Source organism: Chlorocebus sabaeus, chromosome 7, assembly GCF_047675955.1.
Source record: "Chlorocebus sabaeus isolate Y175 chromosome 7, mChlSab1.0.hap1, whole genome shotgun sequence".
Taxonomy (NCBI): Eukaryota; Metazoa; Chordata; class Mammalia; order Primates; family Cercopithecidae; genus Chlorocebus; species Chlorocebus sabaeus.
The window spans coordinates 138,718,660-138,779,802 of NC_132910.1; the positions used below are offsets into that span (position 1 = coordinate 138,718,660).

Consider the following 61,143-nt stretch of genomic DNA (forward strand, 5'->3'; position numbering starts at 1 on the left):
AGAAACCACCACATCCAGCTAATTTATTTTTTAAAATTTATGGGTCTGGGGTCTCCCTAGGTTGCCTAGGCTGGTCTGAAACTCTTGAGCTCAAGCCGTCCTCCTGTCTTGGCCTCTCGAAGTTCTGGGATTACAGGCATGAGCCACAGTACCCTGCTTTACTATTTTCTACTCTTTTGGTCATAATTTCACTTGTCGTTTCCCCACTTTTCCCCTCATGTTTCTCCACTTTTTCACCTCAGTGGCTTTGCATTTGTAATTCTCTGCTTTGGAATTGCCTTTCTCCAGCCTCTCCCTACATCTTAAATTGGAATCTTAATTCCATATGCACAGAATAGCTCCAGGTGGTAGTGGAGGGGAGAACCTAGTAACAAGGGATCCTGGGTGGAAGAACTGGGTACATGGAGTCAGAGATGTCAGGGAAACTTAATTTTCACTGCAATACCTTTTGTACTTTTGCATTTTGTAGGAAGCTCACGTGTAACCTCTATACAAGCAAACACATGCAGAAATACACACACATTGTCAGTTCACATCCTTGTTTGTCAAGGTATAGCTTGAATGTAATTTTTAGCTAAAACGTTGTTTATTTTTACCCTTAACATTCATGGAAAGTAACTACATACGTATAACATACCAATAAGTAGTATCACATATACATTTTTATAGAAAAATAAAAATATTTCTTTTATAACTTGCTATCTTCTTGATTGAGAATCTCTGTTTGATTATTCTTTGAGTCCTGCCAAGATGTCTAGCATATTTCTTAATCAATGTAGGAATTCAAAAACTGTTTAATTCATTTAGCAAATATTTATTGAGCTGCTGTTCTGGGAAAGTATCTTAGTAATCACCGGCAATAGAATTTACAGTCACAATCCTTGCCCTTAGACATCCCAGTTAATGATGAAGATAAACACGGAGATAAATAATTCTAATAGGTACAATTTAGAGACATGCGAAGAAGGGGAACGATAAACATCAAGTGATTATTTATCTCAGCATTTCCCAAGGACTGAGTCAAGTAGCATCTTCTCATGATAATTTCAGGTGATCACTAGGAACTCTTTTTATTAGATAACGATTTATTGCAGAAAATACATTAAAAAATCTAATACTTTTGCAGAGATTAATTTTATGTGAGGTTAAAGTAGACATTTAATTTGAAGAAGTTAGTCACTGAAAGTAAAATATTAAGTAAATAAGAGTCTAGACAGAACATAGCCACTGCAACAGTAGTGGAACAGAGGTAAGAACAACTGAGGCTGAGGCAGGAGAATGGCTTGAACCTGGGAGGCGGAGCTTGCAGTGAGCCAAGATGGCGCCACTGCACTCCGGTCTGGGCAACAGAGTGAGACTCTGGAGGTCTCAAAAAACAAACAAACAAATAAACCCACAACTGCAGCTTGGCACATGTTAATCTGTCCCAACCAGGTACACATTGCCTTGGTAATGATAATTGCAATTAAATGTTAGAGTAGCTTCCCTGTCTTGGGGGTTTACTCTGTGTCAAGCATTATGTTATGGACTTTATGATATCTCATTTAACATTCACAATCTCCCAAGGCCATTTGTATTTTCTTGAGGAAACAGAGGCTGAGAGAAATTAATGAAATGGCACAGATAACTAAAAGTTTATTGTTTAATTGCCATGCAGCTATACCTGCTAGGAGCCAAATATTGGAGGAAATGATCGCTAAAGATTTTGACCTCGTAAATTTTGACTTTGAGTGAGAAAAACAAGTGCTAGATGAATAAATAACCCTTTCTGTGAGGTGCTATGAATAAGTATTATGAGCACGGAGGGCAGGAGAAGGATTAGGGATGGAAGCTGGGTCAGGGAAGACTTCCTTGAGGAGATGATGCTGAACTGGGCTCTGACGAATGCATCAGCCTTAACTAGGCGTTCCACAAAGGAAACTCTCAGTGGAAGTGTCTGGAAGAACACACAGAGGCCCCTGTGGTGGAGTTAAAGAGCTTCACGGTCCCACAGACTGTGGTCCTAGCGGGCCTCTGTTTCCATAGCCTTGCCCAGAGTAGGTTGTCAACATTTTGCATTACTGACAAATTCACGGGTAAGAAATGTTATCTCCGCTAGATTAAGTTTGCATTTCCCTTCTTAAGAACATCTTTTATAAGCTTAAGAACAATTTACATTCTTTCTTCTGTAAACTACTTCTTACATTCCTTGCATATTTTCCTGTTTGTTTCCTCATTCATTTGAAAAAGCATCTCATGATTAAGTTAGCTTTTTGTCTATGATATGAGACATATATTTTTCTAATTTAACATTTATTTCATTTTTATTATTTTAAATTTTTAGTTATGTGAAAATTTTAAATTATTATTACTATTATAATTATTTTTTTTTGAGTCAGAGTTTCGCTCTTGTTGCCCAGGCTGGAGTGCAATGGAACGATCTCAGCTCACTGCAACCTCCGCCTCCCGGGTTCAAGCAATTCTCCTGCCTCAGCCTCCCCAGTAACTAGGATTACAGGCATGTGCAACCACGCCTGGCTAATTTTGTATTTTTAATAGAGACAGGGTTTCTCCGTGTTGGTCAGGCTGGTCTCGAACTCCTGACCTCAGGTGATCTGCCCATCTTGGCCTCCCAACTGGGATTACAGGCATGAGCCACTGTGCCAGGCCTTAATTATTTTAAAAGTCAAATCAATCTGTACTTTTTGTTGTTTTTGAGTTTAATATACTGAGGAAGCTAATACATTCCAATTTTATAAAAATATTCAACTGTGTTTTCTTTTAGCACTTTTATGGTATCAGTTTTGAAGTGTAAATATGTGAACATTGAGATTTATTTTGGTTTAAAGTGTGAGGTAGAGTTACAGTTAGTTTTTTCTTCAGATAGCTCCTCCTGTTGCAACACTATTTGTTGAATAATCCGTCTTTCTCAATTGATTTGAAGTATCACCTTTATCAGTACTAGATTTTTTCATATGTATTTGAGTCTTTTACTGGCTTCATTCTGTTTCATTGATGAGTCTATATCTTCATATTCTAGTAACACTGTGTTTTCAATGTTGTTATTATTTATTTATTTATTTTGAGACAGAGTCTTGCTCTGTCTCCCAGGCTGGAGTGCAGTGGCGCGACCTCAGCTCACTGCAACCTCCGCCTCCCGGGTTTAAGCGATTCTCCTGTCTCATCCTCCCAAGTAACTAGGATTACAGGTGCCCGCCACCACGCCCAGCTAATTTTTGTATTTTTAGTAGAGACAGGTTTTACCATATTAGCCAAGCTGCTCTCAAACTCCTGACCCTGTGATTCATCCACCTTGACGTTTCAAAGTGCTGGGTTTACAGGTGTAAGCCACTGCACTCAACCTAATTATTATTGTTTTATTATCTTGCAGGGCTAATTACTTGCATAAAGCATTTCTCAGATTTATACTTTCGCCTGTTATTCTTATTCACTTATTTTTCCATACCTTCTTCAGAATCAGCTTTCTAGTTTAAAAAATTCCTGTTAAAATTGTTATAGAGCATTAGATGGAAGCAGCATGGGTAGGAGCCATGGGGCTGTTCCCAGGAGGGTATTCCAGGCCTAAGGGCCAGGGCGTGTCAGGGCCTCCACTGGCAGTGCATGTCATGTGTTTGAGGAACAGGAGCGTCTGGAGTTACTTCAGCTGAGAGTTCAGTCTGAGGAGGGGAGATGGGAGGTAATGCCCTAGTGGGGGTGGAGGTGGGACATGAGGGTCCAGATCACCCGTGGGCCCTTGTAGGCCATTATAAGACTCTGACTTTTAATCTGAATGAGATGAAAAGTCCCTGGCAGATTTAGAGCATAGAAATATCATATACAAAAATTTGGGGCCAGGTGCAGTGGCTCATGCCAATAATCCCAGCACTTTGGGAGGCTGAGGCAGGCAGATCCTTTGAGCCCAGGAGTCCCAAACCAGCTTGGGCAACATGGCAAAAGCCTGTCTCTGCAAAAAAAAACCCACAAAAATTAGTTGAGTGTGGTGGTGCTCACCTGTAATCCCAGCTACTCAGGAGGCTGAGGTGGGAGTCACTCTAACCCAGGAGGCGGAGGTTGCAGAGAGTTGAGATCGCGCCACTGCACTCCAGCTTGGGCAAGAGAGCAAGACCCTTATCAAAAAATAAAAATAAAAAGTAAATTTTATTTTATTTTTCTATCTGTTAAATATCCAACCAATTCATTTCTAGGCATCTATCTGAAATATTCAACATTTACCACCCCACTCCCACCCCCACCCCCACAAGAGAAAGAAAAAGCATTGTACAAAGACTATTACAGCACAGCTTGTTACAGTGAAAAATTGACAGTTAAAATGCATATTAATAGAGAAATTATTTTAAAAATCTGTGCTATGTCCATACTATACAATACTAAGAAGCAGTTAAATGCACAGAATAAGTTTGAAAGCACAGAAAAAGAAATAGAGCTGTTATGAGACAGGGCGTGGTGGCTCAAGCCTGTAATCCCAGCACTTTGGGAGGCCAAGGTGGGCGGATCACCTGAGGTCGGGAGTTCGAGACTAGCCTGGCCAAAATGGAGAAACCCCACCTCTACTAAAAATAAAAAATTAGCCAGGCATGGTGGCGCATGCGTGTAGTCCCACCTACTCAGGAGGCTGAGGTAGGAGAATCGCTTGAGCACGGGAGGCGGAGGTTGCGTGAGCCAAGATCACACCACTGCGCTCCAGTCGGGGCAACAGGAGCGAAACTCAACAAACAAACAAACAGAGAAATAGAGCTGTTATGTTGAGAACTAAGTGGTACGTAAGGGAGGCTGTGGTGGCTTTGGCGCTGGCACCGGAACGTCCGTGGTGCAGTGATGGCGTCCGTGACTTGGGTCACAGCTCTCCAGGACAGGTGGGGCAGAGCTGGAACCAGACAGGCAGGTGCTGGCGCTCACTGAGGCTACGCTGTCAACACAGGAGGACTCGTTTTATTTTTCTCCCCACTTTTAATATGTTTGAAAATTCCATAAAAGTAAAGTAAAACAAAAATAATAAAAAGTCATTAAAAACTGAACCATAAAAGTCAGGAAATTTTTCCACAACAGCCTTGGCCATTGCTGTATTGTGCATTTAAGGCGGCTCTTAGTGAAGAGACATACTTGTAATAAATGTTTTGATATACTAGACAATCAGGGCTCTGAGGATTAAATGAGATGATCCGTGTAAACTACTTAGCCTGGAATTCTCAGGACATATAAATCTAAAAGTTTTTATGGAAGTTGATTTTATTACTCAAAATATATTACAGTAATTGTGTAAATCTATTTTATTTCTCTATCTCTATATAATTTGTCTTCTGTTTAACAGCTACAGAATGTTTCTTAACGTATTTAGCCATTCCCCTATTGACCTTTTCTCCTTTTATAACAATTTTATAATAAATATCTCATAATATGTATTTGTGCACCTGCCCAATTCTTTCCATGAGGTAAATCCCAGAACTGGATATGGTAAACACCGATGCATTTTCATATACTTTTTTTCCAATTTGCCCTGCAAAGAGATTGTACTCACATACACACCCTCCAGGTAACTGTGGCAGTGTCTGATTCTTTATACCCTTGCCAACAAGAACTAGACGCATGCATTATTAGTGAAGGCAAGTGCATATGTACTGTGTAGTTTTATGTCTGCCAAGGTGAAATACATGTTTATGTTCTCAACTTGTTTTATATTGGACTCTCTGCCTTTTCTTTATTGATGTGTTAGAACTCTTTATAGTAAGACTAGTAATACTTTGTCACGTATGTTACAGAACATTTTCTCTATTTTGCCATTTGTCTTTAACTTCATGTAGCTTTAAATATTTCAGCCTTCATTTTAGACTCTCTGGGATTTATTGCACGCTTAGAAAAGCCTTTTTTATTTCAAAATTAAAAAGCTTTTTTTAGTAAACTCTTTCACACTGTTGGATTTTGTTTGAACTTCTGTTTTTAATCCATCTGGGATTTATTTTTATTTTATTTTATTTTACTTTATTTTATCTAGAGACAGGGGTCTTGCTCTGTTGCCAAGGCTGGAGTGCAGTAGCACAATCATAGCTCACTTCAGCCTTGACCTCCTGGTCAAGCGATCCTCCTGCCTCAGCCTCCCAAGTAGCTGAGACTATAGGCACATGCCACCATTCCTGGCTAATTTTTTAATTTTTTTGTAGAGACAGGGTCTTGTCCAGGCTGGTCTCAAACTCCTGGCCTCAAGCAATCCTCCTGCCTCAGCCTCCCGAAGTGCTGGAATTATAGGCATGAGCCACTGGGCCCAGCCTGGAATTTGTTATTGCAGTTAGGATATATGTTTTATTCCTAAATGTATAGCCTACTGTCCCAACCTGTTAATTGAAGAGTTTATTATCTATAACTGGTTGGGAGTCCTCATATCATTATTTTTCTTTAGGCACTTTTATTGGCTATTTTCACACTTACTATTTTGTGTACACTTTAGAAACAGTTTTCGCATTCCAAGACAATTCTGAAAGACTATTTTTGGACTCACATTGGAAATTAGGTGAGAATTGGCATTTGTCTTTACACAAGTGTTCCACTTAGGAAAATCGTGTGTCTTCCCACTTTTAAAGTATTTTAAGTTAGTGTGTGTGTGTGTGTGTGTGTGTGTATATATATATGACAGAGTCTCACTGTGTCACCCAGGGCTGGAGTGCAGTGGCACAATCTCAGCTCACTGCAATCTCTGCCTCCCAGGTTCAAGCGATTCTCCTGCCTCGGTCTCCCAAGTAGCTGGGATTACAGGCATCCACCACCACGCCTGGCTAATTTTTGTATTTTTAGTATATACAGGGTTTCACTATGTTGGCCAGGCTGGTCTTGAACTCCTGACCTCATGATCCACCCGTTTTGGCCTCCCAAAGTGCTGGGATTATAGGCATGAGCCACCGTGCTCGGCTGAAGTAAGTCTTATGATTAACCTCCCCATAAATCTTTCACATTTCTTATTAATTCCTAGGTATTTTATAATTTTGAAGGTTTTAAAAAATTTCAGAGATCATTTTTGTCATTCTATTTTTTAACTTAGTTACCACTAATACAACATCTACAAAATGCTGTAATCTCTGCACACACACAAACACACACGCATCATGCAGCAAATAAGAAAATGCCAATACCTGAATTATATGTGAGCTGTTGGATATATTATTTTGGTGGCACATGTCTTAGAACTCATTACACTTCTAGGTACATATCCATGAGATATGCATGCAACCATCAAAAACATGAACAATAATATTTACCGCAGTTTCATTAACAATAACTAAAAATTAGAAGCAATCTAAATGTCCACCAACAGGAGAATAGATAAGCAAATGGGATACGATACAGACAGAAGCAACAATAAAATCCCTACTGATGTGGACACACATGGAAAAATCTCATGACCCTCATCTTGAACAAAAGAAGTTTCACATCAAGAAATGCATACTCTATTATGCCATTTATATAAAGTTCAAGAACAGGCAAAACTAATCTTGTAATAAAAATCAGGGCCAGGCATGGTAGCTCACACCTGTCATCTCAACAATTTGGGAGACCAAGGCAGGCGGATCTCAGGAGTTTGAGACTAGGTTGGGCAACATAGCAGAACCCTGTCTCTACCAAAAATACAAAAAAAAAAAAAAAAAGAAAAAAGAAATTAGCTGAGCAGGGTGGCACACACGTGTAGTCCCAGCTGCTTGGGAGGCTGGGGTGGGAGGATCGCTTCAGCGTGCGTGACAAAGTGAAAAAAGTCAGAATAATGGCTACCTCTTGAGAGGTTAGGTACTATCTGGGAAGGGTATCAGAGGACCTAGGAGCCTGTTGGACATTTTCTGAATCTTGATCTAGGTGGTAACATCACTGGTAAATAAACACTGTATGTAAAATTTCATTGAATTTACACTTAAGATTTGTTCACTCGATTCAGTATAAAATTTACATAATTTTATAAAAAGTAAGCTTCCTAATAGGCTTGTGTGTATCTAGTCATGAAATAGGAGTTAAAATAAGGCTGAGCGCGGTGGCTCACACCTGTAATCCCAGCACTTTGGGAGGCAGAGGCAGGTAGATCACCTGAGGTCAGGAGTTCAAGACCAGCCTGGCCAACATGATGAAACCCCATCTCTACTAAAAATACAAAAAATTGACTGAATGTGGTGGCGGGCGCCTATAATCCCAGCTATTCAGGAGGTTGAGGCAGGAGAATCGCTTGAACCCGGAAGGCGGAAGTTGCAGCGAGCTGAGATCGCGCCACTGCACTCCAACCTGGACAACAAGAGTGAAACTCCATCTCAAAAAAAAAAAAGGTAAAATAAAACAAAAGCAAAAGACTCCCAAAACAAATAAAAGAGCAACCAAATAAGCAACTAATAAAAACAAAGTCATTGTCTGGCTTGTCCCCAGAATCTACTCATCAGTCTAAGACTCGGAGCATTCTGAGCACCAATACTCTGACCTGCTTTCTACGGAGACCCCTGAGTGTTCAACTTAGTGTTCAACGGTCCCAGAGGACCTTTCCTCTACACTTGGCTCGTCCTCTGTGCTCCGTATTTCTCTTCCTGACACTTCTATCTCCCCATCTCCCAAGGCACAAGTTACAGCATCCCATTTTACACTCGATAATAACTGAATATCGTCTCGTATCAATCTCTCGGCCCTTTTTTACTAACACCATCTTCAAATGGACTACAAAAATAGCCTTCTAATAGGATCCTCCCCACCCGGTTTCTGGCTCCAGCGTATTTTGCAAAAGGCTGTCAGTTTGATTGGCTCGCACAGTGCTTTCGGAAAGGATGGCAGTGTTCTAGAGCTGCTCCATCTGACGTGGCCACAGCTAGCCACAGTGGCTACTGGGCACTTACGTGTGCTCAGCAGGCTGAAGAACTGACGTTTGCATTTCCTTTTGTTTTACTCAGTTTGAATTTAGATAAGTACCTGTGGCTAGTGGCTAGTGCGTTGGTCGGTACAGTTCTAGAAGGAAAGCTCTGAGCTGTGCCCCCCTCTCCAGGTGGAATTCGATTTTACACATTCACTGACTCAGGGCTGAGCAGTTCCTGGACTGGTATCAGCCTAACGGTCCCTCTTCATCAAATACAAACAGAATTTTGCGTATTGGACTGCAAGCTGCATTTGTTCTTTTAATTCTCCTCAAGTAATTGAATAAGAACCTTTTTTTTTGAGACGGAGTCTCGCTTTATTGCCCAGCTGGAGTGCAGCGGTGTGATCTTGGCTCACTACAACCTCCGCCTCCTGGTTCAAGCGATTCTCCTGCCTCAGCCTCCCAAGTTACTGGGATTACAGGCACAGGCCACCACACCCAGCTAGTTTTTTGTATTTTTTAGTAGAGATGGGGTTTCACCATAGTGGCCAGGCTGGTCTCAAACTCCTGACCTCATGATCCGCCTGCCTTGGCCTCCCAAAGTGCTGAGATTACAGGTGAGAGCTACCATGCCCAGTCAGGAACCTCTTTTTAATGCAAGAGCTTTTCTCACTACTGACCATGGATCCTGGATTATTTTTTTAAGTGGCTGGGCCTGGTTCTACAGATATACCAAAAACCTCCCAATCTCTATGCATTGTCTCCATTTGAAATGGTCTATACTTGGCCAGGTGTGGTGGCTCACGCCTGTAATCCCAGCACTTTGGGAGGCTGAGGTGGGCGGATCAACTGAGGTCAGGAGTTCGAGACCAGCCTGGCCAACATGGTGAAACCCTGTCTCTATTAAAAATACAAAAATTAGCTGGGTGTGGTGGGGCATGCCTGTAATCCCAGCTACTTGGGAGGCTGAGGCAGAAGAATCGCCTGAACCCAGGAGGCAGAGGTTGCAGTGAGCTGAGATTGAGCCACTGTATTCCAGTCTGGGCGACAGAGCAAGGCTCTGCCTCGGAAAAAAAAAAAAAAAGAAAGAAAGAAATGCACTTTCCGGCCAGGCGTGGTAGTTCACGCCTGTAATCCCAGCACTTTGGGAGGCCAAAGCAGGCAGATCACCAGTTCAGAGGTTCGAGACCAGCCTGGCTAACATAGTGAAACCCTGTGTCTATTAAAAACATAAAAATTAGCCAGGTGTGGTGGTGCATGCCTGTAATCCCAGCTACTTGGGAGGCTGAGGCAGGAGAATCACTTGAACCTGGGAGATGGAGGTAGAGATGTAGGAACACGTATTCCAATGGTAGAAGATCATTCTTATATATAATGTGACCAGGTACAGGAAGATGTAACTTATGGCTAGGAATTCTCTGTGTAAACCTATGCCTCAGAGAAAAAGATGAAATCAGATATATACCTTTCACTGAGGGATTATCAATCATTCTCTAGGCCTGTAATTCCTTACTAAGATTATTTAGAATATCATCAACCTCCTGTTGAAAATGCAATAAGCATCTTCTGCAAAGTTTTTTAATTAATTAATTAATTAATTAATTTTTTTTTTTTTTTTTTTTGAGACAGAGTCTCGTTCTGTCGCCAGGCTGGAGTGCAATGGTGCAATCTGGGCTCACTGCAACCTCTGCCTCCTGGGTTCAAGCGACTGTCCTGCCTCAGCCTCCCGAGTAGCTGGGATGACCTGCTCAATGCTGTTGTAGCAGAGGGGAAACGTCCCCAGGGAGCTGCAGACTGCTGGGAAGAGCGGCCATGCACGCTCGACACAGACGCACAGACAAACCCTTGGTATCATGAGTGGCACAAGGTCACATGCTGTCTTTCCACATCAGACTTGTATCGATGCTATTTAAATCATAAAAGCCACCAGCTCTATGGAGTTCTCAAGGAGGCAGTTCTCCTTAGTACTTCCTCGTCACGCGGTAGTCAGAGCTGCAGGCACAGAGGCTCAAGTCACTCCACATGTCAGTCAATATTGCAAACCATACATCATAATATACCTAATTAATATATGTTGGCCGGGCGCGGTGGCTCACGCCTGTAATCCCAGCGCTTTGGGAGGCCGAGACGGGTGGATCATGAGGTCAGGAGATCGAGACCATCCTGGCTAACACGGTGAAACCCCGTCTCTACTAAAAATACAAAAAATTAGCCGGGCGTGGTGGCGGCGCCTATAGTCCCAGCTACACGGGAGGCTGAGGCAGGAGAATGGCGGGAACCCGGAAGGCGGAGCTTGCAGTGAGCTGAGATCGTGCCACTCACTCCAGCCTGGGGGACAGAGCAAGACTCCGCCTCAAAAAAAAAAAAAAAAATTCACAACAAACAAAGTAGCATTTAACACCAAGAGAAAGGGGATAGGAAAGAGGGTTAATGAACCAGTCCCAGAGAATCTCTGGGCCAGACCCAGGTAGCCCATCGGTCTTGCAAGGAAGAGTCTTTGATGTGGGCAGAGCCTTTGGTGGTGGATTCCGGGTGCCAACTACCAGTGACAGCAAGATGGAGACTGTTAAGATGGCTGTTTCCAGCTGGTGAAGTCCTGCTCTCTGACGGCCACAGCCTTCTCTGGTGAGGCTGGATTGTGGACGAGTGTGCCTGCTGATGCCCTTATCTGGCTGGATGCAGTCTTTGTTGATCAGGTGAAACATTTGGTCCCTGTTGGCAAAGTGCTTTGTGAAATGTAAGATGGAGTCTTTTGTTAAGATGGAATTACTTATGTCAAGGGTGTTGTGTACACTTGACAAGGCCAGATGACACTCCCAATTTGTTTTTATAAACAGTAGAGAAACTCTCCTGGAGGAGGAGTGTCACACAGAAAAAGAACAGAGGGCTTGGTGCCTCTTCCATTCCAGACGCTACTGAGAATGTGCCAATCAGTGTCACGATGGATCCCAAAGGTCTCATTTCAAACTGAGCCATAGACACTTTATAGTGCCTCACTTACTATTCAGAAATACTCATATACACAGTTCGTCTGTAATATTTCCACTCTTAGGAATTCCACAGGTTTTGGGAACTACCTGGTATAGGAAGTGTCGGCCTAACACATCTTTACCCTGGGAGAAAGCAGAGTCTTCCCTCACAGTCAGTGCTCTCAGTCTTCTGATCCTGGGGGTCTGGTAGGTCCCGTGTCCCCAAGGGATAAATCAATGTATTTTAAAAGTATTAATAATCAGTTTACAGCCATGCATTGTTTTATAATGGGGACATATGCTGAGAAATGCATCATTGGGCAATTTTGCATTGTCCCCAAGGGATAAATCAATGTATTTTAAAAGTATTAATAATCAGTTTACAGCCATGCATTATTTTATAATAGGGACATATGCTGAGAAATGCATCATTGGGCAATTTTGCATTGTGCGAACATCATAGAGTGTACTTACACAAACAGATGGTGTAACCTCCTAACACACCTACATTATATGGTACAACCTATTGCTCTTGGTACAAACCAGTCCAGCATATGACTGTACTGCAAATGTAGGCAATTGTAACACAATGTAAATATTTGTATTTCTAAACCTGGAAAAAGCACAGTGAAAATACAGTATTATAATCCTATGGGACCACCTTCCTATATGTCTGCTGTTGACCGGAGCCATCATTAGGCAGCATATGACTGTAGTCCATTAATTTTAAGTATTCAAAACAATTTCTATCCATTCACCGTTCAAACAATTGCTCACAATTTGTTTACAGCTATGAATCTGGCAAACCATTAGCCTAGGAAGCCAAACATTTAGTTAGACACAAGTTTAGGGAAACATTTGAGTATTGCTGGAGGACGAAATCACTCACTAAATAACCAGTAGCTGATGACTGGCCTCAGGACCATGCCCAGTTGGCTCCAGGCCATTCTCTCTTTCTTTCTCTCTTTTTTAAGTTTCATTGTTACAAGAATAATTTTCTATATTAGACTATTTTCACTTTATTAAGTTTATCGTAAGTGTGCCAACTTCTGCAAACTTGGAGCAATTGGAATATCTATCGATTTATTGTCACCAAATTTTCACTTTATTTGCCCAGAATTCAAGCTTGTCTGTTAATTTCCCAGGTCTTCAATGACTTGCCTCTTATTGGCTAGCGTCTCCTCGTTTTCCTTGTTCAATTAGTAAGGTTTCCCCTATTATATTACTTTTTTTTTTCAGCCTCTCTCTGGAAGTATATAGATTTTCTCCTGAGAGCCAACAATCTTCATAACACCTTAGTCAATATACCTTTTAAAAAATCCCTTATATTGGCTGGTTGCAGTGGCTCACGCCTGTAATCTCAGCACTTTGGGAGGCCAAGGTGGGCGGTTTACCTGAGGTCAGGAGTTCGAGACCAGCCTGGTCAACAAGTTAAAACCCTGTCTTTACTAAAAATACAAAAATTAGCTGGGTGTGATGGTGGGCACCTGTAATCCCAGAGCTGAGGTTGCACCACTGCATTCCAGCCTGGGTGACAAGAGCGAGCAAAACTCTGTCTCAAAAAAAAAAAAAAAAAAAAAAACCCTTATAATTTTCATTGAAATAATCTGACATTCCTAGTAACCTCTGACACTAAAATTTTCTTCATTTTTAATAGAAACACAATTCATCATTATCCATTGTTTTGAATTTAATTTGATTTCATCAAAATAATACATATGTTTTAGCACCAAAGATCAAAAAGTGCTTGACGGTTTATAATTTAAAAAAAAAAAAAGAAATCAATCCTCTCTCCTCCCCCATTCCTGCTATCTAGATACAGTCATGTCCAACTCTCAGTTCTTTCTTATAGAATATGCACGATATTCCCTCATCTTCCATTTAAGTTAAGGAATATCATGTATATTCTATAAGAAACAGAATGAGGCATTCTATTTCTATTTCCTTAGAAATAGAAATTGGAAATAGAAATAGATATTGGAAAGATGGGCCAGTTGCAGTGACTCTCACCTGTAATCCCAGCACTTTGGGAAGCCAAGGTGGAGGACTGTTTGAGTCCAGAAGTTTGAGACCAGCCTGGGCAACATAGCAAGATCTCATCTCTACAAAAAGGTAAACAATTAGCTGGGCGTGGTGGCACATGCCTGTAATTTCAACTACTTGGGAAGCTGTGGTAGAAGAACCCCGAGTCGAGGAATTCAAGGCTGCAGAATGAGCTATGACTGTGCCACTGCACTCCAGCCTGGGCAACAGGGTGAGACCCTGTCAAGAGAAAAGAAAAAAAAAAAAGAAAGAAAAGAGAAAGAAAGGATTATCTTTGATTACCTTTTACTTGCTGCAGATAACTTCCCTGCCACATCATTCCAATATAGTCAAAGCAACATTTTATTAAACCATCAACAACTTTGTTTTTTATGGAGTTAGCAGTTATCTCTCTCTGTTTCGGTTTTCTTTTTCCTAGTGTACCAAACACAAGTTCATCCCTTATACTGTCCTATGGAGCTATAAAGCTTTTCTTGACATAGCCAAACGGCTAAGAAATAATCAGTTCTATTTATTTTTTCCTTCAAGTTACCTTTCTGTGAATCTTCCACCTTTGCTCTAATTGGGGCCAGCTGGTGCTGTCGTCCTGGGAATTTTCTCATACACCATCACTTTGTTCATTCCTTCACCTCTTTTCTTTCATGCATCAGGAGGCATCCTCGGCAAGACTTAATGGTTGCTGGGTCATGATGAAATGTTGTAGGCACACTAGAGAAGCTCTTTCACTAAGTAGCTATCAGTTTGACAAAACAAATACAAAAACAAACAAAAGCTAATTTGTAGAGAGTTTTTTAGATAAAATTGTACTGTAAAACTTCAAAATCAGGCTGCCTCATCTGTTCATTAATGCCAGAGATCTTTGTTTTGTTCCTTCAGGGAAGGTAAATACCTGACATACAGGGATTGTTTAATAAACACTTCCTGGGTTTCTTGTTCATTCACTTAACGCCTTTGCCATCATGGGGTTTCCATTCCAGACAGGAAGTGAAGTATGTAACGTTAAATCAGGTCATGATTAATGCTACAAAGAAAATAATGTAGGGGAAGAGGTAAGAGAATGAGTGGGGACTGGAGAGAATGTTCGGGGAGGGCGCTGTTTGTGGAGGACAGATCAAGAAAGGCCTGTGTGGTGGCAGCCAGCTGGAGCCTAGCACTGCGGTCCAGACTAAAGATCACAGTCTCAACTAGTGGGTCACAAGGAGGATGGTGAGCGTTTGCTGAGGAACGTATATGGATGGTAGAGCCGACAGTCGCTGCTGATGGATTGAACACAGAATGGCAGCAAAATAAAGGATGGCTCCAAGGTCAGTGCTGTCAGAATGAGCCTCCGAAGCTTTTCGAATGCACAGGGTCCCTGCGAGAGTGACACATTTGGGAATCCAGCTGGCTCTGACTGAAGCTACGGAGAAACATGGCAAAGGAGTGAGGAAGAAAGGATACTGAGGCGGGCTTAGGAGGCCCTTTATTAAAGCCTGGCTGGGTTTATAATCGCAGGCAAGAAGGGAAGCTAATGTAGTAATTCAGAAGGATGAAGAGAACTAAATTGAGGAAATAGGTTTTCATTTTTATCAAGCAATTCATCATTGACTACGACTCCACATTAATTCAGCTCTACCCATAAAGCAAATTAAATTACCCCAAGAAATCAATAAAAACACGGGCAGGGTAGGGAAGACGTTCTCGATGAATATTCACACGTCTTTTTTGTAAGTATTTGGGAAGAGATTTTGGTCTAAAGGGGTGAGGCATGTTCCCTACATCACTGCAGACGTAGGAAACGAATTCTGTATCTCCTCTTCCCTCCACACAAGCATCTAGCTCCACAAGGAAGATACGGACAGCACATTCTCAGAGGAAATTTACATAGATAGTTCCCGGACTATAGTTTACTCCTATCTGAAGCTCTGAATGTTAACATCCAATGTTGCAATAGCTTTTAGCTTCAGAAATTCCACAGGCCAAAGAGCAATGATAATTGTTAAGACGACTGCAACAGGAGCTTTTACCTCCACCCTCTTTTTCAAATACAAAGTTCTCTTGTATCTCTGAGTATCTGAAACGACCACATAGTTCTCCTATCTGAAACAAGACACACAAAACAGGGTAATTTAGCTGACTAGAGAGTGCTCAGAGGATAAACGCAAAGCTCATTAAAACAGTTAGGGAGGGAAAAAGCTTATTCACATGGTTTTAATCTTTTTTTTTTTTTTTTGAGACAGAGTCTCGCTCTGTCACCCAGGCTGGAGTGCGGTGGCACGATCTCGGCTCACTGCAACCTCTGCCTCTTGGGTTCAAGCAATTCTCCTGCCTCAGCCTCTCAAGTAGTGCCCGCCACTGCACCCGGCTCGTTGTATTTTTAGTAGAGATGGGGTTTCACCATAATGGTCAGGCTGGTCTTGAACTCCTGAACTTGTGATCTGCCTGCCTCAGCCTCTCAAAATGCCAGGATTACAGGCATAAGCCACCATACCCGGTCTGGTTTTAATCTATTTTTTTTTTTAAATTTTATTTATTTATTTATTTATTTTTTGAGATGGAGTCTCGCTCGTTGCCCAGGCTGGAGTGCAGTGGCGCGATCTTGGCTCACTGCAAGCTCCGCCTCCCGGGCTCACGCCGTTCTCCTGCCTCAGCCTTCCAAGTAGCTGGGACTACAGGAGCCTGCCACCATGCGATAAATGGTGAGCCCATTTTTTTTTTTTTTTTTTTTTTTGTATTTTTAGTAGAGATGGGGTTTCACCGTGTTAGCCAGGATGGTCTCAATCTTCTGACCTTGTGATCCGCCTGCCTCGGTCTCCCAAAATGCTGGGATTACAGGCGTGAGCCACAGCTCCCGGCCCTAATCTATTTTTTAATTAAAAATTTTATTTTACATAAATACACTTTTTGAAAATAATTTTAAGTTTCCATCAACGGCTTCCTTTGAGTAATGTGAACCTCACCTCCACATTTTTGCCAGGCCTCAACTTCCCCAACTCTCCCCTCCAGTGAGCCTGTTATCTGTCTGCAAATCCTTTTAAAGAGATTCAATTTGTGTGGTTGGAAAGAATAAACAGCCTGGGTTTCAAGAATCTAAGTATCACTCTCTGGAGATTTTGAACATATTGGCTGTATTTCTGACTCAGTTAAGAAAAAAAAAGTATCTACCATTTAGGGTAGATGAGGTAATAGAAAGCATTCGGAACCTTACCTGGCAGGTAGCAAATGTATGACAAACTTAAATTGCTATTTTGAACGGAGAAGTAATATTTAAATTCACATCTTTTTTATTTATCGTTCTACCACATCCATCTATCGTTACAGAGAATTCCTTCTTCTCATGTGAGGTTAAATTTCCAATCTCATACTTGATTCTTTCCAGGTCAAAATGCCCATTCTCTTATATACATTCCAATTTGTCGAGCCATAACTAAAATGCAAACTTATCCATCTTTTGCCGTTACCCACCTATGCGTTTTTTAACCTCCATGTACCATTGATAGCATTTATCACATTCCAATCAGAAAATCCGAAAAATCAAAGCTTCAAATTCCTTATTCCCTGTGAATTCTTTATCTCCTCTCTCTCCTGTAATTCCTTTCCTTGCTTTGTACAAGATCAAAAAATTAACGGCAGTGAGTTCACGCACCTCTCCTTCTTTCAGCCCTACACAGACTATTTTGAGCTGACTGCGCTGCCTTTCCATCGAAGACAGAAGGAGCTGGTCCAGATTCCTATGAGCTGTGTGACTTCCTGAGCCTCTCCTGCTAATCCTTAACCCAGAAATGTATTAGTTGTTTGGCTATTAAAAAACTCACAGCTTGACATCCCTGCACATGTATAGAGCACTTTTTCCAAGTTATAACTACAGAACAAAACTAGATATTCTACTTTATTGATACACTTGTTGTCCAAAGTACATTTACCACATACAAATATAGAGACATCTTTTCAGTGTAGAGATGATCCCAGGCATTCCATAGCACTGGAGGCTCCTCTGGCCAAAGGTTTCCTAGGTCTACTTAACTCAAATATCCAAGACTTACACCCTTTTTTTTTTTTTTGAGACAGGGTTTTGCTCTGTCGCCCAGGCTGGAGTGCAGTGGCATGATCTTGCCTCTCTGCAGCCTCGACCTCCCAGTCTCAAGTGATCCTCCCACCTTAGCCTCTTGAGTACTTGGGACTACAGGTGTGTGCCACCATGACAGGCTAATTTTTGTATTTTTGTAGAGAAAAGATCTCGCCATGTTGCCCAGGCTGGTCTGGAACTCCTGGACTCAGGCAATCCTCCTGCCCTGGCCTCCCAAAATGCTGAGATTACAAGCATGAGTCACCATGCCTGGCCACTTATTGCTTCTTTTTTTTCTTTTTTTTTTGGAGATGAGTCTCGCACTATAGCCCAGGCTGGAGTGCAGTAGCGTGATCTTAGCTCACTGCAACCTCCACCTCCCAGGTTCAAGCAATTCTCCTGCCTCAGCCTCCCGAGTAGCTGGGACTAAAGACTTGCACCACAGGCTTGCACCACCATGCCCAGCTAATTTTTCTATTTTTTTAGTGGAGACGGGGTTTCACCATATTGGTCAGGCTGGTCTTGAACTCCTGACCTTGTGATCCACCTGCTTTGACCTCCCAAAGTGCTGGGATTACAGGCGTGAGCCACTGCGCCCAGCCCACTTATCACTTATTAAAGCTACTTCCAATTATACCTTGCCCAATTAACAATCTTCCTAAAACAGCCATTTCATTATTACTAATCCCTAGCACCTTCAACACATTTTTACATTTAAACAGTAAATCATACACTACACGAAAGGCTAGAGCCACTGAACAAACCAGCTGTTGTTTTTGATTTCTTGCTTCTGCCAACTTTGTTGCTTGTCTTGGTTGGATACTGTAATCACCTAAGGAGCTTTGAAAAAAAAAATGATGCCTAGTTTCCAACCCCAAAGATTCTGATGTTATCCTTGGGGAGATATGGTTTAGATATTAGGATTTATAAAATCTCAGGTTGGCCGGGTGCGGTGGCTTACGCCTGTAATCCCAGCACTTTAGGAGGCCAAGGCAGGTGGATCACGAGGTCAGGAGTTGGAGACCAACCTGGCCAAGATGGTGAAACCCCGTCTCTACTAAAAATAAAGGAAATTAGCCGGGCGTGGTGGCAGGCGCCTGTAATCCCAGCTACTCAGGAGGCTGAGGCAGGAGAATTGCTTGAACCCAGGAGGTGGAGGTTGCAGTGAGCCGAGATTGCACCACTGCCCTCCAGCCTGGGTGACAGAGAGAGACTCCGTCTCAAAAAACAAAAACAAAAACAAAAGTTCTCAGGTGACAGGATTTGCAAGCTTGAAGGTATACATGCAATACTGTTTTTACACCAACTTTCTTTTTTTTTTGAGACAGGGTCTCGCGCTATCACTGAGGCTGGAGTGCAGTGGCACAATCATGGCTCACTGTAACCTTACATCCTTGGGCTCAAACAATCCTCCTACCTTAGCCTCCCAAAGCATTGGAATTAGGCATGAGCCACCATGCACAGCTCATTTTCATAACAACTTTCTTATAGGCTCATTTGTGTTAATTCCTTCCACTTAGCCCCCAAAACTGATGTGTTAAAGTCCTGGTATCGGCCAGGTGTGGTGGCTCATGCCTGTAATCCCAGCAAGTTGGGATCACTTGAGCCCAGAAGTTTGAGACCAGCCAGGGAAACATGGTGAAAACTTGTCTCTACACACACACACACACACAGACACACACACACAGACACACACACACACACGCACACAAATACACACACAAAAAAAGAAGCAAACAAAAAAGAAAAGAAACAGATACGGTGGCACATACCTATAGTCCCAGCTACTCAGAGGCTAAGGTGGGAAGATCGCTTGAGGCTGGGAGGTGGAGGCTGCAGTGAGCCAAGATCCCACCACTGCACTCCAGCCTGGGTGACAAAACAAGACCCTGTCTCAAAAAAAAAAAAAAAAAAAAAAAAAGTCCTAATTCCTCAGAATGTGACCTTATTTGAAAACACTGTTATTATTGGGTTAAAATGAAGCCATATTGGCCGGGTGCAGTGGCTCACGCCTGTAATCCCAGCACTTTGGGAGGCTGAGGTAGGGGGATCACCTGAAGTCAGGAGTTTGAGACCAGCCTGACCCACATGGAGAAATCCCGTCTCTACTAAAAATACAAAATTAGCCAGGTGTGATGGTACATGTCTCTAATCCCAGCTACTTGGGAGGCTGAGGCAGGAGAATTGCTTGAACCTGGGAGGCGGAGGTTGTGGTGAGCCGAGATCACACCATTGCACTCCAGCCTGGGAAACAAGAGCGAAACTCCATCTCTTAAAAAAAAAAAAAAAAAAAAAAAAAAAAAAAAAAAAAAGAAGCCATATTGTGGGGCAAGCCCTATCACAATATGACTGGTGCCCTTATTTTTAAAAATGCCCCATGGAGAGACAGAGCCATACAGGGAGAACACCAAGTGAAGAAGAAGGTGAAGCAGGGAGTGCTGTATCAGCAGCAGGCCAAGGAAAAACCAGGGACTGCCAGCAAGCCACCAGAGGCCACGAGAGGCCTGGAAAGTCCTCAGAAGAAACCAATTTGACACTTTTAGCCTCCAGAACTAGGAGACCATAAGTGTCTGTAGTTTAAGCCACCAAGCTTGTGGGGGGTCTGTTATGGCAACCCTAATAAACGAATGCACCATTTTGCCTGAATATCCTTTACTCACTTTTTAGTTCTTATGCAGGCATATTTCCCCTGGAACCCCAACATCACTCACCCAGCTCCACTATTTCATTAATATTACTTTATTGATTTTCCTTTTTCTTTTCTTTTTCTTTTTTTTTGACATGGAGTCTTGCTGTCGCCCAGGCTGGAGTGCAATGGCGCGATCTCGGCTCAAGGCAACCTCCGCCTCCTGGGTTCAAGCAATTCTCCTACCTCAGCCTCCCGAGTGGCTGGGATTACAGGCACCCGCCACCATGCCCGGCTAATTTTTGTATTTTTAGTGGAGACAGGGTTTCACCATGTTGGCCAAGGTGGTCTCAAACTCCTGGCCTCAGGTGATCCACCTGCCTCGGCCTCCCAAAGTGCTGGGATTACAGGCGTGGGCCACTGCGCCCGGCCATAATTCAGAAAGTTCACACTTGCGGCCGTGTGAAACTCACATGTGTCAGGAATGAGAAATGGAGAAACCAGGCAAGTGAGGACGGAGACTTGGCCTGGATGGTGGCCGTGAGGATAGCGGAAAGCGGACAACTTTGTGAGTATGCTGGAAAGGAACATTTCTGGGAGCACAGGATGACCTCTGGGTCTAGCAGAAAAGATACAATTTTGAGGTATGTCGAAAAGTTGGTCACACAACTATAAAGCTTAAAGAAACACTTGGGCAGGGTGCGGTGGCTCACACCTACAATCCCAGCACTATGGGAGGCTGAAGTGGGCGGATCACGAGGTCAAGAGTTTGAGACCAGCCTGGCTAACACGGTGAAACCCCGTCTCTACTAAAAAATACAAAAAACTAGCCAGGCATGGTGGCATGTGCCAGTAGTCCCAGCAACTCGGGAGGCTGAGGCAGGAGAATCACTTAAACCCAGGAGGCGGAGGTTGTAGTGAGCCAAGATTGCGCCACTGCACTCCAGCCTGGCGACAGAACGAGACTCTGTCTCAAAGAAAACCCAGAAAAACAAAAAAAAATAACACTTGGGGTAGAGCAATGTCTCTCAACATTTTAGTTACATTAGATACAAAACTGGTTAAAATCCCACAGCGCTGTAAAATGAAAACCTTTGAGATGATCCTAGATCCTTCTACAGATTTTTTGCACTTTTTTCCTTAATCACTTCCTCCCTCATGAAATTTTACTACCACACATATACTGCATATGTTTATGGACTGGGCTGTTTTGGAGGGCCCTGGCCACTGTAATATATAAGACTTTTCTCACCTCTCATGAACCGATTTTTACCAATGGAACTCATGGGTTAGAAGTACAGTCGTGTGTGTCCCCCCAGCTCCTGAGAAATGCATCCTTAGGCGATGCTGTCCTTGCGCAAATGTCAGTGTACTTACATACCCCTGAGTGGCACTTCCTGCTGCACCCCCAGGCTGTGTGGCGTAGCCTGTTTCTCCTAGGCTACAAACCTGTACAGCAGGTTACTGGACTGCACACTGTAACACAATGTGTTTATATATCTAAACATAGAAAAGGTACAGTAAAAATACAGTATTGTAATCTTGTGGGACCACCGTCATATGTATGATCTATCATTGACCAAAACACTATTCTGCAACACTTAACTGTATACATTTAGGGGCCACTTCTGAGGAGCTGATAGTTTCTGCTGTGGACATGAGGTTCGCTTAGAGAAGTGAATGAGAAATGAGATCCTAGGAAGGAACAGGAGTATTTACTACAAGTTTAAAGGGAAAGATGCATTTGGCACAAGGGTAGGAAAATGAGGACAGCACGCGTCCTATAAGTCAAGGGAGAATTTATTGAGGATAAAGAGATTAATAGCATTGACTACTTCTGAGAGCTTGAGTAATATGAAATGGAAGTGGCTGGGCATGGTGGCTCACGCCTATAAACCCAGCACTTTGGGAGGTCAAGGCAGGCAGATCACCTGAGGTCAGGAGTTCGAGACCAGCCTGACCAACATGGAGAAACTCTGTCTCTACTGAAAATACAAAATTAGCTGGGCGTGGTGGTGCATGCCTGTAATCCTAGCTACCTGGGAGGCTGAGGCAGGGGAATCACTTGAACCTGGGAGGCAGAGGTTGTGGTGAGCTGGGATCGCACCATTGCACTCCAACCTAGGCAACAAGAATGAAACTCCACCTTAAAAAAAAAAAAAAGGAATAAAATCAGTTGGATTTAGCAATATGGAAGAGTTTAAGGCCTGCAGGCAGAAAGAGACAGAAAGCAGATTGGACTGAACACAGAAGTGGATAGCATAAACCAACATACACACCAGAGTGCATTTGGGAGGCCAAGGTGGGCGGATCACAAGCTCAGGAGTTCAAGACCAGCCTGGCCAATATGATGAAACCTGGTCCTTACTAAAAATACAAAAACTAGCCGGGCTTTGTGGCACATGGCTGTAATCCCAGCTACTCGGGAGGCTGAGGCAGGAGAATTGCTTGAGCCCAGGAGGTAGAGGTTGCAGTGAGCTGAGGTCACGCTACTGTACTCCTGCCTGGGCGACAGAGCGAGACTCTGTATCAAAACAAAAAAAAAACAAAAAAAAACCAGGAGATACAGTTACACATATGTTTTTTGGAGACATCTCTCTCTGTTTTCCAAGCTGGAGTGCAATGGTGCAATCATAGCTCACTGTAGCCTCAAACTCTGGGCTCAAGTGATCCTCCCACCTCACTCTTCCCTATAGCTGGGACCACAGGTGCAAGCCACCATGCCCAGCTAATTTATCCTTTGTAGAGACAGGGTCTCCCTGTGTTGCCTAGGCTGGTCGCAAAGTCCCGGCTTCAAGCTCTCGTCCTGCCTGGGCCTCCTGAAGTGCGTATCTTATAGGAGGAACCACCACATCCGGCCCACGTTAGCTTTTTAAAAGTTAATTTTAGAAGGTCCTGACTGAGGAATCGTTTCAATATTGAAAACAGAAAAGGAATCATCTATAGCAGGGGTAGGCAAACTGTGGCCCCTGTTTTTATAAACAAAGTTTTATTGGAAGAGTAGAGCCACATGCATTAATTTAAGCACTCTCCTGGCTGTATATGCACTACAGCGGCAGAGTTAGTTTCAAGAGGGACAGTATGACCAATAAAGTCCAAAATATTAATTACCTAGTTTTACAGAAAAAGTTTGCCAAGCCCTGATCTCCGGGTGAGGATTTCCTAAAAGCCCACAGGAATTTGGAGGCAATACAAGGTAGGAAAAAAATTGGTTGATTGCAAGAGAGAAGGAGAAAGAATAGGTGAAGGTAAATTTGTAATTATTTCTTGCTCAAAAGATGAGAAATGTTGACTGCTGGACTCCTTGGAAGATCATCCGAAAACCCGGTTGGTCGAACAAAGCTCTAAGTCAGGCTTTCTGTCATAAGAACACAACCCTGACAGTCTCATCCGTGTGTCAGAACGGAGAAACGGGGAAGACATAGGGTCTGGGTTGGAAGGTTCAAAGGGGGTCTTGCAGGAGGTGGAACTAGTTGGAACTGGAGTTTTTGGACATTATGAATGTATTTTTAAAAATATGGATGAAAGGCCAGGCGTGGTGGCTCACACCTGTAATCCCAGCACTTTGGGAGACTGAGGCAGGTGGATCATGAGGTCAAGAGATCGAGACCATCCTGGCTAACCCGGTGAAATCCCATCTCTACTAAAAATACAGAAAATTAGCTGGGCATGGTGGCGTGCCTGTAATCCCAGCTACTCGGGAGGCTGAGGCAAGAGAACTGCTTGAACCCAGGAGGCAGAGGTTGCAGTGAGCCGAGATCGTGCCACTGCACTCCAGCCTGGGCAACAGAGAGTCAATCTCAAAAACAAACAAACAAACAAACAAAACGGATGAAAATGTATAGAATTATGACCAAAGTATTTAACTAATAACCTACTTATTAATTATGATATTCACAAGGTCAGGTCAATATATTAATTTATTCTTTCTCTTAAATTCAATATTCTAAGATAATTAGCTGTTAATAAATAACTTGCAGCCTGACTAATATGGTGAAATCCCATCTCTACTAAAAATACAAAAATTAGCTGGGTGTGGTGGTGCACGCCTGTAATCCCAGCTACTTGGGAGGCTGAGGCAGGAGAATCCCTTGAACCCGGGAGGTGGAGGTTGCAGTGAGCCGAGATCGTGCCAAGTTATAAATGTAACTTGCAAAGCCCTCACTAAATGGGTACATTAGGAATTCCTGTACTCTGGAGAAAGAATGCAGATAATGGTTTAACAATATTCTGATTTGAGTTTTCAAAGTTTGCTACTCTTGTTTTTTACTATTATTGTTGGTTTAGATCACGGTTCCTCAGCCTCAGCACTACTGTGTTTTGAGCCGAATAAATCTTTGTGCATCGGGTGCACTGTCCACCGTAGGATACACTGCAGCATCACTGGTCTATACTCACTAGATTCCGGTGGCACTGATCTTCTGGTGACAACTAAAAAACTGCTGCAGACATTGTGAAATGTTCCCTCTGGAGTTGGGGCAATTTTGAGAACCACTAGTTTGGCTTATCATATGTTCTAGCTTATTATAAACAATTTTATTTTTATGTTGGGGGTTGTATAGCAATGTTTGATCCAAAGTATTTATTTTAGCTTTTAATTTGCAGTAGCTAGACATGGAGATGTGTATTATTGGGTTTTGAACATTAATCATACATTTATTGCTAAACATCTCACATTTTCCTTTATGAGTCATCATTATCTTTTCTTAAAAAATTACGTAAGGGTTTGAGAGCCGTTGCTCTGAATTCTTTTGAGACAGAGTCTTGTTCTGTTGCCAGGCTGGAGTGCAGAGCAGTGGTGCAATCTCAGCTCACTGCAACCTCCACCTCCCGGGTTCAAGTGATTCCCCTGCTTCAGCCTCCTGAGTAGCTGGGACTACAGGTGCGCACCACTACGCCTGGCTAATTTTTTGTATTTTAGTAGAGATGGGGTTTCACCATGTTGGCCCAGCATGGTCTCGATCTCCTGACCTTGTGATCCACCCGCCTCGGCTTCCCAGAGTGCTGGGATTACAGGTGTGAGCCGCCGCGCCTGGCCTGCTCTGAATTCTTCATCTCAGTGTTTCAAATAATTATCTCACTTTCGGCTCACTTATCTAACCTGACCCTGACTTTTCCAGTCAGAGCCACTTCCCCCAATTCTTCATGTGATTCAGCATAAAGACACACTGTGACTTTTCCAAGGGTGTATCTTTACCAGAATATACTTATTCACATCTTTTAGAAGCACATTTTGAGAATTCGAAATGGTCAAAAATGTTGCCCCAAAAGACAGATAAGTAAGATCCTACATCTTCCTTGACTCCCACGAGTCAACAGAGGCAATTTTCTGACATTTGCCCTCGTTCCTTCCTCCTCTGCCCGTCCTAAGGAACTCGGCCTCCACGAGCCAGAGCCCACCTACAGAGGGCAGTGTAACTTATACACTGCTTCTATCTTCTGTGGGAACTGACCTGCATTTTCAGAACATCTGAGTAAAACCGGACCCCGTTCCACCTGGTCATGCTCACTACCGCAGATCCCTGGGTGACAGGAGTCCAGGCAGAGCTTGCTTTTTGATCCGATGACGGTCTGGATTTAATTCCTTCTCCTTGTTACTAGATACGTAACAGCTAAATAACATTAGAAAAAACAAATCAGCTCTCTGAGCATCAGTTTCCACACGAGTCGTAACATTAATGCACACTCGTAGGTTGTTAAAAATATTAAAGGAGATAAAGTATAATCAAACCTAAACATGAAAGTCCCTGTGTAGATACTTATTTTCTCAGCATTCTACAACCATCCCTGAGCAAGGACATAAGGGAAAGCATTTGCCAGGAGGTCACCAAAAAGGGAAACAGGGTGAACACCAGGCATCATTGATATTACTTACCTGATTCAAAGCATTACCTATCGGGCTTCTTCTAATAAATCAAATTGTTCTTATCAGAAAGAGGTAGGCCAGGCGCGGTGGCTCACACCTGTAATTTGAGCACTTTGGGAGGCTGAGGCAGGAGAATGGCGTGAACCAGGGGAGGTTGTGGTGAGCCAAGATCAAGCCACTGCACTCCAGCCTGGGCGACAAGAGTGAAATTCCGTCTCAAAAAAAAAGAAAAATAAAATTTTAAAATATTCACATTTTCCACAACTCCTGCTTCTTATCCACATAAAAATCTATATAAATTATTATTCTCTATTTGGAATAAAAATTTTGGAAGGTCCTGATACTCACTGTCAGTAATGGGATGTCTCTGCTCCTCATGGTGGCATGCTTACAGCTAAAGTCCTGCTTTCATTCCTGATTATACCTGATTCTGCGAATGTTTTCAGAAATAGATCGCGTTCCTAACCTAGTTCTAAGGACCTCAGACTACATTTCTTCTCTAATTCCCCAACCCTACAATGCATATGCATTTGTTCTCATTAGTGTAGGATTTCCCTGTTACTATCATTCATGATTCAAGTTAAGTGCAACCTCTTCCACTACACACATTTGTGTTGACAGTTACACAAATGCAAAGGCTCCGGATATTAAATCAGGCTCCAACTCCTGGAACGCTTTTTATTGGGTTAGTTTACAAAAATTCTTTCAATGTCCTGTTCTCCAACTTTCTGGTCTCTTGTGGTTTTGGAGTTTGCACACAGAAGATTAAGGGCTAACAGCAGCATCACAAGAAGGACCGTGTTGCGGGGAGATGGTGAGGGAGTCTGGACTTGTGTCTCCGTTTGGGATACAGAGGGAAAACACAGGCCTGAGAGCTCCTTGAAAGGCGCAATGGGAGAAACTGTAAATGAGGGACGTCTCGGTCACATTGTAGAATGATATCTGCCCGTGTTCGTAGTCAAGGAAAATCCCAACTGTGTCCAACTTCTTTTTCAGGAAGAGCCTTTTCAGAGGGGGGAAGACCCAGAGGGTCCACTCCGTCCCCATCACCGACCCTGTGAGCAAGACTTTCTCTCCGGAAGCTCTGGCCGTGCTGCCCTTCGTGTCTGCAGAGCCGTGGTATATGCCCACTTGCCACCTGGTTGCCTTTTCCACGTCCACCTCCCAGTAGTGCCGCCCTGAGGTGAAGCTCTCCGCAGCCAGCACCATGGCACTGAAGTCCAATCTTCCTGGGTCGCCAGCCCCATCCTGCTGCCCATGCCTCAATTTCACAGTTCTCAGGTCCTCAGATAAGGCCAGGCAGGGATGAGCTGTTTCCGGATCCAACGTTAAATGTCCTGCCAGGAGAGAAAACCCTCGTTAACGTAGGAGTTCACAAATGCCAATGCCAGAGACGTGATTCTAACACGCCTGGGCTTCCCACTGAGTGGGCACAAGCCCCAGGCGCAGACACGGGAGAGGCAATTTGGGAGGGTCCAGAAAAAGGAACCTCTAAACTTTACTTCAATAGGGATCTCGTGGAGGAAAAAGTCCATAAGCTATGGAAAGGGACACAGTCTGCCTGAGCAGGAAGAATAAAACAAAGACGAATGGGCTAAGGAAGGTTTAGAAACACCTTTCAGCCGGCCAGGCGCAGTGGCTTACAAGGTCAGGGGTTCAAGACCAGCCTGGCCAAGACGGTAAAACCCCGTCTCTATTAAAAAAATACAAAAATTAGCCAGGTGTGGTGGCAGACGCCTATAATCCCAGCTTCTCGGGAGGCTGAGGTAGAAAATTGCTTGAACCCGGGAAGCAGAGGTTGCAGTGAGCCAAGATCACGCCACTGCAGTCCAGCCTGGGCAACAGAGCAAAACAAACAACATCTCAAAACAAACAACAAAACAAACAACATCTCAAAACAAACCATCTCAAAACAAACAACAAAAAACACCTTCACCCCAGAGGCTGTCAAACTGTCCTGGTGCCAAGTTCCACCCAGATATCACTTGGGACCCAACCCTGGTCTTCTACAGGTCTCCAAGCCTGGAGCGGACGGAGGAGTAAGCTAGCAGCAACTCATTCATGGCCCTCCCAATGACGTACTCTACACATCTTAAATATCTCCACAGGGTAACATAGAGGCCTGGAAACTGCGGACAACAGGCCCTGGACATCAGGCAGTATGTCAGAGAATTCACCAGGGGAGGACAGAACACCTGTAAGGACCCTCCAGCAACTCACGCTGAGAACAAGCAGGCTCAATGAATTCCTCATACCTGCACAAATACACCTTCTTCCTATCTCTGTTCCTCTCACCTCTTTCTGCCCAACCTCTAACTATCGTGATCTTTCACAGGGCTTGGTCCTGGGACCCCTTTCAAGTAGTATATTCTCCTTCGCTGCCTCCAGGTAACTGTGCTTCAGTTTTAAAGACCTTCCCTGTGTTTATGACTCACTCTATAAACAGCCAAATACCAGCTGGAAAAAACACAGGAATTTCAAACATAATACACCCAAAATGGAACTTCAAGGCCAGCCCTCTGCAGTCTCCACCAAGGGAGTTCACAGCTCCCTTACTGCTTCAGCTGTCTAAGCCATAAACCTGGAAAGCCTTTATTTCCTACTTTCTGTAACGTGGAATCCAACTTAATTTCTAGTATTTGACTGCAGTAAATTTAATTAACTTAAATCTCTGAATTTGAAGGCCAATTCACATTATTAGGGTGGTCTCAAAAGCTACATGTCTTGAATTTTAAATAAATTGTCTGAGACTCTCAGTATTTCCAGGAGACTGGCAGAAACAAATGCAAATTATCTTTGGAAAAATGCACAGATGTGGCCCGGCACAGTGGTTCACGCTTGTAATCCCAGCACTTCAGGAGGCCGAGGCGGACGGATCACTTGAGGCCAGGACTTCGAGATCAGTCTGGTGAAACCCCATCTCTATTAAAATTACAAAAATTAGCCGGACCTGGTGGCAGCCTGTAATCCCAGCTACTCAGGAGGGTGAGGCAGGAGCATCGTTTGAATCTGGGAGGCAGAAGTTGCAGTGAGCCGAGATCGTGCCACTGCACTCCAGCCTGGGCAACAGAGCGAGACTCATCTCAAAAACAACAATAAGAAAAGGTTGAAGAAGAAAAACCAGGAACATCTCAAGAGAAAAAGAACTTGATAAATTCAACATTGATTCATGATAAAAATTCTTAGTAAATCAGAAATAAAGGGGGACATCCTCAATTTGATGAAAGGCAGTCATAAAAAAAACCTATAGCTAGGGCCAGGCACGGTGGCTCACGCCTGTAATCACAGTACTTTGGGAGCCCGAGGCAGGCAGATCACGAGGTTGGGAGTTTGAGACCAGCCTGACCAATGGAGTGAAACCCCGTCTCTACTAAAAATACAAAAATTAGCTGAGTGTCGTGGCATGCGCCTGTAGTCCCAGCTACTCGGGAGGCTGAGGCAGGAGAATCGTTTGAATCTGGGAGGAGGTTGCAGTGAACGAGACTTCATCATTGCACTCCAACCTGGGTGACAGAGCCAGACACTATCTCAAAAAAACAACAACAACAACAACAACAACAAAAAGCCCTATAGCTGTATCAGAATTTACAGTAAAGACTTAATGTCTTCTTTCTTCCTAAGATCAAGAATAAGCAAGTGTCCACTCTCATCACTTCTATTCAACACACTGCAGGTCTGAGCCAGTATAATACGGCAAGAAAAATACAGAAAAGGCTTACAGACTGGAAAGGCAGAAATAAAGCTATCTATACTCATATACTGCATGACTTTGTAGAAAATCCCGAAGGATCTATTTACAGAAATCCACTGTCTAATGAGTGAGTTTTGCATAGTAATAGAGTACAAATGTCAATATATATAAAACAATTCCATTTCTATATACTTGTAATGAACTAGAAATGAATGACATGTCCATTAGAAATTGGTATTTTAAAATACCGTTTACAGCGGCACTAAAAAACATAAAATACTTAGGGATACATCTCCAAATACATATAACACTTGTATGCTGAAAGTGACAAAACACTAATGAGAGAAATCTAAGACCTAAATAAATGGAGATATTTTGTATTCCTGGACTGAAACCACTAAATATTGTCAAGATGTCAATTCTTCCCAAATTGATCTACGGATTCAATGTAGTATCAATAAAAATCCCAGCGGTCCATTCTGAAGAAGCCAACAAGCTGATTTCAAAATTTATGTGGAAAAGCAAACAACCTACAGTAGCCAAAACTATTCCGAAAAAGAATACATTTGGAGAATGCACAGTACCTGCTTCCAAGACTTCCTACAGAGTTATCATTCAAGCCAATGTGCTATTGGCAAACGGATAGTCAACCATCAATAGACCTCTTAGAGTCACAAATAGACCTGGGTCACATGGATACAGTCAACCACCAATAGACCTCTTAGAGTCACAAATAGACCTGGGTCACATGGATACAGTCAACCACCAATAGACCTCTTAGAGTCACAGATAGACCTGGTCACTTGGATAGAGTCAACCACCAATAGACCTCTTAGAGTCACAGATAGACCTGGTCACATGGATAGAGTCAAAACCAACAGACCTCTTAGAGTCACAAATAGACCTGGTCACATGGATGGAGTCAACCATCAATAGACCTCTTAGAGTCACAGATAGACCTGGTCACATGGATAGAGTCAAAACCAACAGACCTCTTAGAGTCACAAATAGACCTGGTCACATGGATGGAGTCAACCATCAATAGACCTCTTACAGTCACAAATAGACCTGGTCACATGCATAGAGTCAACCACCAATAGACCTCTTAGAGTCACAGATAGACCTGGGTCACATGGATAGAGTCAACCACCAATAGACCTCTTAGAGTCACAAATAGACCTGGGTCACTTGGATAAAGTCAACCACCAATAGACCTCTTAAGAGTCACAGATAGACCTGGTCACATGGATAGAGTCAAAACCAATAGACCTCTTACAGTCACAAATAGACCTGGTCACATGGATAGAGTCAACCACCAATAGACCTCTTAGAGTCACAGATAGACCTGGTCACATGGATAGAGTCAAAACCAATAGACCTCTTAGAGTCACAGATAGACCTGGTCACATGGATAGAGTCAACCACCAATAGACCTCTTAGAGTCACAAATACATCTGGTCACACATAACAGTTGATTTTCAACAAAGGGGCCAAATAAACTGAATGGACAACGGTAGTGTTTTTAACAAATGAAACTGGAACAAATGGATACACATGTGACAAAAAATAAAAATACAAGGTAGGGGGAGGAGAGGGTTTGCACCATTCTGTGAACTGTATACAGATATTAACTCTCAATGGTTCATAGGCCACAATGTAAAACCTAAAACCGTAAAACCTAAAGCCATAAAACTTTTAGAAGGAAATCTTTGTTGGCTTTGGCAAAATTTCTCAAATAAGACACAAAAAGCACAAATCATAAAAGAAAAACATCGATAAATTGAACTTCATCAAAATGCAAAACCTCTACACTTCAAAAGACAGTATTAGGAAAATGAGAATATAAACCATACTGGGAGGAAATATTTGCAAACCACATCTGATAAATGACTGCTAAACAGAACATATAAAGAAATTATAAAACTCAAGAAACTTACAACCCAATTTTAAAAAGGGGTTTGTACATGTATTTCACTGAAGTAGAGACAGAGCGAAAATAAACACATGAAAATATGCTCAACATCATTAGTCATTCTGGAAATGCAAATTAAAATGAGATACCACTACACATCTATCGGGTTGGATGTAGTAAAACAAACTGACAATACCAAATGCTGGTGAGAATATAGAGTAACTGAATCTTGCACATTATTGGTGGGAGGGCAAAATGGCACAGGTAGTTTGGAAAACAAGTTTGACAATCTCACCCTTAGAGAGTCAATCAAGAACTGTGAAGCTATGCCCACAGAAAAACCTGCATGCTAATATTTACAGCACAGAGCTGGAAACAACCTATGTCCATAGAATTGCAAAAGATAAATAAATTATAGTATATTGCTACAATGGGATATTATCAACAATGAAAAGGAGCAAACTACTGATACATGAAGCAGTCTGGACATTCTGAATCTCAACTGCAGTATGCTGTCAGCCTCGGAAGGCCACACACTGTAGGATTCCATCAATAGGACGCTCTGGAAAAGGCAAAGCTATAAGGACAGGAGATGCAAACCCTTTGTTATACATGCTGAATTTCTCCCCCTAGAAGTTTACATTTTTAAGCAGTGGAATCTGCCTGCAATCATGTTTCATGGCTGGGAAACTGGTAAAGAATCTGCAGCCAGGCATGGTGGCTCACGCCTGTAATCCCAGCACTTTGAGAGCCCAAGGCACGAAGATCACCTGAGATCAGGAGTTCGAGACCAGCCTGACCAGCATGGTAAAATCTCGTCTCTACTATAAATACAAAAAGTTAGCTGGGTGTGGTGGTGCATGCCTGTAATTCCAGCTACTCGGGAGGCCAAGGCAGGAGAATTGCTTGAACCCAGGAAGGGGCGGTTGCAGTGAGCCAAGATCGTACCACCGCACTCTAGTCTGGGCAAAGTGAAACTCCGTCTCCAAAAAATAAATAAATTTAAAAAAAGAATTTGCATGGGAAAAGCTTTCATATAAGATTATACAGTTATTTTCTTGATCGTTATCTAATATGTATAACATATTCAGCTCTCCAGTCTCCTAAAATTTTTATTTATTTATTTAAGATAGAGTCTCGTTCTGTTGCCCAGGCTGGAGTGCAGTGGTGTGATCTCAGCTCACTGCAACCTCCGCCTCCTGGGTTCAGGCAATTCTCCTGCCTCAGCCACTCAAGGAGCTGGAACTGCAGGCGTGCACCACCACAACTGGCTAATTTTCATGTTTTTTGTAGAGATGGGACTTCACCATGTTGGTTAGGCTGGTCTCAAACTCCTGGCCTCAAGCAAACTGCCCGCCTTGGCCTCCCAAAGTACTGGGATTACAGGAGTGACCCACTATGCTGGCCTAAAATTTTTAAACTACTGGAATTTGTTTCCATTTATGGCAGGAAGGTCACCCGATTCTCAAATACAGAACAGAGCCGTGTGAGCGTTCACACGTGTCAACTTACTCTGGAGTACTCTGAACATGCTGCTGAATCCTCTTATGTGGCATAAACTCAAGTCTATGATATGAGCGGGCTCTAGACGCTCAAGCAGCAGTGACTTGCTCCTGAAGGGAAAGGACAGCCTCAGTCATCCGCACAGACCACAGACCCCTTGGTCTAGTAGATGGATCCCATTACATCCTACCAGCAAATGCACTCTCCTTATCCCAATCAACATCTTATTGGACTCTGGTTCTGACCCAATTGTATCCAAAATGAAAACTCACCTTTCTAAAGAGTGTTTTGCATTCTAAGGGAAAGAAAAGAGACCAGGTTACTACTAGGTTTTTGAGCCGTCTTTTGCAATCTGTGCCCAGGAAAATATCCTCTACAACAAACTCAATTTCCATGTCATGTCTTCAGCCTCATAATGCTAGTTATCAGATGAACAAATTCTAACATGGAAACAGAAAAAGTCAGAAAAATGCATGAAATCATGTTGTTGTATCCCCAAGGGAAATGTTTTCTATCCTTCACCCCAGCAATCTTATTCAGAGTCATCGCTTTCCATGCAGGGGGTGGCCAGAGTTGAGCAGGTCCAGGCGCTGCTGGCTGGGAGGGCAGTGGGAGGCAGGCAGAGCCACACCCGCCTGCATGCTCAAGAACTGAGCTGCTTCCTAAGGATTTACCTGTAGATGCTTTCCAGATGAGCGCATTCAATTGCAATTATAAGCCTGGCAGAGGGGTATGGACAGTCTTAAAAAGACAGTAAGGCCTGGCGCAGTGCCTCATGCCTGTAATCCCAGCACTTTGGGAGGCCCAGGCGGGTGGATCACCTGAGGTCAGGAGTTTGAGACCAGCCTGACCAGAATGGTGAAACTCCATCTCTACTAAAAATACAAAAATTAGCCGGGTGTGGTGGTATGTGCCTGTAATCCCAACCACTCGGGAGGCTGAGGCAGGAGAATCGCTTGAACCCGGGAGGCAGAGATTGCGGTGAGTCAAGATCACTCCACTGCACTCCAGCCTGGGCAATAGAGCGAGACTCCATCTAAAAAAAAAAAAAGATAATCCACTTTCTGAAAAGGAAACGTATGTTACTATACAAAATTCAAAATATGCAAATACTTACCACAGACTGAGTAGCTTCTTCACAACAGAAATTCATTTCTCACAGTTCTGGAGGCCGGGAATTTCCAGATCAAGGCACCGGCAGATTCCGTGTCCACTGAGGGCTCCAGCCCTCCTAGGTAGCCTCCATCTCCAGCCTCACAAGCCGAAGGGGCAAGGTCTTCCTCCGCCTCTTTTATAAGGGCCCTAATCCTATTCACAGGGGCCCTGCCCCCAGGCCCCACTCACTACCCAAAGGCCCCACCTCCCAATACCATCGCCTTGCGGGAGAGGATGTCAACATAAATATTTTGGAGGGACATAAACATTCAGACCATAGCAGATAATCTCTCCCTTGTTTCAAGATTATCGCAGATGACTATATATTTATTTATTTTTGCCAGAAAGTCTGTGAATGTTAGCAGGCACACATGTATATGTGTGTGTATATATACTTCTTATCGAAAGATCAGACAAAAAGCAGCCTGCATCTTTCTTTTTCACTTGAGTGCTTGAAGATACTCTTGTAGTGCCTATAGAGTTGTTTTATTCTTTATGATTACAGAATATTTCATTGTATGGATGTATCATAATTTGACTAATCAATTAACCACACTGTGTCACATCTCAATCCGAACTTACTGCTTTAAGGTGAGAATTAATCTCATGAAGCAGCTCCACACTATCCCACAAAGCTACGACCATTCCCAATGCTTTTGGCAGCTAAAAAATAGTCATGCAGTCTTCTTTTGTAGTTGAAGATCATTGGATATTGTGTTCTGGCGGCAACCCCTAATGAGTACTGTCCACTTCTCATTTCTCAAATACTGGAATGAATTTTATTTTCTTTTCCCCAGCATCTTACCTTGAGCAATGCTAACGCGTCTTCCCCACACTTCTTCTCAAGCTCCGTGGTGAGTTTTTGGAGGCTGCAGATCTGTTCAGAAACCCTGGCTTCACTCTCCTTCAGTTTCTTCATGTTCTCTCTCCCCACATGGCTCAGTCTCTGCAGAAGCATCTCTTTGTTACTATTTAACAACCTCAAGTTCAGGAACAAGAGTTCGGTAACTTCTCCTATTGATTCATTCAACCATATCTTTAAAAACCTGCTTTTCGGCTGGGCACGGTGGCTCACGCCTGTAATCCCAGCACTTGGGGTGGCCAAGGCCGGCAGATCATGAGGTCAGGTGTTCGAGACCAGCCTGGCCAACATGGTGAAACTTGGTCTCCACTAAAGGTACAAAAATCAGCCAGGGGTGGTGGCGGGCGCCTATAATCCCAACTACTCAGGAGGCTGAGGCAGGAGAATTGCTTGAACCCGGGAGGCAGAGGTTGCAGTGAGCCAAGATCGTGCCACTGCACTCCAGCCTGAGCAACAGAGCAAGACTCTGTCTCAAAGAAGAAAAAAAAAAAAAAACCAAAAAACCAAACAAAACAAAACAAACCTGCTTTTCTGCCTGCTACCCCAGGAATAGACATAATTAGGCAAGACCATGATATTGTTGAAGCAGAATTCCTCTCAAGAGACAGTGGATTCTTTGACCCCATTATGTATGTTTAAGCTGACACAGATGTGGGTACATGCAGCCCTTACTCAAATTAACATGTACCTAAAACATTTCATGTTTTTTCTGTGGCTGCTCAGAAGGTTCCTTATTTTTTCATTAACTTGAAATCAATTAAAATTAAGTTATATAGATTAACTAATAAGAAATACATAATTATGTACTGATACTGGTTTTCTTTTTATCCTTCCAAGTATACTTTACATAGGTAGTCACATAAGCAACGTGAGTATGTTATTTAGGGGGAAAGAACATAAACATTTTTTCTTGGAGAACATTCCTTATTCATATACACAGAGCCGTGACACCATCGTAACATGCTGAAGAGTATTCTTCCACGTATGTGCGGAGCACATTTTATGAGTCTTCTATTGATAAATACAGGGTGTTTCTAATCTCTTGCTATGAATAAATGTTATAATTGTAATATCTCCTACTCATCAACTGCTTAACATGAAGCAAGACACTGTTTAATAAGCTTAGCAGATTACCTCACTCAAATCTCACAATAATTTTATAAATTAGGGGCCATTGTTATGTGCAGTTTACAGCTAAAGGAACCAAGTCAAAGGTTAAGCAGCAGGTCGTAGGCCACCCAGGAGCCAGTAAACAGCTGACTCAAATAGGAACTCCATTCATCTGGCTTCAAAGGAGAATTCTAAACCATGGCTCTAAACTGAAACTCAGTTTCAGTGTTGCCTTATCCAGGTATGTTTTTCTATGTGTGTAAGTATATTTGAAGTATAATAGAGTAATATGTGTACAAATATATTTATAGATATATTGTGCTTTATTTATGTCTTTTTATATGCATGTGAAGGTAAATTCATAGAAATAGAGTTGCCAGGTAGGTATATAATTCATTTAATACATGTGTGGTTGTCACTGGATGTTATTCCGGAATTGACATAATGTTCAGCTCTTCTTTTTCTCATTTTTCAAATATTAAGAGGATGTTGTTTTCAACATCTCACCTGCAGCATTTCCTGGAACATCTCCTCTAGCTCTGTGGCAAGTTGGATCACTTGATTCAGAAGGCCTTCTCTCAGGTTCAAGTCAGACGTGCATCCTTGCTGTCTCTGGAGATTCAGCTCACACTCTTCATCCAACAACCGGAGTCTCATACTATACTCAGACTCAATCATCTTTTTAAAATTTTGTTCCTCTTCCTTCCTCATATAGACATGATAGACTTCAGGTTAAACATGATAGATTAACACCACACACACACATTATAATAATTATATATATATCTCTTACATTGACCACGATGTGTTCTTTCCATCTCTAACCCCAATATAAAGACAAGGAAGGCTGAGCGCAGTGGCTCACGCCTGTAATCCCAGCACTTTGGGAGGCCAAGGTGGGCAGATCACAAGGTCAGGAGATCGAGACCATCCTGGCCAACGTGGTGAAACCCCTGTCTCTACTAAAAATACAAAAATTAGCTAGGCATGGTGGCACATGCCTGTAATCCCAGCTACTTCGGAGGCTGAGGCAGGAGAATCAGTTGAACCTGGGAGGCAGAGGTTGCAGTAAGCCGAGTTCACGCCACTGCACTCCAGCCTGGCAACAGAGCTAGACTCCGTCTCAAAAAAAAAAAAAAAGAGACAAGGAAATATAAAGTACAGAAGGAATAAACCCAAAGGACAAATGGAATTTGAGTCAACATCAGCCAAGACATCAACACAATTTTACAACATAAAATGCAGACGAAGAAATGTTCATCAATAAGGAAAAACGAAGGAAGCTACAGCCTCTGTCAATACAGAGGAGACCAGGACATTGGAAAAGGGCCAATGGGATTTGCTGATGCTTGGGTAAGAGGTGTGGGGAAAAAAAGAAGTCATGGACGAAAGACACCAAAAATTTTAGGCTAAGCAACTGGAAGAATGGAATTATCAAAATATAGAGAGAGAATCTACGGCAGGGCTAGATTCCAGAAGTGAGGCGTGCGCATTAGTTAGGGATGTGATGAATTTGATTAGTCAATTAGACATCCAAGTAAAGATAGTAAGTAGGAAACTGGATATGAAGTCTACTACCTTTTGGAAGTCTGGGCTAGGGATATATATTTGGGAGTAGTCATCTTAGAGATGCTTAAGTAGCATCTCTATTAAGCTATTTAAGATTCAATGAAATCGTCCGGGCGCTGGGGCTCACGTCTGTAATTCCAGCACTTTGGGAGGCTGAGGCAGATGGATCATGAGGTCAGCAGTTCCAGACCAGCCTGACCAATATGGTGAAACCCTTGTCTACTAAAAATACAAAAATTAGCCGGGCATGATGATGGGCACCTGTAATGTCAGCTACTTGGGAGACTAAGGCAGGAGAATCGCTTGAACCCGGGAGGCGGAGGTTGCAGTGAGCCGAGATCGAGCCACTGCTCTTTAGCCTGGGCAACAAGAGCGAAACTCTGTCTCAAAAAAAAAAAAAAAAGATTCAATGAAATCAAGATTTATCAAGAACCTGACCACTTCTCACCACCTCTTTACCTGTCCCCCAGCTCACCATCATCTCTCCCTAATTATTGCAAGTCCCTTTACACGTCTCTCCACCTCTGCTTTTACTATCTTAATGTCTATTTTCATTTGGCAGCTAGCATGTTTCTATGAAAATGGAAGTTAAACCATGTCAGTCTTCTGTGCAAAACCTTCCAGTGGTTTTGAACCTTGTATTTCATTGAAGGCTAGCCAGCCACCCTGAATGACTGACCATCTTCTTCTGATCTCATCACCTACAGCTCCCATTTCCCACACACAGCTCCAGCCAGATACATGGCAGCCTCCAGGCCTTCCCTCTGCCTAGAATATTCCTCCCCAAGACAACCGCATGGCTCAATCCCTCACCTCCTTTGGTGCCACCTTCTGAATAACAAGGTTCTGATCACTTTATTTAAAAGCTCACTCCATTACTTTCTTTCTCACTTAAAAAAATGTTTTTAAACATTTCCCATGTAACATACTATACATTAGGCCGGGCACGGTGGCTCAAGCCTGTAATCCCAGCACTTTGGGAGGCCGAGACGGGCAGATCACGAGGTCAGGAGATCAAGATCATCCTGGCGAACTCGGTGAAACCTCATCTCTACTAAAAAATACAAAAAACTAGCCGGTCGAGGTGGCGGGCGCCTGTAGTCCCAGCTACTCGGGAGGCTGAGGCAGAATGGCGTAAACCCGGGAGGCGGAGCTTGCAGTGAGCATAGTTCCTGGCAAACAGTGAGATCTCAGTATTTGCTGAACATGTGGTGCTTGAAACTTAAAAAAAAGGGGGGATCAGCTGAAAAATTCTTGCTTAGCCAGGCAATTCTCTTCCACTATCTTCCCCAATTAGGCATTTACTTCCTTTAAAAACTGAGGGAGAGAGAAGACCCAGTATCGGGGATACCTTGCACAGAATAAGATTAAGTATGAAGACACAGTCTGAAATTAGAAGTGAAATGTGCCTAACAGGTGGTGAACCCTCAAATCTGGATAGCAATTCTCAAATCGCTCTTTAAAGGGTTTCAGAATTTATGTGGCAACCAGAAGTACAAGAGATGCTCATTCTCCTATGTCATTGTTCCGAATGGTGTCACTAATCTTTTTGATCATTGCAAATAGCAGTGCAAATGCCATTTTACTCACAATATAATTTGTATTTCTCTTACCATGAACAAAAGTTCAGATTCTTTCAATGTATTTAAAATATATTTACACTTTCTTTTCTGCAAACTCTTATTTGATCATTATTTAAAATTAAGTTTCTAGTCTTTTTCTTACTGATTTATATTTATTTATTTATTTATTTTGAGATGGATTCTTGCTCTGGGGCCCAGGCTGGAGTCCAGTAGTGCGATCTCAGCTCAACTGCAGTCTCTGCCTCCTCTCCCGGTTCAAGTGATTCTCTTGCCTCAGCCTCCCGACTAGCTGGGGTTACAGGCTCGTGGAACCACGCCCAGCTACTTTTTGTATTTTTAGTAGAGACGGAGTTCCACCATGTTGGCCAGGCTGGTCTCAAACTCCTGACCTCAAGTGATTCGCCCTCCTCAGCCTCCCAAAGTGCTGGGATTACAGGCGTGAGCCACCGCGCCTAGCCTCTTACTGACTTTAAAAGGCTTTTTATACATTAAGATATTAGCACTTTTCCTTCCTATAGATTTCACGTTTTTCCTGCTTTGTGATTTGTCTTTTGACTTTATGATACACTATTTTCTGACAACATTACTGGTAATTTTCCCCCAAGAATCACGATAAGCACTGACCTGAATCATCGCCATTCTTTCTTGCTCATCAGTCAATATGCTTTTAGCTGCTTCAAGTTTCTCCCTCGATGTGTTCAATATTTCCTGGAATAACTTCTAGAGAGAAAGCACAGAATTCCAGGTGAGATCATTGATTTACAACAGTTGGATTCCTAACCTTAGAGTTCAACAGCCAACAACTCTGAGTATATATTTTCTTAGCCTTTAGGTTGAAGGTTCAATGAACTTATCTAATATTCTTTAATAAACATCAACTAAGATAATGGTTTTGGAGGACTGGAATATCTGTCCATTTCATCCGTATAGGAGTTGGCCAGAGTGTTTTGGGATTTGCGTGACTCTTACCCTGTAATTCTCAGCAGCCTCTTGTATCCCACACACCATGTGATGTTTGTGCTCCTGGGACTGGAAGCATTTGCTGCAGAGTGTGATTTGGTCAACATCACAGAACAGCTGTATCGGTTCCAGGTGTGTTTCACAACAGGCATCTTCTGTGCTGTGCTGTAACTGAGGGCTGAGCCTTTTGGACATCCTGGTAGGTGCTGAAGACTGGACTGTTTGCTTCTGCTGAGATATTTCCCTGCACTCGGAATGAGAAACAATGGTGGCTTCCTTTGTTTTCTGGGGCAGGCACACAAACTTGGCAACTTCAGGGTCCACAAAGATCCAAGGAAATGGTCCACGCAGATAGAGCGGGTCGGCGCTCTGCACTCCTCAAATCCAACAAACTTCTGGCGGCTGCCTGCTTGGGGAAAAGACAGAGTTAGGCCAGTGTTGTAAGATCAGCGGGGCTCCCTCAGGTCTTCTGACGATCTTGAGCAATAGGCTGAAAATTAATTACAAGGAAGAGCATGCACCTATGAGTCATTTGGGGGAAAACAGTGCTCAAAAGGCATCGTACGAAAGAAGTTCATTGATAGAACTACAGAAAACCCACAACTAGTTGAAAAAGTTATTAAAATACTTTCCCTTTGAGAGACAGGGTCTTGCTCTGTCGCCCAGTCTGGAGTCCAGGGGGGTGACCACAGCTCACTGCAGCCTCTGGTGAACTCCCGGGCTCCCGCGGTCCTCCCGCCTCAGCTTCTGGAGTAGCTGGGACTACAAGGCGGCTCAAAACACACTGCAACAGAAGGAATGGGGAAGCGAAGAAGTGAAAACAGCTCCTCTTTTTTTTTTTTTTGAGACGCCGTCCCCCAGGCTAGAGGGCGGTGGTGTGATCTTGGCTCACTGCAAGCTCCGCCTCCGCGTTCCCGCCATTCTCCTGCCTCAGTCTCCCGAGTGGAGTAGCTGGGACTACGGGCGCCCGCAGCCACGCCCGGCTAATTGTTTTGTATTTTTAGTAGAGACGGGGTTTCACCGTGTTAGCCAGGATGGTCTCGATCTCCTAACCTCGTGATCCGCCGCCTCAGCCTCCCAAAGTGCCGGGATTCCAGGCGTGAGCCCCCGCGCCCGGCCGAAAACCGCTCTTCTAAGAAGCCATCCATTAAACAGATTTGCAAAACAGTGAAACCAAGCCACTCTTCTCAGTAATTTTGTTTCCGAAATAAAACTTCAGGAGTGACGTGAGGCGCAGCCCGCGGTCCGGACGTGAACGCCCCGGCTCCTTCTCAATAATTTTGTTTCCGAAATAAAACTTCAGGAGTGACGTGAGGCGCAGCCCGCGGTCCGGACGGGAGCGCCCCGGCTCCTTCCTCTTCGACTCCATCTTGGCGGTGGCGGCAGCCGGAAGCGCGGTTCAGTCGCCAACCCGCAGTTCTGGGTCCGCGCCCCGGAGACGGTCTCCCGGGTGGCGGCGGCTGCGCCACTGGAGGGCCTCGCCCCGGAAGATCGATCGTGCTCCTGGCAGGCGCGCCCCTGGACCAGGGCCGGGTGGAGGCCCCGACTGCCTGGGAAGCCGCAGGCCGGGAGGCCAAGTCCGTGGTTCCCGGGCCGCGCTGGGAAAGCGACAGGTCAGCCTCTCACTCAGGTGGCCGCACGGGAAGAAGACAGGCCGGGCTGAGCCGCGGATGCGGTACAAGCGGCGTTTGTCAACGTTGTGCCCGTCTTTGGCAAGAAGAAGGCCCCCAATGCCCTTCTTCCTAAGTCCTTTGTAATTCTGACTTTCTCTATTAATAAAAAAGCCACTTAGCTCGAAATTTTCTTTCAGAAAAAGGTTTTTGTTTTTATTATTTATTATTTATTTATGAGACAGAATCTCACTCTCGCCAGGCTGGAGTGCAGTGGCACGGTCTCGGCTCACTGCAACCTCCACCTCCCGGGTTCAAGCGATTCTCCTGCCTCAGCCTCCCGAGTAGCTGGGACTACAGGCGCCGCCACCACACCCGGCTGATTGTTTGTATTTTTAGTAAGAGACGGGGTTTCACTGTGTTGGCCACACTGGTCTCGAACTCCCGACCTCAGGTGATCGGCCCGCCTCGGCCTCCCAAAATGCTGGGATTACAGGCGTGAGCCACCGTGCTTGGCTTCTTTTAATTATTTTAAATGAGTAATTATAAAATGCAGTTTTAAATTTCTAATACAGTAAACATAGATACTAACGATCATAAACAAAAGCTTATTAGGACCTTCATCAATAATGAGTGCAAAGGAGTACTGATTCCAAAAAGTTGAGAATCTTGGCCTGAAAAGGCATATTCCCCGCAAATGGGACTGTGAATGAATGCATCCATAATTTTGACATGTTTTGTCAGTTTCCCAAGCACAAAAGTTGTACAATTTTGCACTCCAAGCAACAAATTAAAAAGATGTTAAACTTTTGGATCACTGCCCACTGGCTGGGTGAGAAATAGTACAGTCATATATTTTCAACTTCCATCTGTTCTATTATTAATATGTCTAAGCCTTTTATTTTCATATCCTAAAAAAATCATCTTCATTTCTTTTGCTGCCAACTCTTACGTTCAAGCCTATTTCTCAGTTTATTCCATCAGGTTTGGCCTTTTTGGGGGGAGGGATCAATTTTAAGAGATAGTTATAGATTCTATATGAGTTCCAAATACTTTCTCTCTCCTTCCTTGTCTTTGAATATGCTGTCATCCTTTGTTCTGCTTAGGTCTTTGAAATCCTGCTGGTTTCCCGCATCTTAGGTCCCTGAATGTGTCCCAGATGACCCCACTGAGTCACCAAACAAAGAAATTCACCAATTCAAATTTTTCCTTGAGCTCCCAGCAGCAGTTAACATAGCTGACCACGCCCTTCTTCCTAGAATGTTTTCTTCTCTGGTCAGTCTGTAGCTGACATTCCTCTAACTTGACTGGTCTTGTTCTTTGTAGCCTTTTCTGGTCCCACATTCTCTGAACCTCTCAATCTTGGGGTGCTTCAAGGTTGAGTTCTGCTCTCCCAGTCCTGGTCTCTCCCTAGGTAATCTTACTCGTTTTTGAAGATTTAAGTTCCACTCTCTGATTTCAATCTGCTGCCCAATTCTCAACACATTTGCAATAGAATGTATAAGGAGCACCCAAAATTAACATATCTAAAGCTGCTCTGGATCTCAACCCAATGGCTCTCTTCCCCCAAACCCATTCCTTTAGAGCCACAGGTTAAGCCTTCCTTTCACCAACTCAACTATTGTTTTCCAAATTTATATTCTGTCCTGCCCTCCTCGCCCATCTCCAACTCCTCTCTGCTCAACCACCAGAATACTGTTTTGAAACCAAAACCAAGGGAGCAGGTTTTTGGCCACTTTCTATGGCATTTAGAGTAAGATCCAAGTGGCTATCCCAGTCCTATAAAATCTGGCCTCTGGCCTTCAGCTGATTTCACTATAGCTTTCCCCCATCACTGTCAATTCCAGTTGCCTCAGATTCATCACAGCCCTTCCCACTTCCATGGCCAAGGAAGCTCTTCTTTGATATTTTTGCAATTCTGGCTGCCTCTTCTTACTTCTCTTCAGTTCTCGGCTCAAATGTCTTCCCAAGAGAGACCTTTCCATCACTATTCAATTTGAAATACCTTCCTACTACTCACCTCTTTATTTTACTTTCTTTGTAGCTAAGTGATTTTCTTTCTAGGAACACATTCACTTGTGGGTCACTCTCCATCCATAAGAAACTAAGTCCTTTAGATGTCCTGTGTCTACATCTGACATACTCCATGCACAATAAATATTTTAAAAGATATTTTATGTCAAACTAGTAAAAATTGAAGGTGTAATGAGAGGGACAGAGACTAAATATTTTTACAGGAACAACAAAGGAAAATTGACGAATTAAGTCCCCAGCATGTTGTCTACCCTTATTTTGTTTTTCCTAATTTTTTTTCTTCAGGCTTTTTCCTGATAACACACAGATACACACACAGATTCTAAGATCAAGTTTAGAAATCTAATGAAACAATTATTAAGAAAATGATCTACAGAGGAAATCTCACTTACTTTCTTTGTAGCAATCCGGGGTATTTCTTTTTTTGTTTGTTTGTTTTTGTTTTTGTTTTGAGACAGGGTCTTGCTCTGTCGCCCAGGCTGGAATGCAGTGGCGCGATCTCAGCTCACTATAGCCTCGAGCTCCCAGGCTCAAGTGATTTTCCCACCTTGGCCTCCTGAGTAGCTGGGATTACAGGCGCTGCACGACCACACCCGGCAAATTTTTGTACTTTTTGTAGAGACGGGGTTTCAGTATGTTTCCCAGGCTGGTCTTGAACTCCTGGGCTCAAGCAATCTGCCTGCCTCAGCCTCCCAAACTGCTGGTATTACAGGAATGAGTCACCACGCCCGACCAAGGTATTTCCTTTAGGGAAAAAGCTGGAACAGTGGAGACTGACGAGATTTTATCAGTTCCGTTCCTCCCTCAGCCCCGCCCTCACACCATCAGGAAGGCATCTGTGAAGTTTCTTATCATATTCACACAATTAATCTAGTACAACGCTTAACAAACGCTCATTACGCATTAGAACCACCTGAGTTTATTAAAACTCAAGGCTCTCCACAGGGTCTCTGATTCCAGAAATCTAGAGTGGGGCCTGTAATTTCCATTTTTAATGAACCACCAGAAAATGCTTAATCACCCTGACCTTGGTTGGATAAATATCTTGTTTTATCTCCAGTGCCCTGTGCAGTGCCTAACACCTCTAGCTCCTTCAGGTTTGGGATTTTTTTCTTAATGAGTCTGGTGTATATTGACAATGTCACAGGAAAGAAGCCTTCAAGCTAATACTCAAGAATGTGTTTGTTCCTTAGCAGAAAATAATGCCTGACTTGTTAGTTTGTAGAACGTTTGCTGGAGGAAGTGTTCATTCCATTATCTGTGGAAAGAAAAACCAAGAGTAGGGATAACTGCCTAAGGAATCTGTCACAGATGGGAGGTCAGGGAACAATTCCAGATAATTCATATTTGATATTTGGCCTCAGTGAGGAGGAACTCTTCACAGCTTTCTAAGTTTTATAGTTTTGTCCCCGAGGGTTTTTATTCCATCAGTCAATCAATCCCCTGCTAATCAAACCAGTGAGTTTTTTTGTTTTGTTTTTTTAATACTGCTGACAGGATAATGAGAATTTTTCTCCTTGGCTTATCTGATCTTTCAGAACCTGGTTCTGCCTTATGGAATCTCAAGTACACCGTTTCTCTTTTTCTCTTTTCTTTCTTTCTTTTTTAGATGGGGGTCTCACTCTGTTGCCTAGGCTGGAGTGCAGTGGCACCATCTCGGTTCACTGCAGCCTCCGCCTCCAAGGTTCAAGCAATTTTCTCAGCCTCCCGAATAGCTGGATTATAGGCGCACCACCACACCCGGCTAATTTGTGTATTTTTAGTGGAGATGGGGTTTCACCATGTTGGCCAGGCTGTTCCCAAACTCCTGACCTCAGTTGATCACCCTCCTTGGTCTCCCAAAGTTCTGGCCACCGCGCCCAGCCATACACCCTTTCTCTTATCTCAAATGATTACCTACACCCAATCTCTTTTCCAAAACCTAATTCCCCAGTTTTCTTCAAGTAGACCACATTTATTCCTGTGCACCCCTCCCCTCCTCAGCCAGTCCATCCTCCTTCTCTTATTTTTCTAATCCAATCTTCCTTTCTCTTCTAAACCTGGGTATAGCCAACATCTGTGAAGATACTCACACATACATGTCAGATACTCTGTCATTTATTCTCACCATCCCCTGAGCTTTCATAACTCTTGAGCTTACTCATTTTCACAAGAAGACTTTGTAATCTTTGAATCGAATGAAAAATAAACATCAAGCATATTGTCAGGTTTTGAAGTCTCTTAAAGCCTGTTTTAGAGTATTAAATACTTATTAAATACTTAGATACTTACTAAAGCCTGTTTTGCTATTAAACAAATATTTATTAATTAAATTATTAATTCTAAAAGAGTCAATATCTTAAGATAATTCTAAAAGCATTACAAAAAAGTGTGCTAAACTCCTATATACTGTTACATGCCCCGCAACCCTGTGAGGTATATCTACAGCTGATAAAGTAGATGACGTAGTGATTAAGTCACTGAATTAAGGAATTGACCAAGAGCACTGGGTGCAGATGTGGAATTTGAATCTGGTGCCAAATTTCATGATATTTCCTTATTATACTTATTTGTCCTTATTAAATGTTAACTAAATGTCTTGACAATTTATTAAAAAGATGCCTCAAATTTGTGTGACAGTTTATCATGAGATGCTTTCATAGGGCTAGAGTAATCACATTACAAGGAACACAGATCATTTTAAGGTAGTTGGATTTTTCACAGGAAAGCTTTTCATTAAAATAAAAATCCTGAAGAAATGTAATTTTTTTTTCACTGTCAAAGAACAAACACAATTATGAATAAGTCATGGTTCTCATGAGTCATTTAATGAACTTTTAACAGTCGTATCCCAGCCGGGCACGCTGTCTCACACCTGTATCCCTAGCACTTTGGGAGACCGAGGTGGGTGGATCACTTGAAGTCAGGAGTTCGAGACCAGCCTGGACAACATGGTGAAACCTCGTCTCTACTAAAAAGACAAAAATTAGCCGGAAATTGCTTGAACCCAGGAGGTGGAAGTTGTAATGAGCCAAGATTGTGCCACTGCACTCCAGCCTGGGCAACAGAGCGAGACTCGGTCTCAAAAAACCAAGACAAGACAAAAACAGAACTATCCCATTTGTTAGCCACATTCCCTTCACCACTGGCCCCAGGTTGCTGGGTGGGATGAGTATGGCTGGTGCCAAACAAGGCTGTATTCGTTACTTTGGGCCGATTCTGTGGCAGGAGAGTACCACGTCCTCCCATTCCAGAAAGGAACAGTGGGGGGCAGGGGTGCACTGGTTGTGGTCCCAGTGTTATCACTCATCCGGAAAGTGTGGCTTCTCTTTGGCTGCTTTTCTCCAAGGCTGCGCCATTAGAAGCAGGGGCTTCACTCTCACTGGCTTACTTCCTGCAGCTCTAAGAGGTCCAGGAGTCATGTTCAACTGCTTCTTCCTTGCTTAAGAAAGTATCAAAACTTAAGAATCAGGCCAGGCGCAGTGGCTCACGCCTGTAATCCCAGCACTTTGGGAGGATGAGGTGGGCGGATCACCTGAGGTCCGGAGTTCGAGACCAGCCTGACCAACATGGAGAAACCCCATCTCTACTAAAAATACAAAATTAGCTGGGCGTGGTGGCACATGCCTGTAATCCCAGCTACTCAGAAGGCTGAGGCAGAAGAATCACTTGAACCTAGGAGGTGGAGGTTGCAGTGAGCTGAGATTGCGCCATTGCACTCCAGCCCGGGCAACAAGAGCACAGCTCTGTCAAAAACAAAAAACAAAAAAAACAAAACACTTAAGATTCAAACATTATGGGGACAGGCGCGGTGGCTCACTCCTGTAATCCCAGCACTTTGGGAGGCCAAGGCAGGTGGATCACAACGTCAAGAGACTGAGACCATCCTGGCCAACATGGTGAAACACCATCTATACTAAAAATACAAAAATGAGCTGGGAGTGGTGGCCGGCGCCTGTAATCCCAGCTACTCAGGAGGCTGAGGCAGGAGAATGGCGTGAACCTGGGAGGCAGAGGTTGCAGTGAGCCGACATATGGCCAACATAGTGAAACCCTGTCTCTACTAAAAATACAAAAAATCAGCTGGACATGGTGGTAGGCGCCTGTAATCCCAGCTACTCAGGAGGCTGAGGAAGGAGAATCGCTTAAACCCGAGAGGCAGAGGTTGCAGTGAGCCGAGATCGCTCCACTCACTCCAGCCTGGGCGACAGAGCAAGACTCTGTCTCAAAAATAAATAAATAAATAAATTTTTAAAAAAAGAAATTAAAAAATGGAAACAGCCAGGCACGGTGGCTCATGCCTGAAATCCCAGCACTCTGGGAGGCTGAGGCGGGCGGATCACCTGAGATGGGGAGTTCGAGACCAGCCTGACCTATATGGAGAAGCCCCAGCTCTCCTAAAAGTACAAAATGTGCTGGGCGTGGTGGTGCATGCCTGTAATCCCAGCTACTCGGGAGGCTGAGACAGGAGCGATTCTCCTGCCTCAGTCTTCCGAGTAGCTGGGATTACAGGCATCCACCACCACGTCGGGCTAATTTTTACATTTTTAGTAGAGACAGGGTTTCACCATGTTGGCCAGGCTGGTCTCGAACTCCTAACCTCAGGGATCCACCTGCCTCAGCCTCCCAGAGTGCTGGAATTACAGGCGTGAGCCACCGTGCCTGGTCACTTTGTAGAGTCTTAAGGAGAGAGAGTGTACCCTTCTCCCCTTGAACTTCGATGTAAACATAATGATAGAAACTGGGTCATCAGATATCCTGTAGAATGGAGGCTGTATGTGTCAAAGAAACAAGAGTGGGGGTCCCTGAATTCATTCTGCCTACCGGATATTACATGAGAAAATAAACTTCCATCCTCTTTAAGCCACCATTACTTTGCTTTTTAATGTCACTCATAGCTCAAGCTAGTACACGGGATACATTGACTGTCTAAAGCTAAGGTCTGGAAGACCTAACACGGACGGCTGAGCATGGGATTTATCTGAGTTTGGGATAACTGATGGGATCATTCTGAGTTTTTCTGGCAGTGGTGGCGAGGGGAGGTAGCTGAGGGACAGGAGATAAAGCTATGGAAGGAGCAGTGTTAATCCTGGAGAAGGACTCGGACTGTCTCTGCCTTCTAGACTCTGTGGTTTTAATAATGAAGAGCGGCAATAAATAACCAGCGGACCAAAAGCGTTTTCTCGAAACTGATAGTTCCTGCAAAGAGAGAGCATAGAAGGAAACCGATATTTCTACCTAAGCCCCGTGTGCCAGGGACAGGTTCATTTGATTTTAACCCTGTATGAGTAAGCCTTGGTCTTTTCTCTTGACTGCTCTAAGCTTGGAGGAGCAGTAGAGTGATAGAACAGCGGTGAATCCAGGCCAGCTCACCTGCGCCATGGCCGGCTTCGCCTGAAAACTCCCTCTTCCATTCTTACCATCTTGCAGCACGCTCAGGCCTTCTCAAGACCACCTTGGGGATGTTCATCATCTTGGAATATGGTGCCTGTCAACAATGATGGAGTTACTCTGTTTAGGTAATGCCAAGAGAAGAATTTGTTTTCCTTACTGCTTTCTCTCATTGGATGCCTTCAGTAAGTAAAGCCATCCCTTAGATACAGGCAGATGGAGAAGAAGCACTGTGGTGGGCAGAATTATGAGAATGTCCCCAAGATTGTCACCCCCAGCACACACGCACCTTCCCCCAGCACACACACACCTTCCCCCAGCACACACGCACCTTCCCCCAGTACACACGCACCTTCCCCCAGTACACACACCTTCCCCCGGCACACACACCTTCCCCCGGCACACACACACCTTCCCCCGGCACACACGCACCTTCCCCCGGCACACACGCACCTTCCCCCGGCACACGCACCTTCCCCCGGCACACACGCACCTTCCCCCAGTACACACGCACCTTCCCCCAGGTTTTCAAACACACACTCATCTGGGTGCTGGCCAGGAGTGGTGGCTCATGTCTGTAATCCCAGCACTCTGGGAGGCTGAGGCGGGTGATCACAAGGTCAAGAGATCAAGACCATCCTGGCCAATGTGGTGAAACCCCATCTCTACTAAACATCCAAAAATTAGCTGGGCATGGTAGGTGCCTATAATCCCAGCTACTCAGGAGGCTGAGGCAGGAGAATCGCTTGAACCTGGAAGGAGGCGGAGGTTGCGGTGAGCTGAGATTGCACTGCTGCACTCCAGCCTGGGCAACAGTGACAGAGTGAGACTGCATGTAAAAAAAAAAAAAAAAATTCTGCTTGCTGCTGTGAGGGATTTTGCAGATGTAATTAAGGTCAAATCAATTGACCTTAAGGTAGGGAAATTGCCCTGGGTAGGCCTGACCTACTCATGTGAGCCCCTAACAAAGCCTGGGCTTTTGTGGTGTGGAAGACACCATGTGAGGGATTGGTGGCTTGGGAGAAGGATTCTGGAGAGGTGCACGGCATGCATCTGACAGTGGCAGACGGTGGCCTCTGACAGCAACTCTCATGGACAGTCAGCATGGCGTCGTCATCCACTCCTATCACTTTAAGGAACTGAGTTCTGTCAACAATGTAAATGAACTTGGAAGCAGACCCCAAACTTAAGAGAATATATGCTGTCCAACCTATGAGACCCTGAGCAGAGAACCCAGTCACGGGATGCTGGATTTCTGGCTTGCACAACTGCAAGCTCATCCACGGGTGTTGTTTTCAGATGCTAAGTTTGTGGTCACCTGTTACAATGCAATAGACAACTGATGCAGACCCTCCACTGAACTGCTGCTCGGTGACTAAGGAGAGAAAGAAAGAGGATTAGAAGTGGATTCTTCACGAACGCCTACATCTTATGTTGGATTCAGAAAACAAATCAAGCCAGGTGCGGTGGCTCACGCCTGTAACCCAGCATTTTGGGAGGCCGAGGCGGGTAGATCACCTGAGGTGAGGAGTTCGAGACCAACCTGGTCCATATGGCGAAACCCCGTCTCTACTAAAAATACAAAAATTAGCTGGGCATGGTGGTGGATGCCAGTAATCCCAGCTATTCGGAAGACTGAGGCAGGAGAATTGCTTGAACCTGGGAGGTGGAGGTTGCAGTGAGCTGAGATAGCGCCACTGCACTCCAGCCTGGGCAACAGAGTGAGACTGCATCTAAAAAAAAGAAAGAAAGAAAACAAATCAAGAATTCTGTTCTAACACAAAATTATTTTATTAGCCCAAAATGATAGCCTCAACACAAACCTAGAATAGCTCTGACACAGAATTTAACCTAGAAAGAAAATATACTCGGTGAGGATTTTTTCATGAGAAAGTAATAAATGTTACCCCTCCCCTACAAGGATGCAACCCTCTCCCTGAACCAAAGTTCTTTAGAAGAGACAAAGTATTCATTTTCCAAAAATTCACCTTGCTTATCTCTATACCTGTTCACACAACACAATGAACTAAATGTCTTCACATCTTCGATGAAATGAGCACAAATTGCTACTAGTTTCAGTATTTTTACATTTTTATTTTAAGAATTTTCGTATTTTAAGAAAATGTGGAATGCTTCACGACTTTGGGTGTCATCCTCACGCAGGGGCCGTGCTAATCTCTGTCTCGTTCCAATTTTAGTATATGTGCTGCTGAAGCGAGCGTGGTTTCTGTGTTTTTTTTTTTTGGCCAGATTCTGCATGAACGTCTTCTATAGAGAAGCCTCCTGCAGGTATTGACAGATTCTTGCATTTTGATTCTTTGTTTTTCTCCACTTCTTACTCATTGTTGAGAGTTTTCACGTTTGACTACTGGTAGTTAATTGTGTCATCCGTGTGGCTGAAGTTAGTTCCATGAAGTTAGTGGTGTACCCCCTCTCAGTATTACCAAGGCTAATACCAGGTTCTTACAGATCGTTACCTGTGGCTTTCCACTGTAAGGAGATAAATCCTTCTTCAAAGGAAATCCAACACATAGCACACACATGGATAGTTGAAATTCTCATGCAACCTTTTGTTTACCCAGCATCTATTTGATGCCAGTCTCCATATGTATGCACAGAAATGTTAGAATGCAACGTGTGGAGAAAAAAAAAATACCCCAAAACACACACACACATGGTCCCCTCCCCTTGGGTCACTTTTCCTAGACTGCAGGTTGCTATGTCAGTTGAACTAATCATGACCAGTACTAAAAAAAATATACGAGATTTGGGCTAGGTGTGATGGTTCACACCTGTAATCTCAGCACTTTGGGAGGCTGAGGCAGGCAGGTCATTTGAGGTCAGGAGTTTGAGACCAGCCTGGCCAACATAGTGAAATCCTGCCTCTACTAAAAATATTAAAATATTAGCCGGGCATGGTGGCTCGTGCCTGTAATCCCCCGCTACTCATGAGGAGGAAGCAGGAGAATCCTTTGAGCAGCAGGTGGAGGTTGCGGTGAGCTGAGTTTGCCCCACTGCACTCAGCTTTGGCAACAGAGTGAGACTCCACCTACAAAAAAAAAAAAAAAAAAAAAAAAAGATTCAGGGCACTTTTTCTGCAGCAAAGCTAAGAGTGTTTCATCAGCTGCATGTCCCATGTCATGTCAAACTGTGTTTCTTCCAATGGGTTGTGGTCAATGGTATGAAAAGTACTGACATAAGGGAGTTACAGTTTAATCCAAGAGACAAATTGCAACACTAAGGCATTGAAGGAGAGATATGAAGAACTATAAGCTCATTTATCAGAGGAGGAATTTAATTATCCAAGGAGATCTGGAAATACTTCCTGGAGGAAGCTCAAGCTGAAAAGGCAGTAAGTGGAGTTGATGCCCTTCACCCTGAGGTATCTTCCATTAATCCCTGCAGTTCCCTTCTAGAGGTAATCATTGTTGGGCAAATAGATAAACGAAAGCTTGCTTTCTTCTTCAGAATGATTGGTGGTTTAAAAGGAAAACTATTACCAAGTACGAAACAAATAAATTATTTGTTTCTTCTTTTTTTTTTCTTTTTCCTTTCTTTTAATTTTTTTCTTTGTTTCTTCTTATCATCTAGATGTGCCTTTGGTCTTGTCCTTTCAAAACCTTGACGGTTTTGCAAAGGTTAGCGTTTGACATGATGGTTCCCATGGCTCTGCAGTGGACCTTCCTATCGTATGTGAATTTATATACAGGATAGGGGACCACAAGGGTAGTAGTTTTATACATAGACTATCTGGAAGGTTTGTATTTATAAAGCCAAACCCCAAAATAGGTTTTCTTAAACTTTTAAGTTTGTTTAGAGTTGTTATATAATTCTAGCAAATTTTACCACTCAAAGACCCTTATGCTGGGTCTCGTTTACAAAGCGAGGCCATTTTATATAGTCAGGTTATAGTTATCAATTACTGTAGTCAATATTTTTAAATACTTTAATTGTCTGACTTGAAAAATATCCTTCCTCAGCACAAAATTCTTTTTTTTTTTAATTTGAGATGGAGTTTTGCTCTTGTCGCCCAGGCTGGCATGCAGTGATGCGATCTCAGCTCACTGCAACCTCTGCCTCCCGGGTTCAAGCAATTCTCCTGCCTCAGCCTACCGAGGAGCTGGGATTATAGGCGCCCACCACTACGCCTGGCTAATTTATGTATTTTTAGTAGACACAGGGTTTCACCATGTTGGTCAGGCTGGTCTCAAACTCATTACCTCAGGAGACCCACTCGCCTTGGCCTCCCAAAGTGCTGGGATTACAGACATGAGCCACCGCACCCGGCCCAAAATTCTTATATGATAAATCAAACTTATAAAAATAGTAAACCTGATATTCTGAAACATCACAATGCTTTGTATATATTTAAACCCCAACTTAGAATCACAAATCTAAATCAATGACTCAATTGTATGTTTTACAATGGAGTTACTTGGCTATTTCCATAACCGAGTTCTCCTAAATCTCACAAACAAAACGAAATAGATTTTTACATATCTAAAAGTTTGGAGAGACTGGTTATGGTACTTCTTTCAGTTAACAGGCACTAGCCTTCTAGGGAATCACTGTCATTGGGCTGGACATTTCACTGGGCATGAACTCTAAGGCTGCAGATACCCAGGGTGCTTCTGTTCAGCACCCACGAAGGAAACTAACCTCCCACCAGATGATGTTGATGAATCCCTTCCTGTGTGGTTTTCTGGTGTTTCTTCTGCAGCTTGAAGTGACATAATGACCAGATATGTTTGTAGGATGCTGACTGGGATTTGGTCAGAAGCCCTGGTAGGTCCACTGAATTCTTACACACATCAGTGACCTCACAACCTTTCAAGCTTTCTGTTCCTGAAGCTCAAAACACCCCTCAGTAACATACACACATCACTTGATATATTTTGCATTTTTTTGGCTCTTTTTTTTTGAGATGGAGTCTCGCTCTGTGGCCCAGGCTGGAGTGCAGTGGTGCAATCTTGGCTCACTGCCTGGATGGTCTCGATCTCCTGACCTTGTGATCTGCCCACCTCAGCCTCCCAAAGTGCTGGGATTACAAGTGTGAGTCACCACGCCCGGCCTTCTTGACTCTTAATATACTCAAATGCCTTTTCCATTTAAATCTAGAGTTTGATCTTGATGAAATACTGCATTTTTCCATATATAGGCATTTCTGCTACGTGCAATGTATTTTCCTAAAAAGCAAACAAAAAGACACCCCACTCTGCCAAATAATGTATTAAAATAATAGTGCTTCCATAAGAGTTAGAGTGGAACACTCAATCCCTATACAACTCAAACCAGATGCTTACAAAATGTTAACAGCCCTTAAAAAAAAGCCACATGTAGAGTTGAAGACACATAAACTTCTAACAACAACAAAAACAAAAATACCGGGTAACTATTGAATCTGCTTTTTTAGGAAGTGAGAGTTATTTGATAAGAAATTTGGGAAAGGGTTGAGGCTGCCGAGTTAGGGTGCCAAGGACAAGATGCACATAGGAACAGAAAAATCCGCATCTCTATGACAGAGTATCTGGTCAAACTGAGCCAAGAAGAGTGCAGTGTGGATGGCCATCGCGATCTCATCATAGCAGAGAGATCACCCCACTGAGGGCTTGCTGCACTTGGCTGCATTAGTGTTCTCTGTCTTCGACTGCTCTCACTTACAACCAAACTTCAGTGTGCCAGGGAAAGATCATGTTGAATCCACATGACTTTCTTGTCATACTAAAACAAGTCCTTTATTTTGCATTATAGAAACATGCTATTTTTAGCCCTACAGTTGATTTCCAATCCTTGTAGAACAATTCCCAAGGATGTTTAAGATCTATTTGAACTTTGAGTTTCACCTGCCTTCTATAATCATGACAATGGAGACTCCCCATTCGACATTTTCTTCCTGGACAGCTACCTGTGATCTAGTCTTCAGCTACCTTCTGTATGCCAGGACTTTGTCTCTAGTTTAGGTCCCTCTGTTCATCTTCAGGCTCATACGTATGTATATACCGATCACTGGAACTCTCTATTCAGATATTGTGCAGGGCATCTCAAAGTCAAGGTGTCCAAAATGAAGCCTATACATATATATACACATCGCTCTCTCCCCATGTCAAAGGCAACCACATCCACTCGGTTGTTCAGGAATACCAGTATTGTCTAGGAAAGACTATCTGCTTCGTGTTTCTGTAGTTAATTACCAAGTGTTATCTATGTAAGACTTTTTTTTCTTTTTTTTGAGATGGAGTCTCACTCTGTCACCCAGGCTGGAGCACAGTGGTGCAATCTTGGCTCAATGCAACCTCTGCCTCCTGGGTTCAAGCAATTCTCCTGTCTCAGCCTCCCGAGTAGCTGGGACTACAGGTGCCCGCCACAGGTGCCCGGCTAACTTTTGTATTTTTAGTAGAGACAGGGTTTCATCATATTGGCCAGGATGGTCTTGATTTCCTGACCTTTTGATTTGCCTGCCTCAGCCTCCCAAAGTGCTGGGATTACGGATGTCAGCCACCACGCCTGGCATATCTAAGACTTTACACAACATTGAATTCCACTTCTGTCTATCCCACTGCCACTACCCCAGCCCAGCTTTTAGCTGAGAACTGCAACCAACTATCAAGTTCTCTGACAGTGTAAACTATTTTGATCCCAACCTGAAGCCAGTCAAAAAAATAAAAAATAAAAAATAATCTCTCTCCCTGCCGGTCTTCTGTTTAACACTTCGGTGGATATATATTTACTGTGGAATTAAGTAAATGTTTTTTAGATGTGTAAGGCCCTGCCTATTTTCTCCCAAATAACTTTTGTTGATGAGGAGCTTGACTTACTCCTCCTTCCAGTCCTTCCTACATAATAATGGTGCCCTCTGAGCCTTCTTGTTCCTTCAAACCCTATTAGGGTGGAAGAAGTGACACTTGAGTAGAATCCTTAACTATTTCTTTGAAACTGTTTCTGGCTTTGGTGCTTTGTATCCACTACAGCCATTTTACCACAGTTTCTAGATTATGACTGTCCAGAAGACTCTTCTGACTCTTCCATGAGGATAGTTTCCTTGAGGCAAGAACTCGTTATATTTTCTGGCCTTTATATGGTTCAGGTGCCCACATTTGGGCAAATCGGTGTTTACACCGTGGTGAGGAGAAGCTGCAGCCTGTGGCCCTGAACTCACTGAAGACCCCTCCGTAATCACGCGGCCGTCCTTACTCGGAAGAGCCCCAAGCATACTCACCTGTTCATTTTTCTCTGCCGAGGCAGTTGCCCGCTTGTGAGACCGTTGCCTTGTGTAGAAAACTCAGGATTTCTTGGGCCTCATTCTGAAAAGGACAACTATTATCCTCTCTTGGAGGTTGCTATGCTAGAGCTATGAAGTCAAAAGCAAGCATAAATTTAGGCATGAATTAGAATGTGAAAATTAGCATTACTGTCAGTCAAAAGGGAGCTTTTGGGGTTCCTGAGTCTCCATTGTTGACAGGTCAGGGATAGAAAATGAATGGGCTAATGGGAAATATTTTGAAGACACCATGTCTTAAAGAAGGAAAGAATGATTAAGAATGAACCCCTGAAATTTTCTTTTATTCTTTTTCTTTCTTTCTTTTTTTTCTTTTTTTTTTTTTTTTGAGACAGCGTTTCACTCTTGTTGCCCAGGCTGGAGTGCAGTGGCACTATCTTGGCTCACTGCAATCTCTGCCTACCGGGTTCAAGCAATTCTCCTGCCTCAGCCTCCTGAGTAGCTGGGATTACAGGAATGTGCCACCACGCCCAGCTAATTTTGTATTTTTAGTAAAGACGGGGTTTCTCTATGTTGGTCAGGCTGGTCTTGAACTCCCGACCTCAGGTGATCTGCCTGTCTTGGCCTCCTAAAGTGCTGGGATTACAGGTGTGAGCCACCACGCCCGGCCTGAACTTTTCAGAGAAGACAGTCTTACCTTGAAGATGACTTTTGCCTTCCCAGTGATGAATTTTGAGAGAGACTTGTGTTGCAGAGACAGAACACCAGTCTCACACAGGAGCATCTGATCTGTCAACACAAGCCTTCAGCCTTTTTGGGTGCATCTCACATGTGCTATTCTTGAAATCCATTACATGACATCTCAGATGCTTTGCCATCTCAGCCATCATCCCCTACAGCACAGTACACCTCGGAGCACAGGTGCCATCGCCAGGCGTTCCTTTCCATCTCCTCAGAGGCACTCGCAGCAAGGCCTGCGTGCACCTGCAATTACAAGTGGTTTGATCCAATGATGTGAACAGATGGAAGAAGTCAGCTCTTTCTTGAAATCTGGTAGATCCAAGCTATAGCCTTCATACTTTTCAGGGAGGAAGAGAAGGATTAAGGAGAGAAAAATCAATAAAAACCACTCATCTTGACCTGATTTTTTGCAGCAACAGGAATTTGTCTTTAATGTCAGCTCACGATCACATTCCTTCCTCTTCTGAGTCACACTTGCCATTCTTAGCCTGTGTAGAAGTTGTCTGGGACTTTCCTCCCTCCACCTGAGACCTCCCTCAGAATGTTACTGTCTACCCGCATTCATGCTGGGAACTCTCACTTGGAATGAGGGGAGGGAGACACAGTTTTGCTAAGAGGCAGAGTAAAAGCCTGTCCCGGGAGCCAGCCTGAAGCTGCCTGGGACCCAGTCTTTGTGAGGTGGTTTTATTTGCGAAAGCTGTGATTCTTAACTTCTAACTTCATTGCATGTTAGAATCACCTGAAAAGTGATAACAATTCTGATTCTTTCTTTTTTTTTTTTTTTTTTTTTTGACGTAGTCTCACTCCACTGCCCAGGCTGGAGTACAGTGGTGCCATCTTGGCTCACTGAAACCTCCGCCTCCCGGGTTCAAGCGATTCTCCTGCCTCAGCCTCCTGAGTAGCTGGGATCACAGGCGCCCGCTACCATGGCTGGCTAATTTTTTGTATTTTTAGTAGAAACAAGGTTTCACCCATGTTAGCCAGGCTGGTCTCAAACTCCGGACCTCAGGTAATCCGCCCACCTCAGCCTCCCAAAGTGCTGGGATCACAGGCATGAGCCACCATCCCCGGCCAATTCTGATTCTTAAACCTGTGGCTTCCAGACTTCCGTGTGCTGGACATCAGAATCACCCGGAGGGCTCGATAGAGCAGAGTGCGGGGCCCACCCCAGAGCGTCTGACTCCACAGGTCTGGCGGGGGGGCGGTCTCAAGAGTTTAAGTTCCAGGTGAGGCTGACAGCCACCCCGGAGGGCTGCAGGCTCATTAGGATGCTCCACTTGTTTACTCAGAACCCCTGGAGGTGGGACTCGGGCTCCAGGTGGCTGTAACTCCTCAGGTGATTCAGAGGCCCAGGTAAGTTAAGGAGTCACTATTAGAAGGGACTGGGGAGTTGAGAGGGGACGTGGCGGGGCGCCTATCGTAGAAGACAGAGCCGTGAAGTTGTACTGAGCATGTGGCGTCAGCGTCCTGGCCCAGCTGTGGCCCCAAAGTATTCCTTGTCCCCCCAGATGCAGATGCTCTGTCAGTGAGACTTTCAGTCTTCTGGGGTGCTTTTCCTCCAATGTTCTCGAAGTCTTCCTTTATTCCCTCAGTTTCAACCTTGCCCGCCCCGTGCCTCACAACCCCTTGGAGGCATTCAGCGCTCAGGCTCCCAGCCCTTCTCCCCAGGGAACCTGAGGCCGCGCTTGGTTACTGCCATGAATTCCCACACGCCTGACTTCCCGGCTCCACGTAAAACCATCCTTCTTTTCTAGGGTTCTCTACGACCCTACGGCACCCTAGCATAACACGTTTCCTTACATCTTTGCACCTCAACATCCACAGAAGAGAGATGGTGGAAAAGGCTCCAATTAGCTTTTTCTCGAGAGGCTCCACCCACTCCGTTTTTTTTTTTTGTTTGTTTTTTGTTTTTTTTCAAGAGGAGTTTCACTTTTGTTGCTCACGCTGGAGTGCAATGGCATGATCTTGGCTCACCGCAGCCTCTGCCTCCCAGGTTCAAGCGATTCTCCTGCCTCAACCTCCCGAGTAGCTGGGATTACAGGCACGTGCCACCATACCCGGCTAATTTTTGTATTTTTTAGTAGAGACTGGGTTTCTCCATGTTGATCAGGCTGGTCTCGAACACTGGACCTCAGGTGGTCTGCCTGCCTCGGCCTCCCAAAATGCCCGGATTATGGGCATGGGCCACCGTGCCCGGCCTTGCTGGCTCCTTTTGAAAGCCCTGTCATAAACTCACCTAGAAGCAAGCGCTCTCTTCTCTGGCCTCACCAACTGTGGCTACAAGTAATCAACGAGCATGGGAGGAGTGTCCCCAGGCAGCATCCAGCACCAATTATTATTGGATAGTTCAGGGATCGGGGACCTCAGCACATCCACCGTCAGGGACCGACTTGACAGGATCCTTGCCCAGCAAGCCTCCTTCTGGTCACAAAACTCAAGGAGTCTGGCTGCCAACCAAACCCCGTGAGCTTTGCATTTGCGGCTCGTTCAGTTCTGTGGAAACGGCAGCCTGGCTCTGCGGTTGATAGCCGGGACTCTGAAATCAGGCCACCTGCGGGCCGGAGCAGGGGCTCACGCCTGTCATCCTGTAAGCACTTTGGGAGGCCAAGGCGGGCAGATCACAAGGTCAGCAGTTCGAGACTAGCCTGACCAACATGGAGAAACCCTGTCTCTACTAAAAACAAAAAAAATTAGCCGGGCATGTCATGGGCACCTGTAATCCCAGCTGCTCTGGAGGCTGAGGCAGGAGAATCGCTGGAACCTGGGAGGCAGAGGTTGCGGTGAGCAGAGGTTGAGCCACTATACTCCAACCTGGGCAACAAAGGGAGACCCTGTCTCAAAAAAAAAAATCCCCCTCTGTGAATCTAAGACGAGTCACATAACTAGATATTGTTTTCTCATCTGTCAGTGGGGCAGGAACTGACGTCCGCCTCACGGGGTCATGTGTTGAAAGTATTGAGAATGGCGTCTGGCATGAAGCAGGTGCCATTAGAACAACTAGTCTCATGTTTCTTTCCATTAAAGATCCTATTTGCAGTGGGGGTGACTGGTAGAGTCTTATGATAAATGTTAAGATTTCCAGGCCAGGTGTGGTGGCTCACGCTTGTAATCCCAGCGCTTTGGGAAGCCGAGGCAGGTGAATCACAGGGTCAGGAGATCAAGACAAGCCTGGCCAAGATGGTGAAACCCCATTTCTATTAAAAATACAAAAATTAGCCGGGCATGGTGGCAGCCACCTGTAATCCCAGCTGCTTGGGAGGCTGAGGCAGAAAATTGCTTGAATCTGCGGGGAGGAAGTTGCAGTGAGCCAAGATCGTGCCACTGCACTCCAGCCTGGACGACAGAGAGACTGTCTCAAAAAAAAAAGATTTTCCTAAGAAAAGCAAAAAGTGGACTTTCTCATTAAGGAAGTTGTGTGCACTTATAGTCCCAGCTACTTGGGAAGCTGAGACAGGAGGACCCCTTGAGCCCAGGA

General features: G+C 43.9%; 1 protein-coding gene and 1 pseudogene across 1 annotated transcript; both read right to left on the reverse strand.

Annotated features, from left to right (window-relative positions):
• Nucleotides 1-27,016: 27,016 nt before the first annotated feature.
• Nucleotides 27,017-45,123, reverse strand: TRIML2 (tripartite motif family like 2). Its single transcript, XM_008000513.3, has 8 exons — nt 44,734-45,123; nt 40,707-41,106; nt 40,362-40,457; nt 37,093-37,287; nt 35,419-35,559; nt 33,731-33,753; nt 33,468-33,568; nt 27,017-27,689 (listed from the first exon to the last, which is right to left on the reverse strand). Exons 2-8 carry the CDS (start codon nt 40,890-40,892, stop codon nt 27,118-27,120), a joined length of 1,314 nt encoding a protein of 437 aa, XP_007998704.2. The 5' UTR covers nt 40,893-41,106; nt 44,734-45,123; the 3' UTR covers nt 27,017-27,117.
• A 6,706-nt stretch (nt 45,124-51,829) lies between these two features.
• Nucleotides 51,830-51,929, reverse strand: LOC119623954 (U6 spliceosomal RNA; annotated as a pseudogene).
• Between the last annotated feature and the right edge of the window lie 9,214 nt (nt 51,930-61,143).

Bases quoted from the DNA above. Each gene is read 5' to 3' on its own strand.
- TRIML2 (XM_008000513.3), bottom strand. From the start codon at position 40,892: ATGTCCAAAAGGCTCAGCCCTCAGTTACAGCACAGCACAGAAGATGCC. The intron at 37,288-40,361 runs GTCAGTGCTTAT...TATATGAGGAAG, and splicing joins AAAGAATGGCGATGATTCAG to GAAGAGGAACAAAATTTTAA. The intron at 33,569-33,730 runs GTGAGTTTTCAT...CTTTCCCTTCAG, and splicing joins GCAAAACACTCTTTAGAAAG to GAGCAAGTCACTGCTGCTTG.